This window comes from Lathamus discolor, chromosome 14, assembly GCF_037157495.1.
Source record: "Lathamus discolor isolate bLatDis1 chromosome 14, bLatDis1.hap1, whole genome shotgun sequence".
Lineage (NCBI taxonomy): Eukaryota > Metazoa > Chordata > Aves > Psittaciformes > Psittacidae > Lathamus > Lathamus discolor.
Window position 1 is genome coordinate 3,064,351 of NC_088897.1, and position 69,484 is coordinate 3,133,834.

General features: G+C 50.4%; 2 protein-coding genes and 1 long non-coding RNA gene across 5 annotated transcripts in view; all 3 read left to right on the forward strand.

Annotated features, from left to right (window-relative positions):
- Positions 1-363: 363 nt before the first annotated feature.
- Positions 364-58,455, forward strand: RNF43 (ring finger protein 43). Of its 3 annotated transcripts, XM_065694347.1 has the most exons (10): positions 364-786; positions 876-2,209; positions 39,191-39,313; positions 43,643-43,717; positions 44,838-44,969; positions 45,490-45,591; positions 46,254-46,409; positions 47,150-47,252; positions 47,656-49,188; positions 55,281-58,455. In XM_065694347.1, the coding sequence occupies exons 2-10, from the start codon at positions 1,973-1,975 to the stop codon at positions 55,322-55,324; spliced, it is 2,505 nt and encodes an 834-aa protein (XP_065550419.1). In that variant the 5' UTR covers positions 364-786; positions 876-1,972; the 3' UTR covers positions 55,325-58,455. The 3 variants fall into 3 exon arrangements, with proteins under 3 accessions (XP_065550419.1, XP_065550421.1, XP_065550418.1); XM_065694349.1 differs by having other exon boundaries at positions 364-2,209; positions 55,210-58,455; XM_065694346.1 differs by having other exon boundaries at positions 364-2,209.
- A 143-nt stretch (positions 58,456-58,598) lies between these two features.
- SUPT4H1 (SPT4 homolog, DSIF elongation factor subunit) lies at positions 58,599-60,274 on the forward strand. Its single transcript, XM_065694350.1, has 5 exons — positions 58,599-58,708; positions 58,931-59,037; positions 59,113-59,168; positions 59,361-59,414; positions 59,856-60,274. Exons 1-5 carry the CDS (start codon positions 58,640-58,642, stop codon positions 59,921-59,923), a joined length of 354 nt encoding a protein of 117 aa, XP_065550422.1. The 5' UTR covers positions 58,599-58,639; the 3' UTR covers positions 59,924-60,274.
- Positions 60,275-69,462: 9,188 nt separating this feature from the next.
- The window catches only part of LOC136022061 (uncharacterized), a 2,267-nt gene continuing 2,245 nt past the window's right edge, over positions 69,463-69,484 (forward strand). Inside the window, exon 1 of the long non-coding RNA XR_010615994.1 lies at positions 69,463-69,484. This exon is cut by the window's right edge and continues 259 nt beyond it. This is a non-coding gene — a long non-coding RNA (uncharacterized LOC136022061).

The following is a 69,484-nucleotide window of genomic DNA, read 5'->3' on the forward strand; positions in this document are numbered from 1 at the left end:
GGACACGGGCTCGGAGCACCCGCTCCAGCGGAAGGTGCGGGTGGGGCTGCCCCGGGGATTCCCCCTCAGCCCCGGGCCCGGCCGGGGCCGCGCTGCAGGCGGGCGGTGCGGCGGGAGGGGGAGCCCGAGGCCCGGTCCGCGGCGGCTCCACCCTCGCTGCGTGTCCCAGGTAGGAGAGCGCGGCCGCCACCGCCCCGCGGGCCCCGCCGCCCCGCCCCGCCCCGCGCTCGGCTGAGGAGCGGCCTCCGCGGAGCCGGTGTCCGGCGGCCGCAGCCCCCGCCGGGCCCGCAGCCCGCCCCCGCCGCCGCTCCCGGCCCTGTCCTGCCCGCTCCGGCCCGGCCCGGCCCGGCCGCCGTCCTCCGCCGTGCGCCCGGCGCCGGCAGCCGCGCTCCGCGGCGGGAGCAGCCCCCGGCGCGCTGCAGGAGCCTTCCCGAGCCGCTCCGGCTCCGTCCCCGGCTCGGCGGCTGCCTGCGGACACGTCGCCTCCAGCCGGGCCGGCCCCGGAGCTCGCTGTCGGCAGCAGCGTTCTCCTTGGGTCTCGCTGGAGCCGCTCTCGGGCTGCGGAGCTCCAGTCGCACCTCCCTACCTGCCTGCTGCCGGCCGGCCGGCCGACGGGAACCAGCCCTCGCTCTGCGTTCAGTGGAAATACCACAGCTTTTAGTTTCTCTCTGTGAATTTAAGGCTATCTCCAGAGCTCTTCTCAACCCACTGCAAACCGCGTTTGCCCAGGCTTTACAGCAGCGCTTCCCGGCCCCGGCTGGCCTCCAGCCGGCAGCAGCCCAACAGGTTGGCGGAGCTTTTCTCTTTCCTTTTTCTTTCCAATCCCTTTTTGCTCCCCGTTGCAGCAATCGCTGTAACTTTGCTTTAACTGACAGCCTCCTCTGCCCGAGTCGTCCCAGCTATGAAGTCTCCTCGAAACGTTTCGTGGGACCTGCGCACAGTCCAGGGAACTTAAGTTTTTATTCTGTGGGGCCTTTAATCGGGTTCTTCTTCATGTGCGTCTGGAAGTGGCTGCACAGAACTAGTGGGAGAGGAGCCAGATATGCTGTCACTTTGTGCTTCGTACCCATTTGGCATCTAAACTTGTGAAGTGTTTCGGGGGCCTTTTTTCTCTCCTGGGAACTTGAAGCTGTGAAGAGAAGCTCTGTGCTTTATTGATTATTCTGAGTAACCTTCCCCACGCTTTGGGTCTGGACGTGGATTGCCGGGAGAGAGGTAAAGTTGAGCTCCAAATTTGAAAGAAGTGCTTGTGGCAGGAGAAGGATGGAAGGGGTCAGCTGGGTTTGCAAGGGAACGGTGCTGGAGCAAATGTTCTTTTCACCGTAAGTCCAAGAAATCCCTCCTGCATTGTTTCTGGGAAGAAGACTGGTAACTGCCGACAACAGCGAAGGCAGCGAGCTTGAGCTGCCTCTGTGGGAAATGCTGGCAAGAAGCAGAGAGGTCTCCCAAGGGTGTTTGGATTAGACGTTTTGGACCTGTGGATCTTCCTAACACCTGGTCAGGAGACAGGAGAACACCATGTCTGCAGCGAGACCTCCCCATATTTCATCTCTGTGGGACTGACAAGTTCCTCATGCTCCCTGGTGTTCCTGTGTATCCGAACTGATTTCTTGCTTGCAACCTGTTCCTCTGATCTTTCCTGATTTCTGTGCTGGGGGAGGGACTCACAGTTTAGGATATCTATTCTTTCTGTAGCCAGTTTGTTGGTTTAAAATATGCCTTTGAGCTCCCAGCGGCCTTTGAGCACGTGGCACCAAGGAAGAGAAGCGGTGAAGGCGAGACCCGGAGCCGTGTCCTGGTGAGCAACGCTGGCGGTGACTGAGCCCCTCTTTCCTCTGTCTCCTGCCTCCCTGTCGCTGGGACACACGCTCGGAACCCCGACAAGCTTTGCCGACGGCTGGAGCCCACCGCAGGGTGAGGACGCGTTCCCGAGCGGTATGTGTGGCCGGAGCCCGCTGCTGCAGCTGGTAGCATGAGTGCTGGCCCCCCGCTGCAGCTGGCTGTCCTCTGGCCGTGGCTGCTCATGGCGACCCTGCACGCAGGGCTTGGCCATACAGGGCTGGCGCTGGCGGCGGCGGTCGAGTCAGAGAGGTCGGCGGCGCAGAAAGCCATCATTAGAGTGATCCCCCTGAAGGTGGAGCCCATTGTGCTGGAAGGGGAGTTTGCGAACGTTGCTGAGGTGACTCCAGCTGAAGGAAAACTGCTGCAGGTAAGAGGAGCCGTGTTCAGTCCAGCTCCATCTGCCCCGCTGTCCTGCTCTGGTCCTCTCCCTTTTTCTGTTCTTGCTGTTTCAGCTCCTGGCTCAAGGCGTTTGGTTTTCTTTTCCAGCTGCAGCAAGTAGGCATTTCTCACATGAGCTGTCCACCTGTGTGTGTTGTTCCTTTGTGTTCCTGCCCCCCAAGCCGTGCTTGCTGCTGCGAGGGGGACGGGATGATGCATATGGCTGCTTCTCCGTTTGGTCTCAGTCTGTAGGTGCGCTTGTGTCAGTGTTGAATTGTGGATATGGTTGATTCCTCACAGGTTACTGCCTGTCTTACTTGATGTTCTGACGCTGAGTGTGTCGAGACACAGGTGGGACACTGAGCACCTGACAGAAAACAGGATTTTATAATTCATTTTTTGGTGTGAAATCCAAATCAGTTTTTCTGCACACTCCTGCTGGTAGCTGGGCTTGTGGTACAGCTATAATACACACCCAGGCTTTGCCCCCCTCAGTTACTGACCCTGCTCATTGTTGTTTTTTGTACTGCCTGTACCTGAATGTTGAATTGTGCCCATAGAGCAGCTCCTGTGGTGTCAGCACCAAATGTTTTTACAAGTGAAATTAGTGCTGGTTTCTGACCTGTGCTAAGGAGAGAGCATCTGACCATCCCGCCGTGAGGTGCAAACGCTGCCAAAAGACAGCGCTGAGCTGGTCATGAACAGACCGACCTCCTGCCTGTGACAAGTTTTGAGCTCAGTTTCTTGAGACCTGGTGCGTTCTCTCTCGTTTCTGTTGGGAATTTGCTTGGCAGTTGTGTGCTTTATTCTTGAAAACAAAACCCAACAGAATAGCCTGCGTTAATACTGAATCTTCATTTTTGCGTAGCTCTTTCCAGTCTTGACTTCCCAAATGTGAAATGTCGTAATCTTAATCAAATTTGTAGCTGGCAAATTTAAATGAAGGTAAGAAATTGTGTATAGTCTTGTAAGAAATACAGTCAGGCCAGCTTTAGAGCATGGTCACCTGTCTGCAAATGGGAGCAGGCGATGTGTGACATTTATAAAGCCTGTTTTTTCCACGCCTTTTCAACTACTCAGAACAAAAGCTGCGCTGTAAAACTATATTGCCAGGCTAGAAAAAAAATCGTAGCCAAATGTACTCAAGGTCCTGTTCGGTCGTGAGGCAACGTCCAGGAAAGTCAATATTTATTCCTTACAAAAACTACAGTGGTGTTGCAACTGAGCACAAAGTGTAGAGCGTGGACCTTTTTGAAAGGAGAAGGTGGTAACCTGGGTTGTGGGACGTGTGGATGTTTTTAACCAAACCGAGTGCTACGTGGTGGGATTTTTTTGTCTCACTGGCTGTCGCAGCAACACAAACGAGGCATTTTGAGTGCTGAGCCCTGAGTAGTGTTGGATTTACCAATGGACTTCACGCTTTAAAACTCATCCTCAGAATGAGAGTGCTGGGGAAACACTAATCTGCTGAGTTTGTGCACACAGATACTGACCTGCACGGTATATGTTTTTAGGCCTTGGTTACACCACTGTGCACGCATAGGTGATCATTCCTATTCCATATCCCACTGAATCCAGTGTGGAAAATCACTCTGGTCTGGTTTCAGATGGCAGCGTTGGGATCAGGGGGGTCAGGCTGTGCCTGCTGCAGCAGGATGTTTGTCTGGTGCTAGGCACCGTGTTCTGGGAAGGCTTAGTCAAGTGTACCTGTGACCTCTTGTGTATGTTGTATGGTGTAGTTTCTAATTCTGCACCGGGGTGCAAGATAAGTAAGAAAATAATGGGAGGAACAATTTTTAGTTTGCATTTAAATAGTTGGATACTAAATACACCTGAATTAATTAGGTTTTATTGGGACATCTCATTTTACATGTGGTTGTCAGCATCCCAATCTTGCAAAAATGTTAGGCCATGTGCTCGACTTTAATGTCATTGGAACTCTCACCTGCCTGTTCACACCTACCTGCACAATTGGTTCTTTATATGCCATTCAGATATGTAACATGATTATCTTTGAGGTTAATGAGTTGAGAAGTTTTGTTTTTAAATCACTTGTGGATAGGTCTTCTTGGTTGTGTCTGAAAGATGCCATCAGTTCTCCTGCCCATCACAGGAGAACAGAAACTGCAGAGCTGAGCTTAGCAAAGCAGAGTGGGTGGTCCAGTCCTGGTTTTGGAGCAGTGCTCTCTTATTTCAGTGGTATAATAGGATTGCTTAAGGATAAGTGGTGCAGAGTTAGCCCTATATTCAAGTAAAATTCTCTTTAACTTATAATTATCTTCAGAGTGTTCTGGTCAATGTATTTTTAGAAATGCATTCTTCATGTAATATAGAAAATCCTGCATGGAAGTAATGGAGCCTCAACCAAATGTACTTCTACCAGAACACTTTCTTGGTTTCATTTCTCTCTGCTGTACTCTCTAGGACCATCTATAGAGATGGACTTTGATCACAGTGTGTTCTGTTCTTAGAAGCTAACTTTAAAAGGACCTTCTTTACCTATATCAAAAGAATCCCTGTGTGGAGCTCCTCCTCACACCCCTCGCCGCTGTGGCCAGTTCTGCTGGGAGGTCTCTGGGTTTCCAGTTTTGCAGAAGTGGGTGAGCGGGTGGATCCGCAGCGCTGCCCAGGACCTGCCTGCTGCCTGCCCCTTCCAGTTCAAGCCAGGCAGCGTTACCTCTGGCACTCCACTCCATGTAGGATGATGCAAAGGCAGAGGAATTTCTCAAGTAGGCAGAGCCACTTAAGGCTTTATAGGTCAAAAACCCAACACCTTAGACTTCTTACAGAAATCATCTTCAAGCTTGTTCAGAGCTCAAGCTTGTTCAGGTAGTACATGCTCTGAGCATTAACTATTGCTTAAAATGGGAAAAGTAGTGTTGTGAACTAGTCTCCAGTTTCCAAATAGCTGGAGCTTTAGAGCTCTGCTGAGCCCTCTGCAATAGCTTGGACTTCTTCTGAAAAGAGTCCAAGGGAAGAGAATGCCCCTGTAGTAAGATGGAAGAACCAAACCTTTCAGACAAGTAGGTTGGAAGGAACATGTTTACATCTTACTGATAGCAGGCACCCCCCAAGCAGTGAAGGACTCACCATGCCCTCTGAATTGCAGTTCCTAGAGTCCTTTGCAGATCAACTCCCTGTAAGATGACGAATAATGAAATTTTCACAGCCTCTCCTTCTGATTTTTATGTTGCTCTGTCTGCTGGTTTTTGAGGAATGAATCTTGGTTTCCTTCTTGCCCATGCCTCAGTCTCCAGTTGGTACTGGAGAGAACTGTTGGTTTGAAGATGGGAAAATAAGGAACATCTTGGAAAGAAAAGGAGTGAGCCACTGTAGAGACTTGAAAGAAAGAGACGGAAGATTTATCCAGTTTGAATTGCAACAGAATTCACATGCAAATGTAATTGTGGATGAAAAAACCTTTTTATTTGAGAAATAGCTCAGCACTTACAGTTTATTTTAGTAAAGTGCACATGCAAGCATACGTCTTTGAAAGTGAGCATTAGTTTCTCTTTATTTCAGTGTATATAGCCCCAATCTGGTATGCAAGGGAAGGGTGATGCTGTTAGCATGTGAGGTGTGGCTGGGATCATTACAGTCTCTAGTTTTAGGGATAGTATTCTAGAAACCATGTTAAAAGTTTGGGAAAATTTGCAAAAACTGATGTTAAAAAGAGATAGTGAATACAGCAGTTTGAGTTTACCTATAAAGAAGGCAAAGTGATACTCAATCACTGATCACCTTACACACCTATGTGTAGAAAAACCACGTAGATACGTAGAACAGCAGAACAGTCTTATTTATCAGGCAAAAGTATAGAACCAGTGTTCCTAAATTGCATTATTTTATCACAAGTTCCACAACACTGCCTCATTTCTGTATAATCTTTACAGTTCTATGGGTGATTACAGGAGAAAGTAAACTTTCACTTACCCACTCAGCACATTGCTTTAACTTATTTCTGCAGGGAAAACCCTTGTGAACACAGAACAAGCTCCTAAAGGCTCTGAATGGCAAAAGCAAGGATTGGACTCTTTCCTCTCCTCTGCAAAGAAATGAATGATTTTTAAAACTTATTTTTTAAAATCAATCTTCTATTTATGGTGGAATGAGTGAGAATTACAGGAGGATCCCAAATTATCACTGTGTAGGTGTGTACGACTCAGAAACTGAAAATCAGACATAGCTATATCCAGAAGAGAAGCATGTGTGTATTCAGAACAGTGATAATTAACCCTTGAAATAGTTGCAGTGAACCCCACATGATCATCCTGGAAATGGAGAGTGTTTCCAATGTAGCAATGCACAACGCTGTTGGAGAATTATAATCACCTCCTTAACTGCTTATAGAGGGTTACACTCCCAACCCATAAAAAAGTAAATATATTAGTAGTCTTCTATACTACTAGCTCCTGGATCAACAAAGGGATGTGGAGTGCATAATGTTGACAGAGATCAAAGAAGTGGTAAAGTCTAACTAAATGATAATGGAGACTTAAATTACCTGTGAATAAACTGGTCTGATAGCACAATAAGAGTAAGTTCAAAGAAGCAATTTCTGCCTCTTGGAACAGCTAGTACTAGAGTACACAGAACTATATTCTTGACTTTGTGTTAAGCAATGTGCAAGAACTGACTCAAAAGCTGGCAACAACTGAGCCCCTTCTATTGACTACAGCATAATAAAATTCTTTGCCCAAGTATCGAAAAGAGGAATTCTGACACTAACCTTTAGAACAGGAAATTGCACTAAAGTGCCGCAGCGAGATTAATGGCTCTTACAGCTTAAAGAAAAGTATCTTTAGATGTGGCATAAGTACTACTCAGGACAGGAAAAGCATATAGAAAAATAGAAAGCATTGTCTCGAAAAGGCAGTAGTAACCCAATACAAATACATTGGTAGGGTTCAAGAAATCATTTTGGCCAAACAGTTCTTTCAGGAACTGGGTGTATAGTATTAGTGTAGGATTGGCATTGTATGTAGTATAACCTGCAGTGGAGATTAATGCAGTTCTTCCCTGTGAGGGTGCTGAGGCGCTGGCAGAGGGTGCCCAGAGAAGCTGTGGCTGCCCCATCCCTGGCAGTGCTCAAGGCCAGGTTGGACACAGGGGCTTGGAGCAAGCTGCTCCAGGGGAAGGGGTCCCTGCCTGTGGCAGGGGTTGGAGCTGGAGGAGCTTTAAGGTCCCTTCCTACCCAAACCAGTCTGGGATTCTATGACTAGCATGGTATTAGTATCAGGATAGGATTTAAGTGTATCTGGAAGGTGAACCATTAAAATCCAGGTGCAGAGTAGGGAGTCTCAGCTAGAGTCAGCTGCTAGAAAAAGCTGAGCTTAGAATCTTTCTGACCTTCCATTGCTTTTTTGAGCACATGCAGAGGCTGAGTTGGAGCTTTGTGTGGTATGTCTTCTCCTTTCCTGATCAAAAGAAAATGTGTCACAGGAAACTGTTCTCCATTTAAGGAGGAGTTGGAAGGACTTTAAACCTAAATCTTCCATCTCCCCAGTGCCCCATCTGGTGCTGGTCATTGTGCCAGTAGAATTATTTATGAGACGTGTAGGCATAGACCCATTCTGACTTGAAGATTTTCGGTACCAAAAAGGTCATGGATCTGGAGGTCCAAGTAATTACATGAGGAAGACATAAACAGGAGAAACAAACCCATCTGCAGCAGAGCACAAATACATGATCAGCAGGGTAAATCAACAGGGCTGGAGTGAGCAACAGTCAACAGAGGACTTCTGGCCACACACACCCGTCCTGGAATATAGCCAGGGAGCAAGTGGACATTTCCCAAAGATAAGCTGGCAGAGGGGTGAGATTACAGAAGGGAAATGGGCCTCAGTCTCTCCTGTTGGCGGTAGCCAGGCTGGACTTAGGGGTGAAAGAGTTCTGAACAATTGGAGAAATCACTTTTTGTTGTGTGCCCCCATAGAACTGCATTAGGCATTATGTATTCTCTCTCTGTGTTTTTCTGTGCATAGAGCTCTCAGATCTGCCTGACAGCTTTCTCTGGACTTCCCCCAAACTCTTACTTAGACTGAAAACAAGCAAATATTAAACTAAAAGTCAAAGAAGGTAAATAAGCACCATGGAAAAGGTGCAGTGGAGTTTGATCTTCAGGTCTCTCTGTCTTCAGTATCTTAAAACCTTGTGTTGCAGGGGTCGCCAAGAGTCAAGTATATGGAATTTGGTTTATAAACAAAGCACAGTTGAAAGCCAAACCTCAGTACCTGGGTATATATCACACTTCAGCAATGTATGTTCATATTTTATCACCCTTCCATCCATTCTAGGTCTTGAGATTAGATACAGAGAGGAGGACAGGGGATAAAGCAGGCACACATGGCATGGGTGGTCATGGTGGTCTCTTCTGTCTTTGAGTTCTGAGATTTTAATTTTTTACTTTTAATTTCTGTTTATTTTCCCCTTATTTCACTGTCTGTAAAGAACAGGAAGCGTTGTTGTGCTGCCTTTCATTTGCCCATAACGCTTTCGGTCTGCATTAAGGAACTGTAATCGTATCTCATGCTTCGGAGCTTTGGGCTTGCTGCCAACATGGATCAGGCAAGAGGTGGCCAAGAGTTCTCTTGGGACCTTTTCACCTTTTCTTTTTAGGGGCATTGCCTCAAAAGCAGGTGCTAAAACATACAGCTCAGTGTTGAAAGATAATAGGGTATTGTCTGGAATATACTTAGGTTGTATTGGTCACTTCTGTGCAGGTTGCCAGATACAAGGGGAAGGTTCTATTCCCCCCTGCAGCCACTCTGTTCAAATTATGTGACATTTTGGGTGTGTTTCCTCTTCCTCTGCAGCTTGAGACATGAATCATCGGCCTAGATCAAGGGATGTATTCTCACCTTGTCACTTCCCTGATCCTAAAGGGGCTAGTTAAGGGCATTAGTGGCCCTTTGATCTCTCTTTTGTTCTCCATCTCATTAATTTGGTCTCCAGTGATCAAGTGGGTTAATCTGATGTGTATTGCTGTGCTCAGTATCAGGATAGTGGTAGAAATGTAATGGATTGTCACACGCAAGAATTCTGACTTGGGAGCTGAATTAATTCCTCTGGCCATAAACTCCATTTCATGTTTAAAAGCTCCAGTTTATAATGTTTTTTTGCCAAGCTCAGTTATGACATGTTGATTTCAAATGTGAGTAAACCAGTTTGGGGATACAATTTGCTGTTGTTTTGACAAAAGGTATGTGGATTCTAGTTGAACATGACATGAAGGAACAGCAGTTAGATTTCCTACTTCTAAAGCACTTCAGCAGCTGTTGTTCCCTGGGGTCTTTGTTCAGCTACATGGATTTGCTCAAGACGACTGGTGTGTTGCTGTAGAAGGGATACACACACTGCGGAAACATGGAGAGAAAGACTGGGATTGAATTTGATCCAGATATCAAAAATAAAGAGCACTTCAGTCCTACTGCAGATGTGAAGCAGTTTTTCTTACAAAGGCCAAAAAGCCCAATAGTACAGCAGAGCAGGTGCAGGGAAGACACTGTTTGAAAAAGGATTTGGGGTGATTGCCCCATGGTAGAGCAGAAGAGACAACTAAAGGAGTGAATTCAGAACGCTGGTTTTTTCCTTAGTTGAATTTTGTGCAGGTTCGTGCAGGATTGCTTAAATATAAGGAACATGAAAGTAGGATGTGAAAGTCAAATAAGAAAGAGTGCATTGCAGCAATTCCTGTAACTTCCTGGGTGGCAGTTTGAATCAGAGGTTAATGGCTAGCAAGTCAGCCTCTTCAGACCATCGCCCTGCCTAGAAATACAACTTCAGAAACCTTGGGTTGACTATTTTTTGTTGAGTAGTAAGAGAGCTAGTGGATGATGTATAGCTGTTACTGCTTCAGCCTTTGATCATGTCACTTGCAAAATTATCTTAATAACTTTTACTTACTGAGACAGTTTTATTCCAAAAGAAGTGGAACCTCACAGAGATCCCAAAGATACAAGAAAGAGTTCCCCCTTTTCTACTTGTCATGTAGTACCTCAGGTACTCCTTTGTTCCATAAATGCCTTATCTGAACAGTAGTCCTCATTTGCAGCCATGCTGGAGGTACACATAGGTCCCCAGATGTCAGCACCAGAGACTTCTGTCCAAACAGTTCCCTAGGGCCGCAAAAATGTCTCTGTCCTCCCCATTATCCTCTATTACATCTGACCTCATTCATATAAGTGTAAGATGCCCTAAGTCATACAGCTCCACTCAGCTGTTCTTTCATCTACTTTCCCAGGTTTCTTTTCTCTTTTCCCTTTTACCATTTTCATCTTTCTTTTGGGTCAGAACAATGTTTATTCTTGTTATTTTTCTGTATGTGGTCTTCTTGATCACTACTGGTGGACAAAATGGTTTAGGCTGCCGCCTGGCATTGTTTGCCTCCAATACTTCGCTCTCCTCCATTCTTCTCTGTGATCGTCTGGTCTTCCCATTATCTCCTTCAGAGCACCTAATCTGTAATTAGATTAAGTGCTCAATTGAGATTTTCTCCTAATACTGGGATGACATTGTCCCAACTGTAAATTGCCTTCCAGAATGGTAAGAATTGTCCTGTAGGCCACACATCCAGTCTGCCTTCAGAAGTCTAGTCTTCCTAAACAGGTAACTGCCTTTATGGAAGACTTTCTTCAAGGCTGTAAACTTCAAGGGTGCAGACTAGTAAGATGCATCATGTTTTTAACTCAGAAGAGCTCAGGTCCTGCTTACATTCCTTAGGAATCCTATCCCCAGTGCCACGTGCAATCATTCCTCTCCAACAACATTAGCCAATGCTGAATTCTAGAACCTGTGACAAAACCATTATCAGTTGTATCTGAACCTTCGAGTGCACCTTGCAACATCCTGCTCCTGTGCATCAGATACCAGGATATAACCAAAGGATCTTAGTCCTTCCACCCATTTCTATAGGCACCCAGCTGGGGCCAGTGCCGCCGTACCCAGTCAGTGCTAGGGAGCAATGAGATGCACACTGTTCAACTTGGCAGTTTCCTGACCTTTTCTAGGACCTCTGTCACAAGATACCATTGTGGTGGGAGACTGCTTGCTAGCACTGGATATCTCTTCATCCCCCCCTCACATTCCCATGCATTGTGCATATTGTAGGCAACAGAGCCTTCATCTTTGATACCTCCCAGAGTGCTTGGGTAGAGTACCTGCTCTTGGGAGTTAGCTTCTCTTTATAATAACTGTATCTCAATAACAGTCAGATATCCCTGTGGTGGAAATAATCTCTCTATTAGAGAAAGTATTTTCTTTTATAGGTATGTTGGTATATATGCCTCTTGCCTTGCCTAGGGAGTGAATCATGGTAAACTGTGAACATGAGGTATTTGCTCAGCAAGAAAACCAGTTGATGCAGAATCATAGAATCATTTAGGTTGGAAAAGACTTTAAAGGTCATTGAGTCCCACCATAATCAATGTTTGCCTTGAAACAAAAAGGACTCTGCCAGACGTCTTAATACTCCAACAAAACAAACAAGAAAACCCCAAACCCTCAAGCCATAATCTTACGGCTCTCAGCTGAATTACTCTACACCAGTAATTTAATGAAGCCCCTAAACATGCAGTGAATGTCCATAAGTATGCTTTTTGGAAAGATCTGTATTACTTAAAGATATCAAATAAATAAACCAGTTCATTAGTTCTGGGACAAAAAATTCTTACCCCCACCTGGTCTTAAGTCAAAAATAGTTTCAAACCCTTCCCTTGCCAACCTTGCTGTTTGCATGTTAGGGTCTTCATGTTCAGGTAATATCAAGTGAGACATCTTGAGGTCCCCTCTTTTTTGGCAGAACCCATGGAGCCAGGGAATCCAGTGTGCCTGGTGGGACCTCAGCATCAGGAATACTGTTTTAGCTGACAGACTACAAGTGGGAAATGTGGGATAACATTGGAAGGAACAGATCACAGAAGCTCCGGGGTTTGCAGAATTGACTTCCTCAGGTGCCAACAAGTGCTGGCTGCGTATCCCATTGGCCAGCCTGTTTCTTGGATTCCTGGTAACCACGTTCTCAGCTCTGTAGTCTGAGGAATTAACTGACACTGTCTAATCCTTCTTCCTCCCAAAGCCTACTGCAAGGGCAGGCAGCAGGCATTAGTGGCACTCCTGCAGACCTCATGGCGGCCGGGAGAGGCTGAGGAAATGCTAAAGCCAGAGTTTCCAGAGAAGCGTGCCCATCCTCCCAGACTGACTCGCACAGAAGTCAGGACAGCTGCTCCAGTCCCTCCTCTGAACTTCTGCTTCTCGATTTTGATGCTAGATAATGGTTGCTGTTGACAGAAGCCTCTCTTGTCTTAGACCTCTTGTCCCTACACAGTCCTGTGTTTCAGTGATTCTGGATTGTTCACTGGGACTAATGAACAGCAGAGTATGGATTACATCAATGCAGATATCTGAGTAACTATTTCTGTCCATCTGATTTACAATTTTCTCTGACCCTGTGGTCCTAAAATTCCATATGGAACTTTAATAAATGAATGTTGACCTCCATCCCAGCATGGGACCTTAAGCAGGGTCTCACCATCCTCCAGTACAATAACATGAGCTTGTGGCAGCTTGTTTATTATTTAACATTTAACTATGCTCTTGAATGTGTCTTTCCTGGTAGCAGGAAGTTTTGCCAGAGGGCGAGAAAGCACCACTGCTAAATATCTAGCATCCAGTGTCTTTATTCCCTCTTCTCAGATAAGGTTTCTTATATACTTTCCTGAGGTCATATCTAAGTCTTACTGGAGCCAGAAAATAGCCCTTCTTTTCCTTGCCAGCTAACCCCAGACCTCTATGGACAAAGTGGTATGTGCCCTCAAGATGTCTGATGTCAAGCAGGCCATCTCCTTCCCATCTGCACAGAAGCAAACCTGTCAGGTGGCCTCTGTTCATTTGTAACATCAACTGGGAGATAAAGCGGTGTACTGATACTGGTAATTGCATAACATTGTATCAGGAGATTTTATGATACTGCCTAAGTGTTGGTGCCTCCGGCCATCAGTACATTCCGTCAAAGGTCAAGTTGTATAAGAGCCTCTCCAGGGGATGTCTCCGTTCTTGCCATCTGCAAAGCTGGAGTGGAGTTCCATTGAACTCTATACCATTGCAGATGCTTCCAGGAATGATGCCAAAATAGGCAGATTGTGGTTTGTGGACTACTCTAAAATGCTTGAAATCCACCCCCTGCCACGTGTGGAGGGAGGGAGATTGGGAATTACTGCTTGGAGTTACTCAGCTCCTGAATAGGTATGTGGGTTGTCCTTTGAAGAAGAAAAGAAGATAACGTGATAGTAATTGGGCTGGTTTGAGATGTGTAGTATAAATCCATATCAACTGCTCACTCTCCTTCCACTAAAGACTTGTGGCTGGGATGAGTTGTAGGCCCATGGGGAAGAGTATATCCCTGCTTACCGTTCTGACTACATGCATACTGACAATGTGCATCTCCAAAAAGACTGCTTAATGAAGGCAAACATTTTTAATTCTTCCATAGCAGTAATCTGACCCTTGTGCCATGATTTATGAAGTGAGGGGAAAAAAGGAGAAATTAAGCTGGCGGTATTTAGGGATGGACAAACAGTTCTGAGTAAACAAGATGAATGCCGGTATTGAGAAACCTGATGTTTCCGTGAAGGCAAACTTCCTTATGTTTATTTAATTCTGTTGACCACGTTAAGAACTTTGAGAGATTTTTTAATACCTTGTAAACTCTGGTTAAGCATCTGTATGATGGGTTTAAGTAGGTGGGGTGAAGAACTGTAGCTGCTTTATGAATATCCCTGTGCTTCTCTAAAGTTTATGTAGGACTGGACAAGTCCCGTAGAACCCAGGTGAAAAGCCACTGACACTTTTGGGACTTTTTGGGGATGTGTTTATGTAAGCAAAGATTTGAAGGAGATTTAAGATGACTTTATGTTGAATCGTAACTTGTCTGTGTCCTGCTGGGGAAAACCAGACCATAGTTTGGGCATATGTTATGGATTTCCTTTGATCTAGGATGGCAGTTCTTGTGATCTTCAATCTCTTTGGTCTAAATTGTACTCAGAGGATCACGTTTGACCTTTTGACCACAATATCACACTGGCAGCTTATGTTCGTGTGTTACTTCATCATGATACCATCCTTTCATTGACCTTTGGTTGTTTTCAGAGTCAGTGCTTTCAAGGGTCTGAGTCCCTCATCCTTTGAGTATTTTCTGAGCTCTTTGTTCTTGTATTATATTGGTATCTGTGACTGTATCTGGATGTAGTAAAATGTCCATTGTTCCCATGGGGCCAGGGCATCACAGTTGATGGCAAGCTCTGTTTTTGACCATATTCATGATAGCACATGTCTTTGTGTTATCTACAGCAAGACTGCCAGAAAGAAGTAATTGAAGTTTCTCCGTTTGAGTGACTTTTCCAGTTAAATAGGCAGTTCTTAAATTACCTAATTTCAGTTCCGTTTTAAGTGATTAAACGTAAGTGATTAGAGCAGGGTGAAGAAAACAGAATGATGTATGTGCATGTTGAATGCCATTCTGATTTATTCTTCACCTGTGGATACTTAAGTGTGTAGAGTCTTGTCTGTGTGTTTGGAGGCTGGCTGTTAACACATACCTGAATTGTTCATTAAGAAAGTGCATCTCTACCAAATATTCTCTTCTCTCTTTGGTTGAGAAATGAAATATACTGGTGTAAAGAACTAACTGAAATATTGTGTTTATTGAGTGCTTTGTAGAAGTTATTATTTCTGTTATGCTCAGTTGATGCAAAGCCTACGTGAGAGATGTGTTCACCAAGCTTGGAAGTCATCTGTGTCATTTTGTCTGTAACTGCTACAACAATAAGTCTTGCAACATAGAAATTATACAGTTCTTAACACAAGAAAGTTATTGAAAAAAGATACCTTATTTGAAGTGGTTGGCTCTGGTGCTGGTGTCTGCACAGAAGATATCCATGAGCCTGGGGGAGGGGGAGAACTTTGAATTTCCAAGTAATTTCTCTTTCATCTTTAAATTTTGATACTCAGTTGAGTTTTGCCAGAGTTCAGAGTAACTTCAAGATTTCAGCCATCTTTCAGATGTATTTACAGAGAAAATCTGTTATTTCCACTCAGGCTGCACCTGTAAGATGATATACCTGGGTTTCTCTTAGTTTCACTGTTTTGCTTTGTTTTCCACCATGTTTTAACAAGATAAGCATCTCTCAGTGTATTTCCCCTTCATTTCAGTAATTGCCTTCTCTAGTGACTGATTTCCTGTGCTCTTCTGTTCATGTATGTTACCAGATCTGGGTCTACAGCCCGAGTATACCAATGCATAGAGCCCTCACTTAATCATATTATCATCTCAGGTAATTCATTAAAAGGTCCTCAGAGCATCAGATGGAAAAAAAGGCACTGATTTCTCTGAACTCACTCCCCGCAGACAGTCTGTGTAAACAGAGATGCTTACCAGATGCCTTGAAATTTGACATCATCAAACATTGAGGTGGGAATTGGGTTTCTTTCAGGTTTTTGAAGTTCTTTCAGTTGAAATAATTTAGCCTGCCTAAAATTCAATCCGAGTGCTACAAACTCAGTGTTTGCCACTGTTCTGACTGGCTGCAGAGCGACATAGAAAAATGGGTTTAACATTGAACCGTAAAGGAATTTATGACTAATGCAATAATTAAAGTTCTACATTAAATAAACTGAGAGATAATTTTGTCTCATGAAGCTAAATGCGATAAATTCAGTTCTTAAAATGAACTCAGCATGTATATTCTGCATCCTCAGATCTCACTGTAGCGATCTTGCCTGATAAAAAATATCTAGATAACCACAATGCAATCTCATGGAGGAGTGAGGAGATGGCTTCCTTGCAGTAACATAAGAATGCATGTACTTTTGCCCGTTATTGACTAGAAGTTTCAGGCTCAAATGAGAAACCAAGGTTGTAAATTTGGACAGCTGAACAAAAGTCATGTTGATAATACCTCTCCTCTTTCTTCTTATTGCCTGGTAATACTGTTTCAGTCTTACTTGGACAGTGTTTGTTCGATGTTTAAACAGACATAATACTGTCTGGAGCCAAGTGAATACAGTTCATTGTACTGCATCTTCACTCTCCTGAGGTGTCCAGCGACCTTGCAAACATGCTGGAAATGGAGGTTAACACGAATGAGTCAAACCAGTCTGAGGACAGTAGGAGAGCGGCTGTGCTGCATCTCTTCTAGGGCCTCCCACAGAGATAGCAAAGATAATCCCAGCCTTACAAAACTGCATGATTGGTTTATTTGACATTGAAGCCTGGAGTCAGATTTAAAGGAAGCATGAAAGCCCGAGTCAAGAGTAGGCTCTTCTGCATTGTAGAGTGTTAGAACCTCTGGTATCAGCACACTGAGCAGCATGGGTACCCATGTTCAGAAATTGTTTGTTTTGTCATCATCTCCTTAGGGTCAGGATTTTTGTATAAAAGAGTAACTTACTTTGCTGGTTTTAAAATAACAGTTTTCTTCCATTTATTGGAGAACATGAAGTCAAAGGTGTCTTTACCTAGAAGTGAAAAGTAAGATCTGTGATGATGCTTATTTCTTCAGGGAATCCAGTCCGTATTGTTAGAATTGGTCCCTCCAACACATTGTCTTCTGTGTGGATGCGTTTTACCCTTTTTGTGGAAAATCACTGTAAAGGACTGGGACTTCTTGGGGTCAGCTGCTGTAGTGCAGAGTAGGTGTCTATCACAGGGCAAATGAACCAGGTATCATAAGGTCACAGTGGTATTATAAGGGAACAGTGGTATTATTAGGGCACAGTTTCAAAGGTTGCTTTTTCCTTCTGGTATTCTTCTTTACTGTTGGGCCTTTGGGGTCCAGGTGGGGTCCTTTGCTCAGTGGTGTAGGCTTACTCTGAACCCCTAGCAGCTGATCTCTAAACAATTTCTGTATCACCCAGAAACATTCTGCCTTCTCATTTGTTTTCTAGAATATTTTTCTGATGACTTTCTTTATTCTTAGGTCAATATTTTATTTTAATTTTTTTTAGATGCTTGGAGACTTTTGTTTTATTTATTTTTTTAAATTTTCCTTTCCCCGGAATGTGTTTTGGGGCTTGTCTGTAAAGGGAGGCTCAGCAGCACATGAACTATGTACACAGGTACTTGAAGTTAGGAGGAGAAGCACAGTAGGAGAGAAAGCTCAAGGTGGGCATGGCCTCCCGAGTCTCCGCAGTCAGTGGCTTTGGGGGCACCCAGACAGAAGTGACCATCAGGACAATCGGATTGTTGGCCAGGCTGGATCTTGCCCGCATGGCTTTCAGGAGCTTTTCCACCTCCACATCATGGTTCATTGGTCAGGGCCTGTGAAAAGAATTATTTTTGTTCACTTGGCAGCAGTTCGAGATGCCCCTTCATCTGGCCACGGCGAGGAACAGTGAATAATGGTTCTATATTTGTATTATTTACAATGTTCACAATTTTACAAGGCACTGTCCTCTGCTGGGTGGAGCATCCTCTGCTCTTCCTGTACACAAGCCATTCCACACCTTCTTGCTACCTGTCTACTTTTTCTACCTGTGTACGTTTTTATAGTTTTCCATTTTGCAATAGGGTGACCCACTACTGAATGATCTGTTGGGCTATAAGTGTATCAGAGACAGTATTTCCTCGTCCTCCTTTCCCATACATTCCTAACTTCATTTTCCTTTTTTGAAAGGCAGAAATATATATATATATGTATATATATGTATGTATGTATGCAGTACACACAAATAGTTTTCAGAAAATGTTCCCAAATGATTCCAGGATCTTCTCCAAGTTTAAGCAGCTATTTTAAAGCCTGTCATCTTGTCCTGAGGGTTAGAATGACTCTTTCCCAGGCACATCCCTTTGCACTCACTGATGCTGAATTTCATCTGTCCTTTTACCCTGTAGCCATTCAAGCTGCAGTTTCATGTACAGCTGATACCAAATGATGGCTGCTTGCTGCTGAGAGGAAGAAGACTTGCTCTTCTCTTTTCTTCCCTGATTACTGCTTTCCTCTCAATCCTGCTTTTTCCATGCCATAGCTCATCCCTCACTTGCTGTGGCCCCAGTCCTTGTGAGAACCTTTCCCCAACCTGCCCAATGCAGGGAAAAAACTATAGAAAATGCTTAACTTAATTTGCTAGGTTCATTTCCTTATGTTTTCATAGGCTGAATGGGCTCATGGAGAAGTCAAGGATGCGCTGAGCAGTAGGGAACAAGTGGCCAGGAGCATGGGAGCAGGCGGCAGCTGTTGGCACCTTGTCTCTCATTCAGCCACATGCTGAGCAGGCTGAGATCCTTCATGCAGGTCTTCACAATCAGCTTGAGACTGGATAATTAAAAAAACCCCAAATAGTTTCATCTGCAGCTTTTGTCACCTCATGAATTTACTCTTTTCACAGTACTGGATGAACGTGGTGACATGCTCTGCGTGGACACTTCCCAACTGCCTCTGGAGGGAACCACGGTGGAAACAATTCATTGAGCTTTTTCTGCAGATGTTTTTCGAGCGCATCTTTCATCCCCTGTGTTGTTGCCACACAAAGGCACTAACGGGCTTCCTGCCTCTGATGTGTTGAAAAAAGCATCATTGTTTGTAAGCCCTGAGCATGTTTTTCTCTTTGGACTGGGCTCCTTAACGTACCAGGATTACAGTCTCTTCTGCTCTCATCATTTGGATGCAAGTTCCACTTTTCAAAGGTTGCTTTTTCCTTCTGTTGTTCTCCTTTCCTTATTGTTCACTGCTGGGCCTTTGGGGTCCAGCTGGGGTCCTTTGCTCAATGGTGTAGGCTTACTCTGAACCCTTAGCAGTTGATCTCTAAACAATTTCTGTATCACCCAGAAACATTTTACCTTCTCATTTGTTTTCCAGAATACCTTTCTGACGACTTTCTTTATTCTTACATTGATTTTTTTCAATGGTTGGAGACTTTTATTTTCCTTTCCCATGAATAAGGCAATTTGAATATGTAATGGTCACTGTTACAGAAATCATGTGTCTTCAACCAAGCCCTCTGTATTCCGTGCAGGATTGCATCTACTTTGGAGGTAAAGAAGTCATTAAGGATACCTAAAGCTGTCTTTTGGTCAGGCCTCAATCCAACATTTGCCCTGTCTGTATGATGCTGCTTGAAGTCACCTGTTAATACTGTGCTTTGCCACTTTTGTCACCTTCCTAACTGTCCTTTGCCTTTCCTGGTCTCTGGCATCACCGTGGATGGGTGGTCAGTCCATAGCTTTAGTACTTTTTTTTGACGTGGAGGCACGGAATTTCAGTATAGATCTTTGGAACTCTTTCATACAGTTAAATGAATAATAGTGCAGTCTATTGTGTTATTCCTGTATCTCTAATCTTACAGCATCCTCTAGGTGAACTTCCTTGCCTTTAATTTCCCAGGTACTTATGAAATTAATATTCTAGTTTAAAAGCAGGCATTTTCCCATCTTAACTTCAGGCTTGGATTTTGTGTTTGCAAGATATCTAGCTGGATAAATATTTGTATACATACACATACACATAGATGTGTATGTCTGTATGTATACCCATACAGGTACATACATATATGTGTGCACATATAAGATAGACATTTGTTGATACACATAGCATACTTGGATGGTGGGTATCAGGCAATAACCTACATTTTAGGTGAAGGAATTAAAAAATAAATTTTATATCCAGATTCCAGCTACAGATGCATGACGCCTGACATACAGAATTCATTTTTGGACTTTGAAAGAGCAACGTGGTGTGGTGGGTGCTGCTTGATGGGAGGTGCCCAGCGCTCTGTGTTGCCTTCTGAAAGGGCAGTGAATTGGAAAGCGCTCACTGGAGTCGCTAGCCCAGAGTGAGGCAGAGGCAGAGCTTGAATCAGGGCAGACAAAGGCACCGATCGAACGTCTGCAGTACTTAATCTCTGCAAATGTTAATAAAAGTATTAGGCAGGCAACATGTTTCCTCTTGTTTTGTTATGGTTGAATTTCATATGCAGACAGCATGCCATGAACCTCGTTTTCCCTTGCCATCCCTTCACACCAGCAGCAGCTTTCCCGAGCCTCAGGCACCACAAGCTCTGACTCATTTACTTAATATTCCTTTAATGAAACTGCCCAGAGCTCTGGACCTTTTCTCCTCCAAAACAATCTTTCTCCTCCCTGTTTTTCCACACCCTGCGCTTTCTTCTCGGCTCCCGTCACATTCCTAATCAGACTTTAGCTGAGCTTCCCCAAGCACACTGTCCCTTGCTGCCGTTCCCTGCCCAGGCCTCTCTGCCTCCTGCCAGCCCAGCCATAGGTGATGTATGGTGAGGAGCAGCCACAAGCCAAGGCAGCGCTGGGGATGGCATGGAAGGTACCAGACAGGCTTTCTGGTGAAGCCAGGAGGGCAAGAAACAAGCAGGAGCATTTCTTCAGCCATGGTGTGATGGGGAGAGGGGGACAGCTCATGGTCTCCTTCCCCCTTGGCTTTCTAGCAGAACCCAGGGTAGCTCAAAGCTGCACTAATTCATGGGCATTCTTTGCCAGAGGATCAGGGAGACTGTGGCAGGGGAGCTGGAATGGGCACAGAGTGTTCCTTGCTAAAGGGATGGGCGCAGTGGAAGAAGCCATAACTGCCCTGTGGGAAAATCCCCCCCCACCACCCTGAATGTCTGTAGTGGCCCTCCCAGGGCTGGAGGGCACTGGGACAAGCAGAGCCCAACCCAGGGGTCCGCCCCCAGGAGCAACCGGAGAGCAGCTGTGGTCGCACTTGCCCAGCTTTGGTGAGGACCACGCTACCACCTGGAACCCACAGGGGATGAGGGGGTAAAGGGAACTGCAGATCAGTTGCAATGCTGTGGTCCAGGAATGGAAATTTCAGCTCCTTTCCCCTGCCCCAGGTCCATTGGCTTTGCTTTCTCCTTCCTCAAAGGTTAGGACTGAACATTGTGAGCAGCAGCACAGATAGGATGCCGCTTTTGGTTTATGTGTTAGCTAGTACCTCTGCATAAGAGACTACAAAACCAGATAGTGAAAATGTAAGGGGGGAGAAACAAAACACATTTAAGGGCAATCAACACACCCAGGAGTTTTTCTGGATGCAGGACAGAAATGGCACTGGGTTGGGTCTGTCCCTGCTTGGACTGCTTGCGGCAGCATACTGTGTTGAGAGACACTGGTGGGCCAGTGGTGTTGCTATTGCTCACAACGCAGAGCTCTTCAGGGGGACTTTCAAACCCGTTCTGAAAGATTTCTGCATCGTTGATGGGGCTTTTTGTCTGTATTGGTTATTTTTCTGAAATGTGTACTCTTTGAAGGACTTTGGTCATGATGGGAAAAACAAAGGGCTGATCCAGAGCAGGGCTGATCCAGAGCAGGGCTGATCCAGAGCAGGGCCGATCCAGAGCAGGGCTGACTGCCCAAGTCTGTGCCTATTCTGAAAAGTACAGGAATGACGCTTCTTCATAGGGCTGAAAACCACGAAACCTGTGAAGCTTGGCTTCTCCAGCCCAACACTGATTAACAACTTACTTGCTCCTAAGGAACGTGTTCTGCCCAGTTTGCAAAACAGTGGTGCTTTGTGATCCTCAGGATTTAGTTTTACAAGCGTGGATTTAGACAGTCACAGATGATTTGGTGGCATCTGCAGGTTCATTGCATGCAGCAGTTGCTGCAAGCAGCAGCGTGGTTTGGTGGGGTATTGATGTTCAGCAGATGGGTGGGTGTCCTTCATGAGGTTCTGTGGTCAGTAGATGGAGGGTTTCTTCCTCCTCAGCAGCCCTGGGAGGATGCACAGGGAGGTTTTGAGCAGCAGAGAGGATTTACTTTTGGGTGGATGATGTGAAGTGCGCCTGGGGGTGGGGAGGGAGGCAGGGGAGCCCGCGCAGGGCAGGCGGGTTGGGAGATGCTGGGGAAGCCATTTGCCTCTGCGGAATGGGGTTAACGGGGTGAGGAGGTGTAGGTCTGTCCAGGGGTGCAAACAGGAGGAACGAAGCCATTTTCTGTGTGTGGTGCAGAAAGTGGAGGCTGCTGCTGAACCTCGCGTGTTGCACTGGCAAGGAGAGGGCTGGTGTGTGTTATTGTCGGCGTTGCACACACAAAGCTCTCCTGGGCTGGCTGCTCCTGCAGCCTGTACAGACAGGCCTGTGCTCCTCAAAGCCGAGGGATCGGATTCTTGCCCTCCAGGGCTTTCCAGCCAGCTCGCAGTTCAGAGGAGTCCTTTCTTTCTCCTGCTGTTCACGCCCTGCAAAGAATTTTCTATCAACAAAAGAAATGGTTTTATAATCAACTTGATGTTCGTGCCCAATCCTGGGGTATATGAAAGGGGTTTTGAAGGACCAGGGAAATGGAGCCTGGAGCTGGGGAAGCAGGGGATGGCAGATGGTGGCACAGCCCTGCTGGGACAGGGCTGGGTGAGTTTTGGGGTACTCCAGAGTCAATGAAGCTCTGGGAGTGGGAGTGATCAGACAAGATGCCAGGAAAGGAACTGTCCCTAGAGGAAAAGTGTTGGAGGATCCCTGGTACAGGCTCTGTTAGGCTGAGAAGCCTGTTACTCCTGCGGCTTCTCTGATGGGACTCTAGTGTTTCTGTTGGGTGCTTCATCCCATGAGGATCCTTGAAACATTGATTGTAGTTCAGGCTGTACCTCACAGTCAATAGAACTGTGTCAAATGCAGAAGGATTTTCTTTGGACACTGTTGGTCAGCATTCCAGGGAAAAAACCCAGTCTTGTTTGAACTCTGCTGGGTGGCAGCCCTGGCAGTGTTCAAGGTGTTGGACACAGGGGCTTGGAGCAGCCTGGTCTAGTGGAAGGTGTCCCTGCCCATGGCATAGGGTTGAAACTGGATGAGCTTTATTGCCCCTTCTAACCCAAACCATTCCATGAGTCTCGTCTTCTGCACAGAAGTGGGATGTCGTGAGAGCCCGTGGAAGTCTCATCATCATCAAGTTCAAAAGCTCTGGGACAACCTGGGGAGAGAATGAAGTTTTCTCTTTGCAGAAAACACGCTCTGTGGGTTTTGCAGTGTGATGTTTTTCAGATGTGGATGGCCAACAGATTTGAGTTTGTCCCTGCCAGGGAGGTACTGGGAGTGCTCATGGCACACAGCCGGCAGGGCCAGGCAGCATTCCTGTCCTCAGCAGTGCAGAGCGCGCGGTCAGCGTGCGAAACACGGCTGCCACCATGTCTCCTGGAGCAGTGACCCGGCTGCCATCGCTGTGACGAATGATCAGTAACAGGAGATGGAGAATTTGCCATTTCTATCACAGAGAGATGCCCTGCCGTCTCAAGTGATGGAAATATTAAATGCTTCCAAGTCCCATTTCCACTATTTCTGTGTGTATTAGTCCCATTTCCACTATTTCTGTGTGTATTACAGCCTCGTTTGTGGCCCAGGGCTCAGAACCCTACCATGAAGCCAGTAACAGTTGTTCATTTCTTCGTCCTTTCGTGCTGAGATTACATGTACGTTTTCAGCCTCTTAGAGCAAAGCTTTCTCAAAGCTCAGAAAAAAGCTGGTGCTCAGCCATCCCGGCGGTGGTTTTGGAATGGAGATGGGGTAGGGTGGTGCTGCTGTCAGAAGGAACAGCTCCAAAGCAGAGGTGCAGCCTCCACGCTCAGGACATGTGGGGATGGCAACCCAGCCTGGGCAGAAAAACTGTTGTGAGTTATGTGGCCATACTTGGGGCTGTTGTGAAGTAGCAGTTCCTTCCCATTGCAGCACAAATGTCCCTGCCTGGCTCTGGGGTGGAATCAGTATTTTTTAGAGCAGTGTGGAAGCGTGGGCTCAGGAGCTGGACTCTGTTACCTGAGTGGCTTTCTTGGCTTCCAGGAGTGTGTCCAGAAGCTGGTACATTTGGAAAAGGAATATTTTTGTGCTTACGAAAGGCGGTTTTTAAATGTCAAAGTTGAAAGTACTTTTCCTTAGCAAAAACAAAATCCCCACGAAGCCATCCAGAGCTGGCTGCGCACACCACGGGCTGAGCAGCTGCGCTGGCTCCATGGCGTTCTGGAGGAGATTTGTAGGCCTACAAAGGCAGCCCCATCTTGCTGTCATCTCTCCTAGCCAGGAGCACACACTGAACACCACACACCAGCCTTTGAGCCCTTTGTGTCAGAACTGTTTGCTTACTTAATTTTAAAATGACCACATCCACATAGCCGGAGGAATTGCCACATCATGATGCTCTGGAAGTGTCCTTTGGCACTTGATTTACAACAGCTAAATAGCAAGGGGGTCAGTGGCCAGCTGGCCACCAAAGCAGGAAACTGAATGACAAGAAGAATAAATAATGTTTCATGGAGTTGGAGTGTCTGGCAGTGCTAGAAGCTGTGAGGATGGATCAGCCTCCAGAATATTAGCCATGGAGAGCGCTCTTGATGTCTGCTCAGCTGTCTGCCAGCAGCGATGGCCATGGGAGCAAATGGCTTATGGATTCCTACCCCCTCGCGGCACACATGTGCAGGAGCATTGTATTGCCCACTAAGATGCTGATTTTTGCTGGGGATGGGAGGAATGATTGATACAGTTGTACAGAAGTGGCATCTCTGCAGGATTCCAAAGAATGAGAAGCAGCCATCCTTGGGCAGAGCTCGAGGAGAAGCAGCAGGGTTTGGGAATTCCCCAGCCCCCAGCAGCAGAAGTGGTTGATGCGAGTTGTGAGAGTATAGGATCGGTAAATGAGAAATGCTGTTTGGGCTGCGAGGGTGCCCACACTGCGAGGGGTGCTGGTGATTAACAGTGCTGGCGCTCGCTGGGTGCCAGCAGAAGGGCAGGCACTCTGCAGGCATAAGGACTTGATCACAGGCATAGGAAGCAAGCTCAAGCCAGGCAGAGCAGGAAGGCAGGGCTGTGGCACTCCTCTTGTGGATTAGATTCAGCAAGGAAGGTCACTTTCAGGGTATTTTTTGGTATTAGAGGAGAATGTTTCTTCAGGAAAAGTCCCACCCCCACTACCCCACAGCAGTTTGACCAAGTTGACCTCAATGGTTTCGTGCCAAAAATACCTGCGAACAATAATGACTTGTTAATGATTTATCCCAGTTTTCTCAAGCACTGCACTGATTCCTAATACAACAGAAACCATGGAAGCAGTACCCTGCAGGCTCTAAGGTTTTGGCTACAATGGCTTTTTGTACTTACACAGTTGACAGTGTTGCATGAGGAGTCCAAGACGCTGGTGTATTGGGCAGTGTAAGTGCACGTTGTTCAGTGTAACTTTAGGGACTATTGGTGGGAAAATCACCTGAATAGCACTGGGGGAGAAGTCAGCCGAGCTGCAGTGGAGGGCAGTCCCTTCCAGAGTCAGCAGACAGTCCTGAACAGGCACTCAAGCAGCTTCCACGTGGTAAGATCAATGTCAGCGAGGCCCAGCTGTGTGGAAAGTTTGCTTTCTGCAAGGAGAGCTGCAAATTCATCTTGCGTGGACCAGGCATGGCACTGGCAATGGGAGCTCTGAGAACAAGCTCTCTCCTTCTCTAGCAGATGGGCGCCTGCCCTTTTTGCAGGCCATCAGGGCAGAAGTACAGTCTTATGATGTAAAGGGATGGGATGCACCCTGTCCTGGGTGCTTCCAGCATGGCCGTGTACTAAAGCCCTTGATCAAATATCCTGCCTCAGTGAGGGGGAGCACAGCAAGATGTAAAGCAGCAGACAGGGAGAATCTGTGATTGCAACAACCACCTCCACCCTTCAGAACCAGAAGAAAAGGCAGTCAAGCCTTGGAACCAGAGTCTGCATGGGCTGCTTTTACACAATGCAGCGTAGTTTTACCACTGAGCGGCCATAGCAGAAGCTCAGGACAGTGCTGGACGCTTCCAGGAGCCTTCCCCTGTCAGGGACCGACATCATTGTTCAGAAACAAGCAGAACAAGAGCAGCACTGGCAGGTGTCAGGCTGGCAGCTCTGTCCATTGTGTCCCCTGATCTGCAATAATCAGAGATGAGAGAGTGAGACAGGAGGGCTTCTCTCCTCGCTGAAGTTCTTTTAGTCCTGACTCCTGTGACTCTGGATGTCTTTGTCATCTCTGTCCCTTCCGGAGGAGATGGGGCTGATGAGAGCTGGATCCTCCAGTGGAGGGCATGTCGCAAGTTGCCTGCTTTCACTGCCTCAAACAAATGGCCTGTGAATGGCTCCCTTCCTGTTCTGCAGAGCAAAAAAAGCTGTTAGAGCTCAGTCAGCCTTTACAATTTTAAAGCATTGTCTGGTCAAATTACTGGGTGGGCTTGAGTAAAGACAGGAGGTAGTATTCTGCTTGGTCACGTTCTGTTAAGCAGGGAAGTTATTTCACTTTCTGCCCCATTCGCCCTTGATCCTGTGTGTTCTGTACTCGGTGCTGCTCTGAACAGTGCACCGGAGGTGGCTGAAAATGGAAATTTCTGCCCCTTTTTAGTCTCAGCCTCTCATGTACTGGGCCAAGAGCTGTGTCATCCTCATCCCATCGTGGAGACATGCCCTTTGGTGATGAATGCTCCCAACAGACTGAAGCTAAGGGGAAGTGTTTTATGCTTACCTGCTTCAAGCTCCTTTCAGCATGCCAGCCCAGCGCTTTGAACGTCTGTGGTATCTGCAGTGGCTGGACTCGCAGGATGCAAGCCTGGTTACGTAGAGCAAGGATAGTGATAGTCCAAGGTGCATCTGCCAGCTAATAGAGATCAGTCTTGTAAGTCTCCTGTAAGAGTATCTTCAGTCAGAAAAAGTTGACTTGGCTGAAATCCTTTGTGGAGTTCATTTGCAAAGGATATTGTGGAAGAAAGTATAAATGGGCAAAAAGAGAATGAGGCATGTTTGTGTTGTCCTTCAGGCTGCCCAATGTGGTCCGGCTATGTCCTCCAGATCAGTAACTCCAGTAATGATGGAAAGGTGTGAAAAACCCATGCGACCATGTGTTGTGTGGCCTTAAGAAGTGCAGAGGGTGTCCATTGGAGGGGAAGGCTGTAATGAGGCAGGACTGCGACTCAGACACCCCATCTCTCTCATGCCTCTGGTAGCAGCTGATGAGCTCAGCATCCCCAGGAGCACAGAGCTGCATTCTCGGCATTCCTGCAGCTCCTTAGATGTCAGTGATGTCATTGATAGCAGCCAGGGAATTGCGGATCCCAGAGGGCCTGAACTCATGTCTTAGCAAGTAAGCGTAGGAGGAACCAATTTTTGTAGTCTGCTGCACTGTACTAGCAAGTTTTATTGAATCAAATCACAGCAAATATATTTGCATCTGCAGTTCTGTCTCCTGGCAATACTACAACATCCAACAAGAGAGATACTTCTGTCCTTCACCAGCTACTCTCTCATCACATCCCTAGTTAAGAAACCCACATCTGAGCAATAAAACAATGGGAAGCCAATGGTAACGTGATTAAAAAGCAAGTCATTCATTCCTTTAGCTATTCAGACTTCACCCTTATGCCTCGGACCTGCTGACATGCATCATGTTTCAGGCGCAGCCCTGGCACCATGTGAAGGCCTCTGGAGAGCATCCCTTGAAAACTCAGTCCCTTGTCAGCCTGCAAAAGAGACACTTTTGCCTTTTTTTTTTTTTTTTTTTCATGACAAAAAGATGTGGTTTGGGAACACAGGAGGAAAATTTGAATTTGGAGACCTGAGAGCAGCCTTCCAGTACCTGAAGGGGGCCTGTAGGGATGCTGGGGAGGGACTCTTCATGAGGGACTGTAGTGACAGGACAAGGGGTAAGGGGGAAGTTTAGATTGGAAGTTTACAAGGGGTAATAAACAGGGGAAGTTTAGATTGGATCTAAGGAGGAAATTGTTTCCTGTGAGGGTGGTGAGGCACTGGAATGGGTTGCCCAGGGAGGCTGTGAGTGCTCCATCCCTGGCAGTGTTCAAGGCCAGGTTGGATGAAGCCTTGGGTGCCATGGTTTAGTGTGAGGTGTCCCTGCCCATGGCAGGGGGGTTGGAACTGGATGATCTTGAGGTCCTTTCCAACCCGAACTATTCTATGATTCTATAAAGTTTTATATTTTTACTGATGGCCTTTTCTACAAAGAGCTTTTGGGTGATGGCATGCCAGTGCTGCTGCAGACTCCTGGTAGGCACTGGGTGCAGTAGTTTGTGATGCTGATGGAGCTGGGGCTGGACTGGAGCAGAGGTTTTTTAACCTCTGTGGATATCTTGAAACCATGGTAGCTTGCTTGGCAGATCTATCATTTTACAGCCTGAAGTTTGGTGATGAGGGGGACTGATGGTCCATGAGGCATGTTTCTACCTGAAATGGAGACTTGGATTTTTCTTTTATCTAGGTGTATTTAGGAAGTTCCCTCAGACAGAAAATTCCAGGAGCTCTCCTAGAAGCAGAGCCTGCCTTCTGCTCTCGCTGATCTTCCCCAGGCAGGAGCCCTGCTCTGCAGCTGAGGTATTTCCTGCCTCGGAAGCAGTTCACTCTGTAGCCTCAGTGCTGCTTGAATGTGGCTCTGTGTTACTCAGCTGTTATTAGAGCAGCTTGTCAGTTCTTGACTTCACCCCTTCGTTTCAAAGGGATTTCCAGACTTGGTGCAGTTTGCCCCACAGAGCTGGGGCTTGTTCTCTAACCCAGCTCTAGCCAGACCTTATACCTACACCTGCATTTTCCCAGCTACAAATAACAATGGAAGTGATTTTATCTAATCTCCCACCACCTGGTTTGTTCTTGTCCACACTCTTAGGCATGAGGGTATTGAAAACACTTCTGGCAGGAGTAGCTTTAAGCTGTGTAACCACCAGCATTAACACAACCACCCAGGCTACAGGTAAAGAATAAGCTATGGATGGCAGTGACCTCGTGTAGGGAGGGAAATCTGCATAGCCAGAGCCTGTGGGCTGTGCGGTGTCCTCTAATGCGGTCCGGGAACCAGCACAGGCAAAGCCCTGTGTGATGTCCTGCAGGGAAGAGCCCACCCTGCATGGACCTCGGTGCACAAAGGTCTTTGGGGACCTCTTGGGCGTTGCGACGTCTCTGGCAGCTGGTCCCCAGGACACCTTGCCAGAGCAGATCTGGGACTTTCTAGCTTGGGTTTCATGATGGAGTGCCGAAGGCCCCTCCTCTATGCCGGCATTTCGGCGCTGTGCTTTGGAAGGACTCCAGGCCAGCAGTGAAGGGCTCTTTGATAATATCTGACGGGCGGGTAAGAATTTTGGGCAGCAGCCAAGGTACACATTGCCTGTAATCGTTAACTCAGTCTGTAAACAGTTCAAACGGCACTGAAGAGGCCGTCAGTTATTACATTAGAGAGAAGCCTTTCATCTCCCCGCGCAGAAGCCAGCCGTACAGTACGGGCCCCTGCGGAGCCGGCGCTGGCTGCAGGGCTGAGGCAGGGCAGCGCAGGCAGTGCTTGGCCATACAATGAGCACGGCGCTGACCTTCAAACCTTTGGCGCTGGAGCAATAACTAAATCATTCGTTTCCTTTTGTTCTGCACCTGGCCAAGGCGGTGGAGCCCAGGGATATTCAAGGGGGAGGGGATTGGCGATGTTCCCCCCGGCACAGCCCCAGCCGGGAGGGCTCAGCCAGCCCCATCTCCTGCCCGTAGCCTTTCCCTGCTGAGCCCGGGTGCACGGGCAGGTGTGACAAATGCCCCTGTTTCACTCAGGACCAGGTAAGTCTGCCCTGGACCAAGTGGCCACAGTGATGGTGCAGGTCTGCATCACGGTACTGCAGTCTCCAAGCATCAGGGGAGCTAACACTACCGCTGAGCTTCATCTTCAGAAGAGTTCTAGAGCATTCCCCAGCCCATGTCAACCTCAGGAGAGCCCTATGGTCTCCTACCAGGGCAGTTCAGCCCTGCTGGAGTTGTGTGACACTTCAGAAGAAATTATAGACTCAGACTGGTTTGGGTTGGAAGGGACCTTAAAGCTCATCCAGTCCCAACCCCTGCCCCGGGCAGGGACCCCTTCCACTGGAGCAGCTTGCTCCAAGCCCCTGTGTCCAACCTGGCCTTGAGCACTGCCAGGGATGGGGCAGCCACAGCTTCTCTGGGCACCCTGTGCCAGCGCCTCAGCACCCTCACAGGGAAGAGCTTCTGCCTAAGAGCTCAGCTCAGTCTCCCCTCAGGCAGGTTCAAGCCATTCCCCTTGGCCTGTCCCTACAGGCCCTTGTCCAAAGCCCCTCTCCAGGTTTCTTGTCAGCCCCTCTAAGCACTGGGAGCTGCTCTAAGGTTTCCCTAAAGCCTTCTCCAGGCTGAGCAAGCCCAGCTCTCTCAGTTTGACATAATCTCTCAGTTTATGGTATGATCTGCCCCAAGGAGAATTTCCTTGTCAGTCTTTGCTCTACTACCTCTGTTATCTACTTTCTGGAAGAGCAAGAATGCTCCTTCTGACATCCACTCTCAAGGCTTCAACTTTGAAACCCTGTATAGAAAGTTGCTGGTTTAGGAAATGCTACTTCAGTCTCTGCGGTAGAGTTATGTGAGTTTGGGTGAGTTTTCGTGTCTGGCCCACCACTGCAGAGTCAGTGCTGTCTCCTATGATGGTGCTTGACATATCAGTTGTGGAAGACCTCATACTGCCTGTGCCATCCCTGAGGTGGCCCCAGGTGACAATGCAGCTTTGTGCTTTGAGAGGTAAAAAGGATGCTGTTGGGCTGCTGTGCTGCCTGCCCAGTTTTGCCAGTGATTTAAGCCGTTGCTGAGGGGCAAGACCTGTATGAGTTTTGTGGAATAGTTTTAACCTCCAAAGCACCGTCAGCACAGTGCAGATGGGCGTTGTGTAAGAGCGCCTTGAAGTATGGAGACTGCCAGTGGTGCTGTCCGCAAGACCAAGGACGAGTTGAGCACTCTAAGGTGTGTGAGATGAGCAGCTCAACATGGGCTGGATACCGTTCACTGGGTTTGAATCTGGACTGCTTGCGGCAGGAGCATGAACTGTTCTCCCGTGACTTGGGCCAGCTTGCCTTTACTTTTGTTTAGTGGTGTGAGTCAGGGCTGACCAGAGAACTCCCTTTGCCTTTGCTATTCCAAAATGGATGTGTGGACCAGAGAGAGAGAGCTTAACCAGACATCGTGACGGAGCTGTCAGAAACGTTGGAAATGATCACTGTGCTAGAAGAAATGACGCTTGCTTCCCATGTATTGTAGCGCTCTGTCCCGAGGCCAGCAAACCTCAGCAGAGCAATCAGTAGGACAGTGATGTGTGCAGTGACAGTTTTCTCTGACACCGTGGCCATGCTTGTGTGATGGGATGGAAAAGACCTAAACTATCTAATCCTGCACACGAGATAATCAGATAAACATCCCACTTGGGGCTCAGCACCTCCCTTTGTAGCTCACCAGCTTTGTAATGAAAAGGAAGAGGAGGTGCAGTTATTGACTGGGGACTGATTTGTTGTATCAAACCCTCGGGCACTGCTGGACTTCTTTACTGTAAGAGTGACAGAGCACTGGAACAGGTTGCCCAGGGGGGTTGTGGAGTCTCCTACACTGGAGATATTCAAGGCCCGCCTGGACAAGTTCCTGCGTGATGTACTGTAGGTTACCCTGCTCTTGCAGGGGGGTTGGACTAGATGATCTTTTTAGGTCCCTTCCAACCCTTGGGATTCTGTGATTCTGTGATTCTGTGACCCTTGAGACGGCCCAAAGATAGTGAAGCTCGTGAGCGTGTGTAAGGGAACAAGCATAGGGGTATTGCACTGGCGGCTTGTGGATCCTTTGTCTCCTCTCCCACCTCTTGCCACTCCTTCAGGGGACTTGGATGGTTGTCTAAGCTATTTGCACGTTGAGGTAGGACCTGGGTCTCTCTAAGAATAATGCGTTCTTTATCAGTGAACGTGTTTGTCTGTGACTCACATGTGGGTAAGGTGTGTTTGCTGTTATAACAGCTCTTGAAACTTTATGCAGGTTTAATTAAAAAGCCCATATCCTGATGGCTAAGCTTCATGCCCAAGAGTCATGGAAGCTGCATTTTTTCCTCAGGCCTCTTGAAACACTGCCATTCTCTTCCAAGCAGCCATTTCCATCTTCTTCACAGTTAACATCCACTTCACCTCCCTGCCTCATCCCCCCTCATTGTCCTATGTACTTCCAGCAGCATCCCAGAGCATCTTTCAGCCCCACTGTAGCTGCGTGCCAGCCTCCGGGCAGCATCTCCTGGACCTTTGGTTCCATCCCTTCATTCCTACTGCTATGTCTGTGAGTAGAGTGACAGCTACATAGCATTGTGACCTTGGTGTAAAAAAGGCATCTGTTGAGCTGATGGATTTGAAGGGTTAAGGAAAACTGGGAAGAACCTGACATACAGGAATAAAAATGTTAATGCAGTTTGAGCACTAGAGTTGGTACATCTGCCCTGATCCTTTCTGCATCAGTTCTATCACAGGTCAGTGTTAGCAACAAAGATAGGGAGGAGGGTAGTAGAGTACTTCCACTTGAGCCTATGAAGGAGTATCATTTATTTAGCGGAGAGCCTTACTTCCAGCAGGGAAGAGGATGTGTTGAGCCAGCCATTGATATCCATGAATAAAGAAATGTCCGTATTCTGCCCTCATGAGCTCGTACTCCGTGACAATGACATGGCACAACTGAGTGAAGCGAGCATGTCAGTGGGGAGTGAGCACCTCTGACCAACAAGCAGACGTGGCACAGTGATGCTTGAGACGCTGCATACCCACAAAAGGCCGCTCCTCGCCATGCCTTAGTCTCCTTGCTTATCTCCTCACTGCCCACAGGCTCCTTCTTGATCTGTCGTGTAGCTCACCTAAGAAGGAGCTTTTCCAATGTGGCATTTCCATCCACTGCAGACTGCAGCACCACTGACACATGCAAAATGGCCCTGGCATGAGCTGCAGCAGTGGGGAGGCTGCTGTCCTGAATAAGATCATTGTATGCTTCTCTCAGCCCTGCACACTTGAGTATTCCCTCAAAGTCTTGTGTGGGATTCAAGCTGCTGACATAAGAGGAAGGGCAGGAGAGCCGGTGCTGGGGCACGATCAGAAGTCACTCAGCTGTCCCCATCACTAGCTGGCATTGCTAAGGATCTGCAGGAGCCTGTGGGGTGGAGAAAACTCTCCTGGTGCTCTGGCACTGACCACGAACCTCAGCTTTATTCGAATACTTGGTTTCTATCACAGATGTTTGTGGCAAAAGGCTTTTAGGGGTGGGGTGCAGACTATGGTGCTGCCTGGTGAGTGCCCACGTGGTTGCACCAGGCCCAGGGCAGAACTGTACTGTGCTCAGGGATGGCCTGAGCTGCACCAGTGTCTGCATCTTTGCATTGAACAGCTCTTCCTGGTCTTTTGTTCCAGGAATTCTCCATATTGTTAATGATTTTTACGGAGCTCTAGCATACCCCTTCCATGCTAAGCTGAAGAATTCTTGTTCACTTAATCTTTTCTTGTGCAGAAATAGTGCCCTCTGCTTAAGGTGGAGTGAGCAGGACTTCGAGTCATATTCAAGATGTTGACACATTGCAGACTTCTCTAGTAGATTTTCTTTTTTTCATTGATTTTTTAACAGTGATGCCCAACAGCCTGGTTGTCTTTTGCTTTGGGTGATTCAACAGCGCTTTCCATAAAACTCACTGCAATGATGCCAGGATCTTTCCTGTTCGTTAACAGCCAGCCGATAACTCATCCCTGTGTCAGATAGATAGCTATATTTTATAATATTTCCCTTTTTTAACATCTTCTATCAGTGCATCACTCAGTATCACATGAGCCCTTTGCAGCCAGTTTTAATATTTACCAACTTGAATATTTATGTATTACTGAAAACCTCATCCACTTCACTATTCCTCTCATTTTCCATGTCCTTTGTGAATATTTGGACAACACAGTTTACTTCTGTGACTGTCCTGGTAAGTTCACTCCATTGTAAAGGCTGACTTGCGTTTTTCCTTAGTCCTGGTGATGGCCCTGGGAAGTACTGCAGGATGCTCTGTCATTGTCCATAGCCTTGCCCTTGTAGGAGAACAGAAGAGGAAATACCAGACTGTCCTGTGAACTCAACCACCTTTATTCCCACACTTGCTGACTGCTTCGAGGAGTCCTGTGGGTCTGCGAAGCATCGCTCTCCTTTGCCAAAGCACTGTTCATTCTTTCCTCCGTTCATCACACTGGGTTTTCCCCAGTTTTTAAGTCAGGATTATTGACCTGCCATTCCCTGCCTCGCTCTCAACTTCGTATTCAACGTGGTATTTGCTACCTGCAATTTTTCTGGTGGTGGTGTCAGTTTAGTGGTGAGTTATATGTTGGTCATAACAGTTCACCAGTTTAGTCCATGGTTTTTCTGGAGCCTTTTGGTAAACACTCTCTCGTCCTGTTCTCTTCCTCTCTTTTTCATGCTTAATTTTACTGGTTGCTTATAAAAATTTTACTGCCACTTCAAAGCAAATCAATCCTTTTAACTCATCCCCCATGAAGAAAGGGTGTGAAATACTCTGGGTTCTCTTACAGAGGGAACTGAGAGGCTGTCAGGGGCTTTGCTTTTCAGCCTTTGTCCCTTAAGGCTTTTGGGAACAGAAATGTTTAAGTGGCTGTGGGGGGAGGGGAGGGGGCAGCAGATAATCTCTTTTCCATGGGCATGGTCGATTCAGTGAGAATTAATATGTTTAAACTGCAGCAAACCCCATTCAGATGGGGCGTTGGGGAATACTTCCGGGTGTGAGGAGAAGGCAGCCCTGCCGCGAGTGAGCAGGCTCCCGTTTGGAGGTCTCGGAAACAGGTTGAGCAAGTGTCTCTGAGGAATGTGTTAGGTCTGGCTGAGCCTGCCTCCGGGCTTGCTGACCTCTCAGGGTCCTCTTTGTTTTTCTACTGCTTTATAAATGAAGCCCCCAAGTGAGAATCCAGCACCTCTCTCTGCCGGGCTTTCCCCGGTGCCTTCCCACATCCTGTGTAGCACCAAATGGGAGGAGACGGTGCTAGGAAGAGAGGGAAGAGGTAGTCTGGAGCAGGGACAAGCGGAGCATGTCCCTTGGGTGGACGAGGTGTGTCCCTTGCACAAAGAGGAATCCTCCTGAGCTGCCCTGGCCGTGTGGTACAGGGTGCTGAGGAAGGCACCTGCACTCATCCTCCAGAGATGATTAGTGTCTGATGAGGGACAGGTCACACGGTAACGAGGGCATCACGGATCTGGCTGAGGTGCCTGGGCAGGGGTTTCTGCTGACAAGGATCTGCATGGCTGTTTCCCCCGGCCTCCTGCCCTGCCCTGCCCTTGGTGGGTGCAGTTGTGCCCCAGCAGGAATGCCTGCGGCCAAGGACTCTTGCTTGCTCAGGGAGGGTGGGTGTCCCAGAGGGATGAGGAGAAGACCATGATGCCCAGTCTTAATAGATAATCAAAGGGAAGGCTTTCGTGCATCCATCAGCAAGCCTTCTCCAGATTTACCAACTGGAACAGCTGCCAGCATTTTATATGCGCTCCGACGCTCATCTGGGGCTGCAGCAGCTTAGCTTGTTGCTTTTATCCCCAGTGTTTATCATTAATGCTGTGATCAGGCCCTGCAGCCCTTGTCACAGAGGGGTTGCTCCATGCTCACACACAGGACTGTCACAGCACCCCCAGGCATACCCACCTAGCGCTGGACACGGCTCCAAGCAGCACTGGCAGCCTAGGCTGGGTGACGCCGGCAGGAGGGTTATCTCTGCAGTATTGGAAGGATCACGAGACACGCTCTTTGCATTTCCTGTTTTGTGTTTTTCTGCCTTTATTCAAATGATACATTAACCGAAAGCCGGAGAACTCCCAGTCGAGCAAACAGAGTATAAAAGCAACGACATTGCTTGGTAAAGCCGGTGGGATCATGGGCACTCCAATGCTGTGTTGGTCCTGGTGGGGCAGTGCCTGCTGTTACTTGTGTGAAGCGTGGGGTTATTTGGGAGCCTTCTCTTAGTGCTTCCAGGGCATAACAGATTGAATTGCTCCCCTGGAAACCTGCATTTCTAGAGTTATGGTGCTTGGCTTGGTATGATCGCACCCTCTCCAGTGTCTTTGAGTTTGAAGTCTAAGTTCTATAGCACTATGAGATTTTTCTTCAAATACCAGTATGGATTAGAGAGGGAGTCCCCAAGAGGAAGGTGGATGGGGGACTGCCAGTCAAAGGCACGCAGCAGTTCATTGGTGCCGAGCTACTCTGTGCAGTATTTGAAGTGTAGCAGGTTATGTCTTAGCTCGTGCTCATGGTGCCAGCTCTTACACATAGGTCTCCAAGCTCCTGAGGTGGTGAGAGCCTGGGCTTTTTCTTTATTCGCTTGTGACTGTAGGTGTTACCTGCCTCAAAACCTGGGCAGTTTGCAAATGTCTGTGGTTGTGGGTATGTTGGGGTTATTTAATCCTCACCATTTTAACTCACTTTTGAGAGCTTTTGTTTTGCAGCCCAGGACTTAGTGCTACAAAAATCACAGAATCACAGAAGAGTTTGGGTTGGAAGGGACCTTCAACACTCACCTGCTCCAACCCCCCTGCAATGAGCAAAACGTAGCACTGTGATTTTTGTAGCGCTTCCGGATCCCCCAGTGCCAGGCTGCTCGCGCCTTTGGAACTGGTGCCAGGTTGTGCCGTAGCACAGGCTGCACAAACCCACCTGGTGTCTGCCAGCAGCATGACTGTGCCCTGCATTGTTTGATGGGTGCAGCCACCAAAGATTGCCCACATGAAGGGGCAATCTCTGCAATTTGCAGCACTGGATACCTCGGCGCTGTGGGTCAGTGCAGGCAGCAGCCAGCAGCCAGTGTGGGGCTGCTTGGGACTGGGTAATGGAGCTGTGGTCTCTGCAAGGGGCCTCCACTGAGCCCTGGCTGGGCTGCAGGGGCACCTTGGCCAGACAGGGAGGGGGCCCGGAGGGCAGGACCCGGCTGAGAACCCCACTCTGTCTGCAGCCCTAGGGCTTTGCTGGGGATGTTGGGGTGAAGACCAGCATCCCACGTCCCTGGCTCTGGGCTGGTATGGGGATGCAGGGCAGGATGCTCCAGCCTGTACAGGACCAGCTCTGGCATGCAGCCCCAGTTAACTTTAGCATCATCCACCCCGGCCTCTCTGGCTGCAGCAGCTCCAACAGGCAGAGCTCTCTCTCTGTGTGCCCAGCAAGGACACTTTGCATTTCTGAGTGAGCATAGGTGCTGCTTGTCTGCTTCGGCTTTCGAAGGCTTCCATATGGATGGCTGCATCTGAGTGAATTGCTGACACCCCTTCACTGTTAGCAGCAAGAAATGGGCATGGTGCATCTCCTCCTGAAGGATGTGACTAAAAACAGCCTGGGTGAGTCATCCTCCTTGAAGGACTTGTTCTTGTGACCCACTCAGACATTAAAAGGTGACATCGGCATGTCTGCAGTTAGGTGGAATAAGCCCTGTTTTCCCTCTCCCCCACAGCTGGATTTCTGCAGTAAGCAGCTGGCAGAGGGGAGGAAACATGATCTGTCTCTTTCCGAGCCTGCCCCATTGCCCAGCTCTGCCAGCCCTGTGCCTCCGTGTGGCCTGGCTCCATGCTCAGGAGCAGCCTCAGCAGCCTGAGCAAGGGCCCAACACAGCCTCACAGCCCCTGGGGCAGCAATGGCGAGTGTGGATGGAGGGTGAGGAGTGTCCTTGGGCTGCTCTGACAGTTCCTGCCCCTTGTTTTAAATCTGCCAAGACAACAGCCCTTTTTGCATAGCACTGGGATGCTGTTGTAGGATTATGTGCAGGGGTGGGCAAGCCTTCTGGGCATGCTTCTGGATGGACACCAGGCACAAAGCCTGCCTTAATCCTCCTGATGGATGATGTTGAGCTTTCTTGCTTGTTTCCCACACTTCCATGCATCAATGCAGTAATAACAGCTGTCCAGCAGCCTCAGTATTTACAGGCTTTTCTGTACCATAACCTGTGTGCTTCATACACCACAACATAGTCACAGAGCAGGAAGCCAGGTAGCTGTGTTAAGAAGAGCTGGGGGTGATGGGACCCCCAAGAGGGAGCCAACAGCTGATATGCAGTTCGCTTCAACATCCTGCCGTGCACCACCACCCAACACCACCATCCTTCCACTGCTGGACTGAAGAATCAGAGGCAGTTGCTCACTCTTCCAGACAGCGACCAGAGCAGTGCTCAGTGGATGTCGTAATGAGGGTGAATGCACAGGAATGAGGTGCAGCCAAGGGCAGTGGTGCTGCCCCTCTGAGCTCTGCCCCACACCGGGACAGGCTCACCTCCAGGGGCCTTGACCACCGAAAGCCCAACTGCCTGCCTCCAACAGGAGTGAGCCCCGCGGCTCGTGTCCCAGTGACATGCTGGGGCACCATATCCCTTTCTGCAGGGTGCTCTGCAGGGTGGGTGCCCAGACCTGGTGCCTTGACCCTGTCTTGTCTCAGCTTCCCAACAGCTGGGCTCAAGCTCATGAGCACTTCTCCAGGACTCACTGGGGTTTGGTTACTGGAAATCTTTTCTTCTCCCTTCTCATTCCTGGTACTTCTCTACCTGCTTTCATTTTTTTTCACTCCTTGCTTTGGTTTGTCTGCAAATTTATCTTCAAGTTGTCGAGTTTGGTGGCTGAGAAACAAGAAGTGCTGAAGCTTTGAGGGCAACAGAAGTTTGCTTTTGTTGTGGTCCCTTCACCTCGCCCAGGCCCTGGCAGGGAGCATGCTGGCTGCTGGCAGGGGCTGGTGGTCCAAGGATGCTGCCAGTCCTTGCAGCAACAAGACCTGTGCTGTCTGGATGCTCCATCCCAGAAGTCAATGACTGTGCTCTTGTGGGCTGCTCTAGCTCTGAATATCTGTGACTGGGGCAAAGCCAGACCCAAGTGCAGGCCAAGATAGAAACTGCACCTTTCTCTGGGACATGGAAGTTGGAACTAGATGATCTTTAAGATCCCTTCCAATCCGAACCATTTTTAGGATTCTATGATGTTGTCCTGGTGGACCAAAACTTGGACAGTGACTTGCTCTTTTGTGGCATTCAGAGCCTCAGTGACTCTTAGACAGGGCCATGGGATGCAGCAGCAGTGGTGATGCCCACTGCAGGGGTGTCCTGCACCCTGTGGGCAGGGAGCTATGGTACAGTGAGCGATGGGCTTGAGCCACCCTTTGCAGTGCTAAGGCCCAAGGTCTGAGTGTCCCTTTGCTTGTGTCCCTCAGTCCCACCCACTGTCCCTGTGCAACACGAGCGAGGATGAGCACACCGAATCAGGATTCATCACCATTGTCAAGCTTGAACAGCCGGATCGGGATCCCAACCCCTGCCTGTCACTGGCAAACAAGGTAGGTACAAATGTGGGAATGGAAACCTGTGGTGCAGGAAAGAGTAAGAGCAGGAGGGTAGGAAAGAGCTGGTGGAAGGTGGAGAAAAGGACAAGGACAGAGATCCTTGGCAGGGGGGTCCTTTGGGAGAGATGCCGTGGCAGCCATCCCCAATACCCATCCCTCTTTACCTTTTGGACTGCCTGGCTTTGTAAAAGCTGTGGAGTTTTCCTTAACCTGACTGCTCTGGGATGCTCAGACCTGACCCCAGCATCCCAGCTGCCTGGCAGCCTTGTGCCCCTCCTCTTTTGCAGCCTCCCGCTTGCTTGCTTGTGTTTCTTGGTGTCCTCTGACCTGTGGGAAAACCTGGTCACAGAAGACACCTTCTGTAGCTCTGTCTTCAAAAATAGTACTGTGATACTTCACTGGATGAGGCATGTAAAGAATCAGCACTGAGCAACTGGGCCAGAAACAAACGAGATGAAGTAGTGGTGGGATGTGACTTGTTAACAGCATGGGCCACCATCTGCCCTGCAAAGCAATGGAAGCTTTCAGAGGTCTTCAGATCAGGTTTCCCGTGAAAGAGGTACCTCAGCAACACAGCAGTCACTGTGTAAAAAGCTGAGGTCACTGGTGCAATTCTCTGGTAATAAGGAAGTCAGGTAGGAACGAGGGTCATTTTTTAAGCCTTAAAATCTTTGGGTCTCTGATAAAGTGGTGTGGATAAGGCTGGCATTAGCTTTTACTTGTTATTGTCTCTGTACTAAATGTGTTATTTTCCACCAGCACTGTACAAATATGAAAAAAAAACCCAACTTACTTAGCTCTTCTTGGCTTTATCTGGATGCATTCAGGTGATCCTGCCCCTGGTGTCTGCCTTCTGCTGGCAGTGATGTGCTGAGGATGGGGACAGGGTCCTTTTCCATCCTCCCTGTCGCCGGGCTGAACAGGGCAGGTGAAACTCATTCCAAGCAGTTGCTCCTGCACAGCAGTTTGGGGTTTTTTTAGTTGGTTTCTTTTTTTTTTTTTTTATGCAGAGGTTGTGGCTACAAAAGCAAGGGAAGGGATGTGATGCTGCTATGGGTTGGCCACTTCGGGGCTGCTTCCCCCCAGCTGCATGGCAGACAGCAGTGCCTATCCCTTTCTGGACCAGGGTGGAAGCCCAAGTTTGGCTTGCTGCTGCACTGGAACTGATGCCAGCTGTCAGCACAACCAGTGTGCTAGAGTTAGGGAACTGCTGCCAGTTACCCAGACCTGGAAATCAGCCTGGTCCCACCGTGGGTGTAAGTGCATGAGGATGAGGAGGATGAAGCGTGAACCCAGGGGCTTCCAGTGCATCTTGTGACAGGAATGAGAGCAAGGCATCCTTAAGGAGCACAGCTGGGTACTCCAGCTGTCCCAGGTCCATCCAGATGGGCCCATCACATTATAATGGTCTCGTCTCGCAGGGGAGGGTGCTGGGGTTGGCAGTAGCAACAGCTGGTTTGGTCAGTGCAAGTGTTGTGGAGGGTCTTGAACAGAAGGAAGGAGCAGCATCCAGTACTCATCTTCCACTTGAGAACCTTAAAGGTTAGAAGCTGTTTTGTTAGTTTTGTCCTTTATCTTTGAGTTGCTGATCATAGTGCAGGAAGTACCAGCACGTTACTGAGGCCAGGGATCAGAGAATCCCAGAATCCCAGACTGGTTTGGGTTGGAAGGGACCTCAAAGCTCATCCAGTTCCAGCCTCTGCCACTGGAGCAGCTTGCTCCAAGCCCCTGTGTCCAACCTGGCCTTGAGCACTGCCAGGGATGGGGCAGCCGCAGCTTCTCTGGGCACCCTGTGCTAGGGTCAGCTGAGAAAGGTCAGCACAGGGGGGACAAGTCATGGTGCATTGCTGCACTGTGGTCATCCTCACTAGCCTTGATCCCTTCTCCAGGGCCATGAACCCACACAAAGCAAATAAACCCCTCAGTTCGTTGCCATGGTAGAGTGACAGTCCACTGGCCTTTAGTCATCATTGCTTTATTACCAGAGCCAAATCCAGCAATGGATTTTGAGGTCCAACTAGGCATGACATCAGATGCCGTCCTGCCTACAGTTACTACATCCTACTCCAAGACCTCACCCAGGGAGGCTCACAGCTCTTCTCCCTGCTGTTAGGGTCACATTCTGGTCTAGTGGAAGGTGTCCCTGACCATAGCAGGGGTATTGGAGCTGGATGATCTTTAGGGTTCCTTCCAACCCAAACCATTCTATGGTTCTATGAAATAGGACTAGGTTAGCCATGAAATACAGGCAGATGCTTCTTAAGCTGGCCACATCCCTGGGCCCTGCCTTGTACCTTGATTCTTCCATCCCCCTGAAATTGCTGTCTGGCTGCTTCCCCATCCTCCTGAAGCCAAGCTCCTTTCCTCCAACATCATACAGATCTCTTCCTCAGAATCCCTGGACAACACTTCTCCGCAGGAGCAGGGATGAAGCCGTAGGATGTAGCTGGTGCTCGCTGGAGCCTTGTTTTCCTGACGCGTTTTTGCGGTGGAGCTTTGCATATTGAATTGCAGTGCTGTATCAATGATGATAAAAATAGCCATGTGAAAAGTGTTATCATAACCTCTGCTTTAGCTGTCACCCAGCCAAGCGTCTAGCCCAGCAGGAGAACTCCACCTGATCACACTTCAAAGTGATTTATTTTTCTTTCTGATGCATAGTTTGTAATTTTGGGGGTGTGCTAGTTTTTTCCCTGAGCAAACCATTGGTTGCCAGTCTGATTGACAGGCTACTGGAACCTCCTCAGTCACCCTCAAAATACGTTTGTACCAAAAGTGTTTCAGTCCTCAGAAAGGGAGGGCCGCTCTGCCATGTGGCTGGAGAGAGCTGTTGAAAGGCAGCAAGCACTCAGAAAACTGTTGCCTTACATAGGCTATGGATAGCTTGAACAAAAGCTGTGTCCTTTGCAGCAGGAGTCAGAAGGATGTTGGGAAGAGTCAGTTGTCCATTCTCAGTTGTTCTTTTTCCTGTTGTTGGTGTCTTTAGCAGGATAAGATCTTTGTAAAGCTGTTCACTGTTCATCAAAGCCTGACTGGCTCCAGTGGGTGTAAGTCACTATCTGAAAGTCCTGTTTCTTCTTCAGTGCTCGCAAACACTGAGGCTTCTTTGATCCCAGGCAGGACCCCAGTCTCTGGTCCCTGCCCCTAGCCTGTGGTCCCACTTCTCCAGCTTCCCCATCTGGTATACCCAAGAGTGTCAGATCCATTCAGTGACTCAGAGACTCAGAGCCTTCAGCCTGTCCTCCGTGCTCTTCCTGACCATCTGCAGCTCCACACACATCCCCATCCCTGGCCCCAGACCAAGGCACCCATCTTCCCCCTGATGAGGTGCGTGCAGGTGACCAGCACCTGCGAGTGAGGGATGGAGCTGAACACACTCCACCGCTGCTGGGAATGCCCCTTCCCTCCGCTCCGCTGGCGCCCTGTGTTTGATACCGCGGCTGGGAAGCGGCGGCACTGACCTCTGGCCCCAAGCTGGGGTTTGGCAATGTCGAGGGTGAGCTGCGGCAGCGGCTCCGGCAGCTCCTGTTTGCACAGGCGCTCGGGGACGTGCAGATCAAAGGGCTCCACATGAGTAAGAGTGGCCCAGCCCTGCTTTCTGTTCATGTTCCCATCTCCAAAGGCTGTCTTTGCCTGCCTGGAGGGCTCAAAGGGCTTGGTGGGAGGACGTGGGTGACCCCACAAGGTCCTCCAGGCACTGTGCTTTGACCTCAGCGGGGTGGCATGTGTATTCATTTGGGTGGGTCTCAACACTGTTCTCAGAACACAGCAGCCGGTGGGCTGTGAAAAGCCACTCCGTTCCTAATCCTAGACCGGACCCACAGCCCAGGCATTGCCTGAGCTTCTCCCTGGTACCTGTGGGGGACAGGGACTGAGGAGAACAATATGTGTGGGAGTCAAGCCCATAGACAGCCCATGGTTGATGCAGCTATGGTGAGCAGTGGGGACCTGAAGGGGTTCCTGCTGTCCTAGGATGCGAGGGATGCGCAGGGGTCCGCAGGGCTAATGGGGCTGCGGATCCCTCCCCAGCAAATCCAACTCTGAAGCAAAGGGGCACAGACAGCTGGGGAATTTGGTGTGCACTGCAAGCCCACCAAGTAATTTGCCTCCACAACTACAGGGGGAAACTGTCCACGAACTTCAGGGCTGTAGCAGGAGCAGGCTCGACACAAGTACAGAAACCAGGGTGTAAAGTGTTTTCTCAGTCTAAGCAGCAGGTGCTTCTTTCCCCCGTGAAGAGATGGGGAGGCAGATACATATCCAAATGGTAGATGTTAATGCAGAGGTACAAATGTCCACTGAAGCTTCTGTTCTTTTGGACAGGCAAAGCTGGCGGGGGAGCGTGGAGCTCGTGCGATCCTTTTTGACATTACCGATGATGAAAGTGCTGCTGATCAGGTACAAACCCCACTGATAATAACAGCTAAACCACGGTGCCTCTGTCCCATCCCAAAATGTGCCAGAGTCAGGACCTACTGGCCACTGACATGCAGTGGGAGGTTCCAGGAGGACACTGCAGGCGGTTTGGGATGTTAGCTGTAAGAGCTCATCCATGTACACAGACAGGGCTTTACTCTTTCGCTCACTCCATGGGACATCCAGGTGTCCCGCCACAGCACGTGCCAGCAGCTTGTGAACAGCATCTTGCTGCTCTTGAAGGACACTGTCTGGTCAGTTGAGCTTTTCTGGATGCTTCCTCTTGATCAGTCACAGATTACCCTATCCTAGCTAGTACAGACAGCCCTGGTGTGCCTTAGGGGAAAGGTGATTTCTCGAATGTTCAAGCCAAAGTCACGGCCACCCTGCTATGCTGGTGGTGATGCTCCTACTGCAAGCTTAACACTGGTTTAAAGACCTCCAGAGGTCTCTTCCACCAACGCTGCTGTCATCTCTAGAAAGAAATAGGTCCCACCTCAAAATAATCAAGGGATGATGAAAAGCATCCAGCACTAGATAAGAGGACAGGTAGGGGAGCTGGGCTTGAGATTATCCAACCTCTGGGCTGACTCCTGCTCACTGGATTCATCTGTTGTCATTCTTTTGTACACTTAGAACTAAAATTCTGATGCCAGGGAAATACAGCAGGGCGTACAGGCAAGGGGGTGCTGAGATTGCTCAGTAAGGGTATGGGAAGTGGCTGGTGTCAGATGGACACCCTCACTCAGGTCGGTGTGGAGCAGAGGGCAGACTCAGGCACTTGCTGAGCCAGCCCATGCCAGGCTGTCTGGACCATGGTGGAAAGCTGCTGGTATGGTCAGAAACACACTGAACAGTGACCAGTTGTGCATGTAGAAGGCACCATTGGAGGTTGTTAAGAAAACCTCGCTGAAGAGCTGCTGGAAGAGGAAGAGCTTCCATCTGATCTCATCAAAGAGGAGCAAGGCAAGTTGCGGGGGTCAGTTGGTATTTAAAGTGTGTGCAAGAAGCATCGGGAGGAACCAGACATGCCTTGGGAGCTGGGATAGTCCTTGTTTCAGGCTGTTCTGGAGCGCCTCTTACTCTGTTTGTTCCTTTACAGCTGAGAAAGCCCAGAGGTCTGAGTCAGCCCGTGGTTCTGATCAGAGGTCATGATGCTGAGCTTCTCATGGGTGTCGTGAACAAGAACAGAGAGGCCCATGTGAAGATAGAGGTCAAGGAGCCACCATCTTGGGTGAGAGACACACCATTCCCACTGCCTTCTGTATCCTCCCTCCCAAGCTGCTCTGCCGTGGAGTAGGACTTCCCCAGAGATGCTGAGCTTTCCTCCCCGGGGACAGAGATCACAGCCTTTTGCAGTAGCTGCCTGTCTGCAGCATTCAGATGGCATGCTGCAAATAAAGGCTCAGAAGTGCTTTCAGCTTCTTCTCTTCCCTTACTTTAATTGTCATGAGTGAGGTGAGGGGATTCTCTGTCTCTTCAGGTGAGACCAAGATCTGATGTTTTCATCTTGTGCTACCTCTAGACCATGACCTCTAGAGAGCTGCAAGACAGAGAAATTCCATTCCTGCTGGAATGCACAGAAAAGACTGAAACCTTTTACTTTTACCTGTAAAGAGCATATGAGACAGCGCTTGGCCAAGGATCATGTATTCAAAGGCTGATGGGCAGGAAGAGATTGGGATTCCCCTGCCTAGCTTCTGACTCCCACCCCTGCCGCATACGAGTAATTTCTTCCCTGTTCTATCCCACAGCCAGACTACGACGTGTGGATCCTCCTCACGGTGGTCAGCACTGTGGTCGTTATCATCTTAATTTTTGTGGTGCGCACAAAGTGCCAACTGAACAGGACCCAGGTAGGGACCTCATGGAGCAGCTGTGTCTGAGCGAATGGAAACACAGGAAAGGCAAGAATGGGCACAGTTTGAGAGGGGAAATATACCTCTGTGTGAACTGAAGACGAGGCCACATGAAGCAGGAGCAGCCCAGGAATGAGCAGAGTGAACCTGAGACAGGCTGGCAGCATTCCTTGTGGGGTGGTCTTGCTTTCCTCCTGCTGCCCCACCAGCACTGCAGCCTGCTCCCAGCACCTTTCAGAGCTTGGCCCAGCACCCAAAGCTGCAGAGCTGGCCCCCCTCAAGCTCTTGATTTTAGCGGTATTGTCTGTACAGGTAGAGAGCAGAAGACAGTATTTTTAATAGAAACTAACAAATTAAATAATTGTCTTTTCAGAGTCAGATGTATTTCCAGATTTGACAATACCCCATTGGTCCTATAAAAGGACAAGCCTTTGGGGCTCAAAAATTCAGCACTGCTGATTTTGACCGCCTGTGGCCAGATGTCTCCTGCTGGTGACAAAGCCTACTCTGGCAAAGTCAGGTTAGACAAAAAGTCAGCTCTGGAAAAACGAGTATCACCCCCAGATTCCTGATGATGCCATTTTACAAATGGAAGGGCAGTGGGAAGCAGGGCAGTGTGGGGCTGAGCCTCTCCTTCACGCCTCCTCTCTCCGGTGCAGGACTCCCTGCAGCAGCAGACCATGCAGGCCATCGGGCAGCTGGCCACGCGCAAGTTCCAGGCGAGGTGCCGGCCAGCAGCGCGGTGGGACTCGGCCAGTACCTGCAGCTCAGCCCCGGTCTGTGCCATCTGCCTGGAGGAGTTCAGCGAGGGCCAGGTAGGCTGCAGGCATGGTTGCTGCAGAGCCATAGCACTGAGCGTGCTGGCTGCAGGCGTGGGGGAGCTGCGGTGGGGGCTGAGCAGTGTGGTAGGGGCAGGAGGCACTTGGAATGTTTCCTTCTGCAGCTCCTGGGGGCTGTGGTAGGATGGGCATCAAAGGAGCTCTGCCAGCACCGTGGCCAAAACAGCCCTGCCCCTGCAGACTCAGGTTCCTTGAAGACAGTTCTCCAGCTCTTGCTGTAGGGTAAAATGAGGTGCTGAGGTGCTGGCACAGGGTGCCCAGAGCAGCTGTGGCTGCCCCATCCCTGGCAGTGCTCAAGTCCAGGTTGGACACAGGAGCTTGGAGCAAGCTGCTCCAGTGGAAGGGGTCCCTGCCCGTGGCAGCAGTTGGAACTGGGTGAGCTTTAAGGTCCCTTCCAACCCAAACCAGTCTGGGATTCTATGATTCTATGAAAATGCCCATAATACATCCATATTGCAACAGCGGGGCAGCCCCCCAGCTATTCCCAAGGGCAGCCACCTCTCTGGAGGTGGTTGGATGCAGTGCTGGATGCAGTGAGCAGAACCAGAACTGCCAGGCTGCTGCACAACCCCCTCCGTGCAAAGCTGGGCTGCAGCCCGCTCACAGTTAGCCATCTTTCTATCCTACAGAGCTCACTTCCGTCAAGAGGGACCCATCCAGCCCTTGGAACATGGTTCTCCTTGCTCACACTCCTCTTCTTCTTTCCACCTCTCTAGGAGCTGCGGATCATCTCGTGCTCCCACGAGTTTCACCGGGAGTGCGTTGACCCCTGGCTGCAGCAGCACCACACATGTCCACTTTGCATGTTCAATATCCTTGGTAGGGCTCAGACACAGCAGGGCTGTGCCCAGAGGGTCCATGTACTCTCGGGTGATGCACACGGTGCATCAGCAGGAGCATGTATGGGTGTCCAGGGTGGTGGGTGCATGGAGAGGGGTCCCTGTGCATGTGAACACCAGCAGTGTACAGGGCTTGGGCTGGGACCTGCACTGAGAGGAGGAGGTTTCAGTCCTGGGACCTGTGGGAAAGGGAGGTGTGATCTGAGGGTCAGGGCAGCAGGGCAGGTGCTGCTTGTGCAGGACCATCGAGACAGTTTGGTGGTGGCAGGGAGGGGTTGCAGGGCATGGGTGGGATGTGGGGGTGCAGTGAAGGCTCGCTGATGCAGGGGCCGCTGCAGCTGGGCTGTGAGACTTGTGCTGGATGCTCCCTTCTCTCTCCACAGCCAGAGACTCGGCGGACCAGGCCACGACTGCTGGCTCCAGGATGGCCCCACGGGACATGGAACCCGGACGGCGACTCCACCTCTTCCGCCAGCACCCAGGACATGCCCTTTACCACCTCCCACATGCTTATCCTCAGAGGAACCTCAGGAACTTTCCCCTGGAGCAAGCCCATGGCAACCCCTTCTTTCACTCTCTGGAGCTCTCCCAGTTGGATTTTGGCACCATCCACTACATGCCCTACAGGCCAGCCACCTCCCTGCTTGCCTGTGGCCACCCGTCTCCCCTGGCTCCGGGCTTGCTGGGCCAGCAGCATCCCAACCCCTCGGCATGCGGGCAGACGCTGCCACCCCACAGGACTTGTTCTCTCCAGCCCCAGCCCCCCTGCCTGGGGCTCAAGGCAGCCTTGGTGCAGAAGCAGCACCGGGCACCTGCCCTTCGCCGGGGGGTTGGCCACGGGCACCAGCACAACAGCAGCGGCTCTGGAGAGAGCTATCTCACGGAGCACAGCGGCTACCTGGCAGATGGGCCGGGCAGCGACTCCAGCTCGGGGCCTTGCCACGGTTCCTCCAGCGACTCCATGTTGAACTGCACAGATGTCAGTCTGCAGGGCATCCATGGCAGCTGCTCCACTTTCCGCAGCTCCCTCAGCAGTGATTACGACCCCTTTGTGTACTGCAGCTCAGAGAGACCTGCCATGGACAATGGCCAGGAGCAGCCGCTGCCACCAAGGGACACGCGGCCCAGGTCCTTGGACTTGATGGTGCCTGGGGGTGCTGGTCCAGCCAAGCCCCAGGTGCTCAGCCACGTCCACTATCACCACCACCAGCACCACCACTACAGAAGAGATGCGGAGTGTCCTCCGGGGTGGGCAGGGCAAGGGCCTGGGCAGCGCAAGTCCCGGTACTCAGGGGCCAAGGTTGGCTTCCACAGTGCTCGGACACAAAAGAGGACTGAGAAAAGCCATCACTGCCAGCAGCCTCCAGAAAGCAGCACTGTGCAGCAGGAAGCAGCTCTGGCGGGACAGCCAGCCTGTTCCCAGCAAGGCCGGCAACCCCCTCATATCCCTTCTGCTTCTCCAAGCAGGTTGGACTTCAGCAGAGATGCCAACAGACAGTTGGGAGCATCTGGGACATCCCCTGTCCCACTGCCCCCAAAACACAGCTCACAGAGCCGTCACCACCGAAGGAAAAGAAAATGTCCCCTGGAGCCCAGCCCCGCTCTTCTGCCCGAGGACTCAGCCTTGCCCAAAGCATGCGATGCTCATGCTCCTCATGGACATCCTGCTGGCTACCGCTGCTCACCTGAAGCCCAGCCCCTGATCCCCCCAAGCGCTCCCCAGTCCTGCAGCTCAGGCTCTCGGCCACTCTGGAAGTGTTTAGTGCTGCAGTCTGGCTCAGAGCTGAAAAAGCAGGAGGAGGGGTTGTCAGGATGGGAGGGAAACCACACGGTTCCTGCTGATTTCTCAGGGACAGGCACCCCCAGACACAGTCTGAGTCTTCAACTTCACTGCCCGTCTCAGCAGGGTAGTCAGGGTAAGTCTGCTGTTGGCCTCTTCTTGCAGCAAGCAAGTGAATGAGGGTGGTTTGCTGAAGGTACTCTGGCTGCCAGTAAACCTGGTACCTTCACGGTGGGCTTTCCTACAGGACCACTGACAATAGAAGCATTTCAGAGGTCACCTGTCTGAAAATGATGGCCTGAATGATTAGCAAGGCTGTTAATGAGGGCACCAAACCCTGCAGTCTCATCCTAAAATAATACACATGAGGAATAAGGTGGCTATTTTGAACTAAGCATCTCTAGCAGCTGGAATATCTCCCAAACAAAGGGTTGGGAGCATGTTTCTCAGTGTCCTTACATCAGTCTGGATGTCTCACTGGCAGTCTCAAGGCTTATTGGGCTCTAGTTGTTTTAGCCAGCCCTTGCTAACTGAATCAGTAAGGAAGTGTGCATTGCCAGTGGTAGTAGGAAAACAGACTAAATGAGTTTATGGATTTGCACATGCCTCACCTCTCACCTGCCTCTGTTGTGTGGGAGTTGCTTTTCAGCATCATTCGGAAATCGGACATAATTAAAGTTTGGTCCTTTGCCTAACTGCTGCACATCTCTGAGAGGGGAAATGCATTTGAGACCAGACTCTTTGGAAGAGCCTGAGTTTAGCTCCCAGGTCTTGCTCTCTCATGCTCCTCTGAACACAGCAGCCTGCGAGTCAGCATGGGCAGGTGCTGGCTGCAAGCGGAGCCTGGCTCCTTTCCTCACCCTGCCACTGACTCATTGTAGCTCCTCGGGCAAATCGTTTTGATTTAGGTACCAAATACAGATCGAGCTGCCTAATTTCTGTTAAAATGCTGGCCTTAAACTCATGACTCACTGTGCCCATTGTGCCACACAGATAATAACTTCCTCCCCATGCTCGTCTATCCAGCCCTCCACCACACCCAGGCTCCTGGTGCTGGAGCGCCTGTGAGAAGGCAGCAGAGAAGGGGGAGAGGCTGGATGGAGCCCGGTGCTGGCTGCCTGCAGCACTCCGCGCTCCCAGACTCCCAGGAACAGAGGGTTTTTCCCAGGCACAGAAGTGCCTGACACTGCAGATGAGTTCTTCAAAGAGCCTGGGGGGATGCTGCCATTTGGAGAGATAAGGAGTGTAGAGAGTATCATCTCCCTGGTTTACAGGTAGCTCTGAGTACTGATGTCCCCTGAGTTGCAGACAGTGGGCAGCGATATTGCCAGGACACAGCCCTCCCAGGCTCACAGCAAGGGACCTCCACATGGAGAGAGCCCCCTGAGATGAGGGGCAGGCTGCTCAGGAGCTGCTTTGAGCTCCCATTTTAAAATAAAACTGGGAGGACTCCCCAGGCCACCAGAGCTGGAGCCTGTGCACCTCACACAGGGTGCTGGGTGCTGCAGTGTCCAAGGCATGGCAAAGGTCCATGGTGTGATGCCTCCACCTCTTTGTAGAGAACCCCAACGGCCCAAATGTCCCCACCTCCTGATGGCATGGTGGGGGAAAGCTCTCTTGACATCCACCCAGAGCCAGTGCCAGTGTGCAAGCACACACAGCCTTCATTCCTTCCCTTTTCCAGGAGCTAGAAGGACCAGTGTGTTGGAAAGCACATTGTGACTCTGAGTCTACTTGATTGCAGTAGCTTCTGTGAATGCTTTCAGGACCAGCCAGAGAGTCAGAATCTCCTTGTAAGATTGAGAAAGGAAGATATAGAAAGTAAGGATTTAACTTTATTAGGAACTGAGGACAGTTGAAGGGAGCAGGAGCAGAGCTTATGCAGAAAAGCCATCAAGCTGAAAACACTTTGGTTGACATAACACAACCTCAGAGTTACTGGATGTAAATCAACAGAGAACAAGCTAAAAGAGCAAAAAACAATCTCAATAAACAGTCCCATGTAAGGAGGGCACAAAAATAGATAAGGAGACCAAGAAGAAATGCGTAAATATATGCCTCTAGATAAATGTTGTAAGGCTAAAAATGTAAGTAGATGAATTAGAAAGGCCAGCTTCAAAGTGAAGTTTTGACATAAACCTTTCAGAAACCCAGCTTAAAACAAACAGTGGGCACCTGTAATTCCTAGGTGAAATTACAGAGAAGAATGTGTCTCTTCTGGTGGCATGGGAGGGACACCGTGTTAAGGAGAGTGTAAAGTCCAATGACAAGTAACACAAAAATCCCCAATTGTGCCTAAGTAAGAGAACTATGATGTTAGGGTTCTAATGCCCTGCGCTAGCACAGGCTGAAAAAAAGGAGCCTACGTATACATGAGACCCTTCTTCAAACAGTACTAAAAGAAGCAGTCAAAACAGTAAGATGCTTTTGGGCACAAGGATCATTTAAAGCCCCAGAAAAGGGCTGGCCAAGCAACAGAAAGGGAAATTAGAAGCAAGAAACTGTTCTTCCAAAGTAAAGGCGTGGCTAGACAAAGAAATCAGAAAACAGCAAAGCTGAGCATGGAGCCACAGCGAGGCAGGGCAGGGGAGATTGCTATGAACAGCTTGTGAGAAAGACTAGTAATGCAAACCGTTTGAACTCCTTTAGGAGCAGGAAAGCTGCCAGGGGCTCTGCAGGTCCATGGAGTAACACAGGTCTCAGAGGGATGTGCAAGGGCTGTAACTGCATAGCAGAAGGGTAAACTGAATTTGTTGCTTTAGTGATCAGTGTGGAAGTGCTTGAAGAGGTTCTCACTCTGGCACATGGGGCAGAGGATCCCTCATAAATCAAATCATTAGTCTGAGCATTTCTGAAAGGCATCAGGAAAGCGGCTTGTAATGAATCGCCAGGGCTACAGAGCATCCACGTGGGCATCGTGCAGGGGCTCAAGCACGGAACTGCTAACTCACAAACATGGGCTGCAATCTGTTACCCATGCCCAGAGCCAGAAGGAAGAGCTGAGGGCAATATCTGCTTGAAACAGCTGAAGCCACAGAATGAGCCTGACTTTCCTGCCTAGCAAATTGTTAAAAATTCAAATACAGGGTCTGACTTGTAGGTACATGGCTAAATGTGAAAACCAGGGGAGGAGGCAACACTGCTTTTGTAGAGAGAGATAACGCCTTGCAGGTCTTTTAGGGGAATGAAGCTCTCAAAGGATAAAAGGGAAGGTACTCTCATAGGTAAATAACTCACTAAAAAATAGGAGACAAAGTGCAGATCATTCTTAATGGAAGAGAGTTACTCAGAGAAGGAAGAAAGTGGAGTTCTCCAACTGTCTGCACCTTTCAGCAAGCTCATAAATATCCTGCACAAGGAGAAGAGATAGTTTATAAAGTAGTTTATAAAAGACAAAATCCTTCAGCACTGGCAGCTTTAAAACTGCTTATAAAGTGTGGTTATAAAGTGGGTATAAACTATCTCCTGTTGCTGAGTTATCAGGCAGTAGAGTGGTGAATGAAATCACATGTAAGCAGCACAAAATGCCACACACAAGCAAAACTGCTTCTAAGTAAAAATCGAATTATTGTTAGGAACTAGCTGGCAACAAATGGGGAACAAGCAGCAAGTGCCATCATGCATCTGTGTGAGTGCGCAGAGCTTTCACAGCTAGCACCCACCACTGCCCGGCACTTCTCAAAGAAGGATGTAGCAGACCCGGGAGAAGTGCAGAAAGGTATCGAGTACAGTCACAACAATGAGGGTTTTCTGAGAAAACAGAAAGAATATAGACACTTTCATGTGGGAAAAAAGATGATTAGCAGAGGATATGAAAGGGAGGATATGAAATCAGGAGAGAAGGCAGATAAAAGAGATTCACCAGTGCTTATAACAAAGAGGTGGCATCAAATGGGAACCAGAAGCTTTAAAACACCCAATAAAGTAATAACATGGTGTGTGGTGAAACTGGTGCTTATTGCCCAGAGGACATAGGTGCCAGAAATAAAATGGGTTCAAGAGCCTAGATCAAGAGCTATCAAATACAGAGATGCAAATACACTCTCTGGCTCAGGAAGTCCCTAAACTAGGGTTTCCAGAAGCTGAGGGTGCTCCTGTGGGATGCAGCACCCTCCAGGTATGTGCTTACCTCACCTAGCTGCAAGGTGAGGCTGAGTCGGTCCATGGCCCCTGGAGAAGCTCCACTTGTGCAGGCAGTGCCATGCACTGGCATTACAGGGAATAACGCTGCCCGCAGCCATTGCCAGGACTCTGCAGATGATCGCAATGATGCTTGCATGATCTTGGAGTTTATCCTGCTTCCTTGAGCACCTCCACCAGCTTCTCCTGGTGGGGTTTGCATACAGATACATCCCTGGCTCTCTTGCCTGGGAGACTGTACCTGGGAGTTGTTTCACTGAAGAATCAATCCTCAAGCAATGCTGAATGGAATCTTTAAAGAGAAGTCAGACAACTAGCAGCGAGTTACAGCTAGATGGCTTCCTAAACCACCCTGGCATTTACAGAACTCGTTCCAGAACAGCTAGATTACTACCAGCACAGGCAGATGAAATCTCTTGATTTCTCTCTCTGGGAAATCTCACCTCTGCAGCACGCTGTCAGCATCTCCCCCTCTCCTCCATCCCCTACTCATCCTCTTAGCTATTTCTTTTCATGTCATGTCTTTGATCTTTACTACAGAGAAGAAAAGGGATTAGAGGGCAGAAAAAGACCTACCAGTAAAATCTGATATCCAGAGAACAAGACTTCTGTTGTATCCCCAAGGTGTGCTCCTTTAGTTCATTGCCCTGTGTGGGGCTTGATGGCCAGTTCGGCAGCTGAGGCTCTACCACCACTCCCAATCTAAGACCTTTTTATAACCTCTCTTTCTTTTTGGGTAACAGGGGACACTCACACAGGCATGATTTTCAGAAAAACATTTTAATAATGCTGTCCGGGTGCCTCAGGGCATCTGACTGCAGAGAGATCGAAGCTGTACCGTCTCTTTTGTGTTGCACATAAGCTGGTGCGTGTGAGAAACAGTTGGCAATGGCTTATTCAATGTACCAGTGACACAAATGCCAGATATGCTCAAACTCTGTCTCCTGGTACTTTGGCCATGCTGCACATGTATGTATGTGTGTAACACTGTGCCTGTGTATTTCCTTCTTAAAGCAGAATAGAGTTTGTTTTCTTCCCATAGATTTAATTTTCACAGGTCTGGTTCCTCCAGCTGGTCATTTATAAACCCCCCAAATTTGCCGTGACTGTTCTGAAAAGCTGTTTTGAATTGCTCTCTATGAATACCTGCATGCACATTTGTCTCCTTTTGATCTTGGGAACATTCAGGAAAAGGGTTATGTGCAAAAATAATACCTGTATGCCTTTACTGGGCTTTATTGCCCTGTGTGATTGCCTTTATTGGCCCTGTGTGATTGCTCTGGGCAGGCTTGAGAGATATCTGGGTAAAGGACTGTGGTGTGTGCATCAACATTCGGTCACTGACAGAGAAAGGGCCTAACTGAAGCAGTAGCTCAGGGTGCACTGTTTCTAGGCAGTTGCAGCGTGTTGAATATTTCCAAGTGAACTGCTCAGCGCTTGCCTGTTCACAGTTCACCAGGCGGAAGGGGCTGGTGAAGAGCATGAGCTGCAGTCCTTGCTGGCTGGGCCTGAGGGGTTGGCATTTAAGGCCGAACACCACTCATTGGGTTTGGCTTGTTTGAGACTCACAAGCAACCTGTGCAGCTTCTTGTACACTCTGAAATGCAGGTGCCCTCCCTCTCCTGCATGCACACAGCACCTGCAGTCTGCTTTTGTTGTTCGGAGTTTCTGTTGTTCGCTGTCCCTGGTAGGTGCTGCCCTGCCACTGTGGGAATACGAATTGGTGTTACGTTCTGTTGCTGCTGATTTTTTAAATGGCTGTACAGATTTTCCTTGAAGAGCAAGCATCAAAAAGCCTCAGAAGCAAACGTCTGGTACCAGTGTGAACTCTGACGTGCACTGTGCTTAGCCTGTATCTTCTGAAATATTTAAAGACTAGCTTGACATCTTATCTTAACATTTTATTGTGCTTAGCTTTCAGAAACAAACTGACTGGGGAGGTGGCCAGGAAAGTCCCTCCAAAATACTGTGAGAAACTTAGTGGCTTTCGCTGCAGCATCTGTTCTCTGTATTGCAGGGTCACGGCTGCAGAGCCCAGGAATGTTCAGCTAGGTGAGCATTTTTCTTTTTCCTTTTCTTTGAACACAGGATCTGAAGAGGAGGTCCAGGATGTCCGTGAACACTCAGTTTAATAAAACACTGGCCTGCTTCCTTACCGGAGAGCTGGAGTGGACAAAGATGTTCAGTGTACCAGCCGTTGAGGAGCTCACATCTGGCTCTCTGCACAACCCTGACCTGCACAGCCCATGCCAGGGTGCAGACTGCGAATAAGCACTTGCGGTCTCTTCACATGTTCCCAAGTTGCGATGGTCACACAAACACGGTGCTGTGTTCTCCAGGTCCCCTTCTCCTTTGAAGGCAGAGGCAGACCATCTTCATCCTGTACATCTGTGTGGGCTAGCTCGCTCAGAGACCAGAGTTGGGAGTCACCAGCTGGAGAGCTCGCGCAGTGAGTGCAAGCTACTATTTTGGCATGTCCATGCCATGGAAGGTTTTGCTAAACACTTCAAAAATAAACAAACCTTCAAGACCAAAAGCTGCAGAAATGACTTTCTGTGGCCTGGTAGCTCCTGACTTAATTGCCTCACTTAGGTCAAAAGCCAGACTTCTTAATTTAGCTTTTCCACTCTTACTTCAGACACAGGAACAAGCTATTCTCCATCTCATCACCCACAGGTCTGCCCTGCAAGGTGCTGCTTCAGGCTTTGTTGGAAACCAAAGGCTCTCACCACTTTTGATCACTTCATTGTCCCTCAGCTGACGCCATCTCAGCCATTTGCTGGGTTTTGCCAGCAGCAGGTGAGGTGAAGACACAGGGACAATATCAGCATTTCTGGGAAGGAGTTGGGTTAGCCTCTTCCTGTTGCAGTGGGAAGAGCAATCTCATCTGGCAATGTGTACAAGTCTCTCATTCTCTAACTCTTCCACCTACTCTCAAGATAGGTGTGATGGCTGGCTCTGTTAAGAGCAACTCATTTGTTGAGTGTATTTCATACCTGAGATGCTCTCATCTCAGGAATCATGGAAAATCTTTGTCTTGATGTGGCTCTTGCTTCTGTCCTTCCTCCCTCATAGCCTCAAGACACAGCAAAATTCCCAGCAAAAGCATCCATAATAAATGCAGAGCATCACCCAGTCTTACTGTGTTTCTAAGACACCCAAAATGATTCTGCAAAGGAATTCTTCAAAATACTCTTCTGGCTTTCCTAATATTTTGATGAATGGAGAGAGAAAACTTGATCAATCACTCAGTTCTTGGTTTATTACTAGGGTTTTTTCTCTCCCAGTTGTGGAGGGTTTTTTTTTTAATGTCACTAGTTCTTATTTCCTACATCTCATAATTTGGGGGCATTCAAGTAAAATAAAGCCTGCCCAAATAAAAAACTTACAGAACCCAATCAGTTTTCATTCAGCAGGGAATTCGAGTATTGATTTTATTGCCCTCAGTGACCATTCAGGCCAAAGAATTCACCAGATTCCCACATGAAGTGCCCATTTCTGTGGCACCGAGCGTTCCCAGAGTTAAGACTAATGCAGCATTGGTGAGGAAGCAGCACTGGAGCTGAAGGTAACTCCTGACAGTTTGAAACCCAATGTAGGGACAAACTGCTGAGTACTCAGTAACCTTTTTGTGTCTTTCTTTAAAGCAGCAGCTGCTTCTCCAGTACAAGAGAGAGTATGGGTTATGTAGTCCCAGTTCAAGATGATCCTACCTCTGCCTTCCTTCATTGGTGAGAAAGGCTTTTTATGGGGTTTGCTGCCCTTCTTCTTTGAAAAAGGCATCTTTGTCCCAGCTGCTAATCAGTCACTGACATTCAAGTGATGATACTAAGTCAGGCAATAGCACTGTTTAAAACACAACATTATTCCTTTGTTAATGTTCATTTCTTGTCTTCTGTGACCAAACCACTGCAGGACCTTTCAGTCTAGGGAAGAGCTGAATTTCTTTCATCAAAGAAGCCAGGAGAACTATATTTTAATCTTTCGAGGCTCTTCTTGCTTGTCCTACAAAGCAGGCAGAAGACACAAGCTCAGATTTCTTTCTCCCTTGCAGGGATGTCTGCCTTAAGATAGAGGAAAAAAAATGAACAAAACAGGAGCATATGTAGATTCTCCCTGTTCAGCTTCCTGTGCATGTTGTCCATGGCTTATCTCAACCAGCTCCCTACATCCTTGACCATCCTGGAGGACTCAGATGACTTCACAGGAAGGAGGGTTGTGAAGTCCAGGTGCTCCCACTGGTTTCCTTAAAAGAAGGCTGCGAACCTCCAGGGATGCATTTCACTGCCTCAAAGAATGGGCATCTAGTCTGCAGTCTAAAAGGCCTCATCTTTCCCTCCTTAGCCTTAAGCAAACAGAGGGCTTGGAACTTGCAGCAAGCCTCAAGCTTCTTGGAGAAAGTGGTCAGCACTAATGCACTCTTTCCACTCCCTACTGCAGTATTACAGGGCTGTGCAGGGCAAAGCCTGCTTTTCCTTTCCTTTCCTGTTTTCCTTTCCTGACATTATGCTGCTGCTCCCTTTCATACAGAAAGCCATTCTAGATGCTGAGCCGAATGAGAGCATGCAGGTCTGCCTCTGTGGGTTCTTGGATGGGAGGCGAGTGAGGAACTCTCCAGGAAGGTGGTTTTTAAGGTCCTCTTCAGTAGATGTACTTCCATCCTTGGCTGCCGGGGAGGGAAGAAGCAGCATCTGAGAAAAAGCTCCTTTCAGTTCCTGCCCCTGTCACTTCAGGGCGATGCTTTCAAGCGCTCAGGACCCCTGGGCTCAGTCATGGAATTTCTTCAGCCTCACTGCAGTGAAGCAGAGCTCGTTTTTCTTCATTGCCTCCAAAGTCCCAGCTGAAAACCTATGGAAGCCAGAGCATCCCAAACTCCCTCCATCTTGACCCGAAGTGCAGACATTCCCCAGGGACTGCCCCTTCCCAAGGCCTCCTGCCCCACCGGCGTGGGTGCTGTGGCCCGGGCTGGCTGGACCTCCTCCCTTCGCACACAGAGCCTTTGCTCCGTTCTGTGATGTTCAGATCCTTTGGAAATGTGAATATAGGTTTGTTTTTTGTCACTGGTTGTCATTTCCTGAGCCTGGCCTGGCTCTGGGGCTTGGGAATAAATTATGACACCCCCCCCCCCAAAAAAAAAAAGAGAAAAAAAGGAAGAATACGTTTTATATCTATGCAAACTTGTGTATTTATGTCCGATAAAAGATGTGTGAATATGCTGATGTGCTAAGAAATATATTTATTTACTAATATATTTATGCACGTACCCGGTCTGCTCGCCTGGTTTTGTTCTTCGCACCGAGGCGCTGTGCGCAGTTGCCGGGGGGGGCAGACCCCCCGCACCGCCGCGACGCGGGGGGCCCCCGCCCGGGACCGGCGCTAGGACCCGGCCGCCCTGCGCGCCCAGCCCCGGTCGCGCTCTGCGCCTGCGCGGGGCTCGCCGTGCCGGCATGGCGCTGGAGACGGTTCCCAAGGACCTGCGGCACCTCCGCGCCTGCCTGCTGTGCTCCCTCGTCAAGGTGCGGCCAGCGCCGGCACCGTGCCCCGGTGCTCCGGCCCCGGCCCGGGCCCTTCTCCCCTCCTGCCGCCGGGCTGGGGCCTCTCCGTCCCGGGGCTCCCCCCCTTTTCCCAGCCAGCTTTGCCTGGCAGCTGCGGCCTGGCCCGGCTCGGCCCTCCCCTTCCCTCGCTCCGGTCCTCCCCGGTCCCGGCCAGGCCCCGCGCTGACGTCTCTGTCCCCTCAGACCATCGACCAGTTCGAGTACGACGGCTGCGACAACTGCGATGCGTACCTGCAGATGAAGGGCAACCGGGAGATGGTCTATGACTGTACCAGCTCCTCCTTCGACGGGTGAGTGGGCGCGCCCCGTGATCCCCGGGGTGTCACTCGGCCGCAGGGCGCCCCTCATGCCTGTCCCTCCCGCAGGATCATCGCGATGATGAGCCCCGAGGACAGCTGGGTCTCCAAGTGGCAGCGGATCAGTGAGTGGGCTTCTGGGGGCGGAGATCCCTTCTACTCGGCAAACCCCTCTCCGGGGCAGCGGGAGTTGCTTTTGGGGCTGCAGAGGGGGTCTCTGCTCCCGATGAGGGGGCATCAGCGTCGGCAGAGGCTCCCAGGATGCTGCCCCACCTGGCTGCTGCCGTGCAGGTCCCTCAGTGTTCTCTTTCCCCCAGGTAACTTCAAGCCGGGTGTGTACGCAGTGTCAGTGACCGGCCGGCTGCCTCAAGGTAACACTGCAGCTCGTGTTATGGGGGAGGCTCCTGCGCAGGTGGCAGCTGAGGGGTTGCTCTGTGCAGGAGGTGTTGGGGCTGTTGCTGTTTCGAAGCTGTCAGACTGGGTAGCGCATTGTGCTGTGCTGTGTGACGAAATCAGGATGTTCAGTGAATACTGTCTATTGCGAACAGAGCACATGCAGTGTGGGTGAAGGGATGAGCAAGGGTACCACAAAGAGATGCTGAATGGGAGGTGCTTTCAGGGTTATGTAGGTGGGGTTTCTCCCAGCAGTCTTTCAGCACAACATCTGTCAGAAGCTGATATTAAAAATGCTGCTGACTGTCCCTGTGGTACCAGGGATAAACTGTGTGAAGCCTACATGACAGAGCAACCGGATTTTTCCAGGGCTCTTCTTCCCTAAGGAATACTGAAGTATGTTTTTCTCCTTGCTGCAGGGATCGTCCGAGAGCTGAAGAGCCGTGGCGTGGCTTACAAGTCCCGAGACACAGCTATAAAAACCTAAAGTGCTCTTATGCTGCCTGGAGGATTCCCCAGATGTGTTTGGAGAGGCACCAGGCATGTGGGACACTGCTCCAAAACTTTTTAGCTTTAGCATGTGGGAAGGAGAGCCCGATGTGGAGGTAGCTTCCTCACTCAGCTCCCCTCAGTACTTCTGGCCTCTGCTGTACCACTGTCTGCCCACACAGACTGTAGATATTTTCTTTGAGCCTGTCAAGGGGGATGGCACAGATGCGTCTGGGGAAACAGTGTTTAATGGTGATGCACCAGATTTTTTATTACTGGTGGCGTGGAAAAGAGGAGGGCTGGGATATAGTTGTGTTTATACTTCAATAAAACGCCCTGTCTGCTCAGAGCTGAATCTCTAGTCACTAGTTTCTCCCACTGCAGGGAGTGTGAGGGGTTTCATACTCCCCCCCTACACCTGCCAGACTGTTTGGAGCCCACAATTGCCATCACTTCTTACACCATGGACAACGCTTCTGCGTGGGGAGGGAGATCCTGCCCTGGCTGAACTGCGGAGTCCCTCGCTGTAGGAATGAGCAGACTAGTGGTTTATATCTCACTGCTGGATGGAGTAGGTAGATGATGCAAAGTATTTCATGTGTAGGTTATCTAGAGGTCTTGGCACTCTGGGCCTGCGTGGTCTGGTGCAGGGGACGTGGAAGCCAGCTGATCACAAAGGAATCTGCCCTTAGATAAGCCATCTATAACTGCAGCTCTCTGAAATAATATTTTTCCCCCTGAGATAATTCTGTAGCTGGAAAGTTCAATTTTGGTTTTTTGTAGACAAATAGTGGAAAATCACTATCTGGTGAAATACAGTGGCTGAAATCAGATGGTGAAAGCACCATCTGATGTGGGATGAAAGCAGCTGCAGCAAGGGAAATGCGTTGCTGTTGCGAAGTGACAGTGGCAGCAGCACCGAGGTGATGTGTTCTCTGTCCTGCTGTGGTTTGTAGAGCTGGCCCAGAAAAGAGCCCCAAGCACTCGAGCACAGCTTCCTGCTGGGGTTTGGAGCAGATGTGTGGCTGGAGAAGACTGATGTGAACATAGGGAGGCTGTGTGGGGTCACAGTGCTAGTTGAGACAAAACACTGCAGAGAAAGATGCCGTAAACCACATTTCTCCTGGGGACTTGCAGACTTGATGCTGAAGTGAAGAGTATTTGCTGGGTGCAGACCACGACCAGGTCAAGTTGGTGGTGGGCTTTTGGGCTCTAGCAGACATCTCCAGGAGCTGATTGCCTTTTGTGGAAGAACCAAGGGTGCTTATGCCCCTGGCCTGGGGGTTACAGTCTCCTCTGGGAAAGATGGAACAGCAGGTTCACATCCTTTGGGGAGAGGAGGGAGCTGATTTTCACACACCCCCGGGGAACATCCAAAGCACTTGCGTTACTGATGCTTACCCTCCAAGCTTCCTTGGTTGCAGAGACTTGGGCAGGAGATTACCCTGGTAGGTCAGGTCTGTGGAAGAAAGGTGTGACTGACTCCACAGGATGCTCAGATTTAGACATTTTAAGGCACAGACATCTGGGCCTTCGAGGGTAGTTTTGGATTGGCTGTGCTGTGAGAAGCACGGGGTGAGCCGGGACCCCCCAGGCAGTGTTCATCTCCAGCAGAAGTGTCCAAGAAAGCTGCAGCCAGTGCTGTCTGGTTGTGTGAGGTTGAGGAGAGCTGACAAGGTTCAGAACGAAAGGGATCAAGGAGGATGAGATGGGCAGCATTTTCTACAGCTGAGGGGAGATGGATCTTGAGTGAGGCTGCAGCTACAGCCAAATTGGAAGAATGGTGGGGGTAGATCACCCATCCCTGCCAGTGTTCAAGGCCAGGTTAGATGGGGCAGCCTGCTCTAGTGAAAGGTGTCCCTGCCCGTGGCAGGGGCCTGGAACTGGATGAGCTTTAAAATCTCTTCCCACCCAAACCATTCTGTGATTCTATTATTCGTCATGCTCTTAATATGACGAATATATGATTCAGCATATTATTATATGACAGAGAGCAACGACCCTGGGCATGGCCAGCTTCGAAGCCTCACCCTTCAAGTGCCACGCGGTGGCAGCACGGCTTCGTGAAGCATGGCTGGAGGCTGGTGATGGAGGGAAGCCGCTGGAGATGGACCAGAGCAGGACAGACCTGAGGCTCGTGCATTTTCTGCTGTATTTCACAGTGCCATGCCCTCCCTCTAGCTTACCTGGCTGTGTCCCCCTTCCCTGACTCCAGGGATGGACACGCTGGAGCTGTTCAGGGCTGGAGGCACATTGCAACTCTTTCCACAGTGCCAGGCCAGCTGGTCCCCTGGCCCCATGGTGCAGAGGAGGTGACGAGAGGGCTCCGTGCAGGGCCTGCACAGGGTGGGCTTGTTTGGCTTGGCTGGGTGTGAGTCTGCAGGCACGGTGGTTCATGTTTCCCTTCCGGGGGAGCAGCAGTCTTGCAGTAATGCAGTTACTGCCCAGCACTGGGAACTTTGCTTAGTTGTCCCCAGGGAGCAGTGAACATTGTCACTGTGCCTCTCGTGGAAGGTGAAGGGGCTTGTAAAGCCTGCAGGGCCCTCACCCCTTGGAAGGCATGGCAACTACTCCAGATTATATAGAGTTCAGAATGGGGTGCTGCAGTGAAAGTGCAATAGAGGCAGAACAGCAAGGTGAACAGGCTGAGCCCTGGTGGGCTTTCAGAGAGAGCTGCACCTCTTCTGCCTGCAAGCAGCTCGCAGTGCTCCCAAGCACTGGGTGCCTCTGATAGGGTGAACCGGTGAGCCTTTCCCTGCAAGCTTGCTCACTCGCCCACACACACACCACATCTCTCAGCCCACGCCACCCAAGTGATTCATTGCTTCCAGGCTGCCAGAGCTGAGTGTTGGACCTCTGCAAAGCACGCTAAAATGAGCGTTTCAGTTAGACATGAGCCCTGGAGCTGCCAGCGGTTTGTAGCAGCAAAAAGCAAACAGATCTGGATCTTTATTTGCTGAGAAAAGTAGGGCAGGGAGCTCTCACGTTGAAGAAATAGGAAAGATGTGCGGTGGCAGTAATCAGGAGAGAAAGCGTCAACGGGGCAGGGAGCTGTGGATCTGAGTCAGTTGAAGACGGCTCCTCCCCCTGCACCAAAATGACGTTAAAACCTTTGAGCCAGGCCTGGAAGCCCTGCGGGGTTGGCACCGCGGCCGCCCGGGGCCGGGGGAGGCCAGGGCAGCCCCGGGCAGCGCAGGCAGGAAGCACGAGCCAGTGGGTGCCTTGGTGCGGGTTTTGAGAACCGATACCTCTGCTCTGCCTCCGGCTGAGAAAAAATGACTCTCCCAAACCGCAGCGCGCTCCGTGCTTCCACGCAGAGCAGCTGCTGCTGCTGGGAAATGCCTGCCTGAGCCCTCCCCACCTGCACGGGAGGCCCCGAGGCTCTGCCTTTGTCTTGCAGCTTGGGCGAGCTGGGCTGCACATGGAGGGGGATGTGTCGCAGTGCCTTGGGACAGCGGCTGAGGGGTGGTGACACCCCCGGCTGTGCTCCCGTGGATGCTCTGTGCATGCCGTGGCAGGGGTGCTGCCCAGGGTTGACTGCAGCAGCGTCAGTGCTGCTTCATCCCAGATCTACTCTCCGGGGCTGCCTCACTGCCTTCCAGTGCACAGCCTCAGACTTTCCCTGTGTGCCGGGGGGGGGCTGGTGACCGCAGGGGTGTGGAGACCCAGGGGGTAGGTGCTGGGGGGATAAACCCAATTAAAACAAACGCCAGCTTTAAAGTGTTTTCCTTGGAAGCCAGCTGAGGAGACCTTGGCAAGGTTGAGGTGCAGGGAAAGATGAGCTGGTCCCTGTGCTGCCAGCCCAGGGCTTGGGGGAAGCACTGCTGGAGCGAGGGTGGCAAAGCCACAGTGCATGCCGTTAATGGCAGCCCACCCTGCCCATCACCTCTGCGTCAGCACCCATGGGGAGAAGCCACCAAGGCACCTGATTGTGTCTGATGTGGTGGGGAGAGCAGGGGCCCGCGGCCAGCTTTCAGTAGCAGCCGTTTGGATGGGCTGCAGAGGGGGAATGGGTGCAGGTTTTGGAGGTGCAGGTAGGTGTGAAGGCTTTCAAAGCATGCCAAAAGTGGGGCACATCTGCCTCATGCACGGTCCTAAGGGGTTCCTGGTGCTCTAGCAATGGCAGGCAAAGAATGGAGACGTGTTCCTGGCTGAGGGGATCTGCAGGGAAAACAGGGAGCTATGATGTATGATGTATGATGTCCTCTGGCTGTTTGCCTGTCAGGAATTACAAGGGAAGGAGGAGGCTTTGCTTTGTGAGGGACAGACAGGCTGGTGGGCCGCCGGTTCCTGAAGTAGGACTGCAAAGAGCACGTGAAGATGGTACTGTCACCCCTGCATGTTCAGTGCTGCCTGCAAGGTGGCCCTAAGCTGCTTCATGGTGAATACCTCTAAACCTACTGATATGCTGACGGAGTTGGGGTCTTGGCATATGGGGGGACACAAGAAGCTGTTGGAGGATTCCAAACCTCCTCTGGGCTGAGACTCTCACCTCCCTGGTCTGCTCCTGCAGTTCTGCTTCATGGGAAGGGGAGATGCCAGGCGTTGGTGGGACAGAGTAGGGTCTTACCCTGGCTGTGGAGGTTTCTGGGGGTGCATGGTTCCTTGTGGCAAATGGCAAAGTGAGACCACAGTGAAGTCACAGGAGGGATTTGAGAACCCGGTGGTATCTGCCTTGTCCCCAGCTCTACCGGGACCTCCTGCTGCATCCTGAGTGGTACTCGTCCTTCCTCCTTTCGGCCAGATGCGCATCACCGAGGCTCTTCCCAAAGTAGGCACTGGGTTTTTCCCCTGGAGGGAATTGTCCTCCGGTGTGGACAGTGGCAGAAGAGTTGCTGAGAAGCCAAACGGAGCCCTGGACACACGCTGGGTGAGGACATGGCACCTCCTCTGGGAGTCCCCAAACAGCTGAGGTGCATGGCATGGGGCAGGGTGTCAGCAGGAACCAGCCCCCCGGCCAGGCTGGGCCTTTGATACTGCTCTCTCAGCACCGCCTGGCCTGGCTGCTCTGGGAAGGGGCCATCAGTGCCAGGTCTGGGGAGATGTTCCTGGCAGCCTTTGGTGCCTGTCCCTGGCTCCTCAGGGTCTCTGGACCTCAGCGATTCTCATGCCTTGTGCCAATGTGGGAGCAGGCACTGCTGGGGAAGGAGGGACTGTCACCACAAAGCTCAGCCCCACATCTCCTGAGTCTGTCCTGCCCCGGCAGGTCCAGAGCACAGCTTCATCCGCTCCCCATGTGGCTGTTGGGTTACAAGAGGAAATGGCTTTAACCTGCCAGAGACTGAGATGAGCTCTTAGGCAGAAGCTCTTCCCTGTGAGGGTGCTGAGGCGCTGGCACAGGGTGCCCAGAGAAGCTGTGGCTGCCCCATCCCTGGCAGTGCTCAAGGCCAGGTTGGACACAGGGGCTTGGAGCAAGCTGCTCCAGTGGGAGGGGGCCCTGCCTGTGGCAGGGGTTGGAGCTGGAGGAGCTTTAAGGTGCCTCCAACCCAACCCAGGCTGGGGTTCCATGATTCTGCATCCCAAATGGGCCCCCCCTGTGACGTTGCACAACCCTTGGGTCAAGGGGGGAACGGCAGTCGTGGTCTCTGCCGCAGCGCTGGTGCCAGGCCCCAACCCGTGTCCCCACCTGCGAGGCGCTGCAGGGGACTCGGGGCGCGATGGGGCCCCGGTGCGTGGCAGCCAACGGCCGTGTGCCCGCCATTGGCGCAGCCGGGCCGCGCGGTGTCTATATTTGGTCAGGTCGCGCTCTGCCTAAATTTGGTCACCGCGCCCGCCCCCCGCGGCGCTCGGCCCCGCTGAGGTTTCCCCCCGCGCTCGCTGGGCTCCCGCCCGCCTCACCCGGCAGTTTCTGGTTGACTCACTTGTAACGGCCCTGCCGGCACCGGTGCTCCCTGGGGACGGGCAGGGTGCGGGCAGCGGGACCAGGCTGGGGGCACGTCCCGGCGCCTGGCAGGGGAACGGGGCTCAGCCCCATTCCTGCTTGGGTGCGGAGGTGGCCCTTGGCTGTGCCGGCAGCGCTTCCTTGTGCCTAGCGGCGTGGTGGCAACGACCTGACCCCCCCAAAATCTCTCAGGGGCTTTTGGGCACCCCCCATTTCTTCGGGGCAGCAGTAGTAGCCCTCCCCATGCTCTCCAGGAGCATCACCAGATTGGAGCCTTCTGCCCCATGGGTCTTTTCTTGAGGACACCCATTGCACTGCAGAGCAGAGGGAACTGTGCCCATCCGTGCGCCTCTGTCCCCTGTTCTTAGAGGCAATATGGTGGCTTATGCCGGGAATGCAGTCATTAGTCTTCAGTGTTAACAGCGACATGACTGTAGCTCTCTTGGGGTCTGGCAGAATGGTGGCCAGCAGGCGCTGCTGGCTGTGGAGCAAGTGGTTGGCAGAATCCCATTCCCAGTAGGCAGTGAAGGGGGCTCAGGGAGGCTTCAGGTGAGACCACCCGCTCCCTCCTCCTCCTCCAGCACCGCTCTCGGGCCCACGAGGAGCCGGATAGATGGGAGCTGCACAGGCATGGCTGGGCAGCAGGCAGCTGCCTGCCCCGCACAGAGCTGGGACCACTGGCAGGAGTTCATCTCCTTCCAGCACGGCACAGGGCTGAAGGCAGCCGGCCTGGCTGCCACTTCCCCTGCGTGCAGCGAGCTCTGCGACCGCAGGCGAGGAGGGGAAGTTGCTGCAAGGAGCGATAAGAAATATCAGGGCTTTCACAGCGCCTGGGCTGTGCAGCCTGACAAGGGCCCTTCCCCCTGCCCCTGTGCCGGGGCCGGCGCTGCTGCTGCCCCCCAAGCCCCCGGCTCCTGCTCCCCTGTGCCTGTCGATACTGGGAGAGTTACTGGAAAAGCAACAGCCCATGTCCCACTGGGCAGCGGGGAGCCCGGGCCCTGTGGGGCGGCAGCAGCGGTGCATCCACGGTGCTCAACACAGAACAAGACCCGGGTGGCACACCCGGGTGCCGGGATGCTGCGGGTGTCCAACCTGCATCTGCATGACCCGAGAGAAGAGCAGGGGAGGGTAGAGCTGGGCGAGCAGTGCCGTGGTGGGAGATGGTTTGTTTTAAGGAGTGCTGGTGGGCTGGGGAGCGGCACCCTTGGGAACAGCAGCAGCCAGCACCCCGGGATCCATCCGCAAGTCCTCAGGTGGCCAGGGTGTGAAGAGGGGTCTCAGGAGCATTCTAGGGACCAGAAGCCCTCACAAGGTCCTCAGTGGAGGAAACACAGCCAGCGCAGCCTCCCTGAGCTTCAGAACACCTCTGTGCCCTCAGCACAGGGAGCTCTTTTGGCCAGGCCAAGCGCTGGGGGTAGAAATTCCTGCAGCCTCGTTCGCCAGTTGGTAAAATTAACCAACGGCCGGGGGACGTGGGAAGTTCATCATCATTTGGAGGCTTGGAGACCCAAAGAACCAGATCGGCCGATTTCCTCCTCTCCGAGAGGTGGTGCAGGCAGTGAGTGGCTGCTGCTGGCAGAAGGAAACCAACTCGGGACACCCAGAATGTCATGTCCCCTTGCTTGTGCTGGGCCAGGGAAAGAGGAAGCATTGCCTCCCCCCACTTCCCTGCTGGGAAGGCGCCAGTGGCCATCCCACACGCCTCCTCGGCTCCTCACTGGGTGAGCAGTGCTCTGCTGAGAGCCCCGTTTTGGGAGGGCACAGCTCCTTCCCTGCAGCATCCCCAGCGCTGGCCACGTGCTTCACCCTGCCCATGACATCCGTCTCTCCGGCGCAGTGTCTCCCAGCTGCCTCCATTAAGAAACATCATCGTGCTCTGCAACGTGGTTAGCATCAAATGGGTCTTTCCTCACCTCCACCCCCTGCCCCCAGCTCTCTGTGTATAGCAAGAGCCGGCCTGTTGAAGCAAGTCATGCTGCAAGAACTGTGGCCTTGACCCCAGAGCACTCGGAAAGTCCCCAGCAGCACCTCTGGGACCAAAGCTTCCTCTGTCTGCCCCCAGAAAGGCTCCTTGTCTCTGCTGTAAGAGCATGGTTGCCTGTACCTCTGCACCTCTGACACCCAGTGGTAGCACCCACCACCCCTGGGGACCTGCCCACTGCACTGGACTTGGGCTGCTGTCTCAGGGGAGTCTCTGGTTTGGGAGCAACCTGCTCACACATCCACACTGATGTTCACAATTGCAGGTGTCCTCAGGAGGGATAATTCAGGGAGCTCAGAAGGCATTTGGGCCAGCTCCACGTGGGACCAGCGGTGCGTGTGGTGGCCTCTGCCGCTGGCAAGGAGCTGCTTGCCACAAGCAGAAGCAGAGGGATGCTCTCCCGGGTCAGAGCTGCACCAGCAAAGGACCCTGTGGAGACGTCACCTGCTCAGATTTCACTGCTGAACGGCTTGGGGAGCACCATGTCCCCAGGCTGGTGACCATAGGGGATGCGGATGGGCACAGGGCTAGCAAAGGGTGGGAGACAGGGCAGACCGCTGGGGCCAGCTGGGCAGGGGGACAGGCTCACTCCAGGCACTTACGGTTTGGGGCTGTTTTGTCCCAGTGAAACTTTTGGAGCAGTTCAGTCTCAGTGTGAAAAGAATTTCCCAGCCATTTCCAAAGTTTCCCTTTCCACCAAAGCCCCCTCTGCCAGCTCGTGTGCTGCTCAAGCCAAATCACTTCTGCCTGTGCTGCTGCTCGGTTATTTTTGACTTTGCTCTTCCGCTGCCTTCTGCAAACCTCGCCATAGGTTCATTTTGTTTTGCATTTCCGTCCAGCTTATCAATGTAGAGTGTGAATAACTTTAGCCTAAAAAAAGAGCTATTTGCAAAGCCACGTGGAAACCATTGCACAGGCAGATGCAGTCTCATTTAAAGTCACTTTTGGGGCTTTAGCTCATAGTTTTTAGACTAGTTTCATGGGCAGCTTCACCTGACACTGTGGCAGGGCATGCTTCCAGCATGCAGTGCAGTGCTGGCTATGCAACCCCCCTGCTCTGCGACACACAGGAGCTCCAGCCCTGGTGCCACTGGGCAGTGCTGGCTACTGCAACCCGGGCATGCAAACCCTGCAAACCTGGCCTTCGCTTTACTTCCCAGGGCCTCACGTCCCCGTCAGCCGTTAGAGCTGCCCGGGGCTGGGGAAGTTTAGTGTTGCAGAGCATGGAGCGGGTGAGAGGCTCCAGAACGCCTCTTGGGCAACATGTTTAGGGCTCACAGTCCATTGGTACCCGCATCCCCACCTTCTTTGCCCCTATACTGGGCAGCACCCTGAATCCTGCAGACCCCTCCATAAGCTCTCTCCGTGCTCAGGAACGTCTCACTCCTGTGCAGGTCCCACCACCAGGATGGCGCGAGGGGCGATGGTGGAGCCCCACGGCCATCCCGGCCCTCACACAGCTGGGAGGGGGCGGGTTTGGTTCCTGTCGCCCTGTGCAAACAGCCCCTTTTGCTCTGTCTTTGTGTTTTGCACAAACATGTTTGTCGCCCTCAGCAGCGAGGCCCAGGAGAGCGCAACTGGCTGCTCTGCAACGGCTTCCGGTGCTCGTCGGCAGCCACCACTCGCCCCTCGCCGGGCTGGCTGCGGTTGGGCTGCGGGGTGGTGCTGGGTGGGACCATGCACCGTTATCTCCTCGG

Bases quoted from the DNA above. Each gene is read 5' to 3' on its own strand.
- RNF43 (XM_065694346.1), top strand. From the start codon at position 1,973: ATGAGTGCTGGCCCCCCGCTGCAGCTGGCTGTCCTCTGGCCGTGGCTG. The intron at 2,210-39,190 runs GTAAGAGGAGCC...TGTGTCCCTCAG, and splicing joins CTGAAGGAAAACTGCTGCAG to TCCCACCCACTGTCCCTGTG. The intron at 46,410-47,149 runs GTAGGCTGCAGG...CCACCTCTCTAG, and splicing joins AGGAGTTCAGCGAGGGCCAG to GAGCTGCGGATCATCTCGTG.
- SUPT4H1 (XM_065694350.1), top strand. From the start codon at position 58,640: ATGGCGCTGGAGACGGTTCCCAAGGACCTGCGGCACCTCCGCGCCTGC. The intron at 58,709-58,930 runs GTGCGGCCAGCG...CTGTCCCCTCAG, and splicing joins TGCTGTGCTCCCTCGTCAAG to ACCATCGACCAGTTCGAGTA. The intron at 59,415-59,855 runs GTAACACTGCAG...TCCTTGCTGCAG, and splicing joins GACCGGCCGGCTGCCTCAAG to GGATCGTCCGAGAGCTGAAG.